Source organism: Henckelia pumila, chromosome 4 (genome assembly GCF_033568475.1).
Source record: "Henckelia pumila isolate YLH828 chromosome 4, ASM3356847v2, whole genome shotgun sequence".
Taxonomy (NCBI): domain Eukaryota; kingdom Viridiplantae; phylum Streptophyta; class Magnoliopsida; order Lamiales; family Gesneriaceae; genus Henckelia; species Henckelia pumila.
Window position 1 is genome coordinate 181,868,979 of NC_133123.1, and position 72,089 is coordinate 181,941,067.

A 72,089-nucleotide genomic window follows, 5' to 3' on the forward strand; every position below is an offset into this window, starting at 1 on the left:
CTTGTATGGGACACCAGCTTGCACACACAGTAAAGAAACAATGGTCGGAAAGAAAATTGAAATGTTGGACGTGCGAATGGAAGTGTACAACTCTTGGTTGATAATTTGTCCAACATTAATCGGTCATTGTTTGTGCACAGCATAGAGAAGCACCGCCCTGCTCATTGTCACAACATGTGTATGGGACACCGGCATCAACCTGTGGGTCAGAAAAGCATACCACAAGGCCGGTTCCAGCCGCAAATTTTTTTCCCTAAAAGATATTAACTTCACCGAATCCTTCCACACATTAGCTTCATAGCACAACTCATTCGAAATTTCATTATAATCCGGATTGGCCTTAAAAGCCTGAAATTGGCTATCGTCTACTTTCGGAGTTTGCAATAACGCATTAATAGCAGCGGGAGTAAAAGAAACCATCTTACCCCGCACGAAGGTAGTGCTATCGGTACGCTCGGCGGCGTTGGCGTAAAATTCACGGACCAAGGGGACTAATGCCGCGAGAGGTTGGCGGCAAAACTCGGCCCATCCTCGAGCTACGATGCCAAGGGAGGCGGTGCGGTTTTCAGAAAGATCAATTCCTCGCTCCGAAATGGGATTCCTAGCGGCCTTGGCTTCCTCATAACGTGCCTTTGCTTCTTCAGAAATAAATTTCCCATCTATGAAGTGGGATGGGTTGGCCCTAGAGGTGGCAATCTTCTGTTTCTTTGGCGCCATGTCGAGAGATGTGAGAAATCGAGTGAATTACCTGCGAAATTGAGAAAAGAAGAAGAAATTGAGAGTGAGAGAGATGGCGGCTGTGAGGGAATTAGGGTTAGAGAGAAAGGAAAGAGAGAAAATAAAGAAGGGAAGAAGGAATCGGGTGTTTTAAATTTCTGATTTTGCGCGAGGCGCCCGCGCGGTAGAAAAGTGCCGCGTGGGCGCACACGCCTTTTTTAAAAAAAAAAAATTTAGACAAAGGGTTTGGGTGCGCGGGCGAGCGCACCCCCTTTTTTTCAAAAAAATTTTAAAAACAAAACTCAACTCGAGAAAGACAGGAAATTAACTAAAAATTCTAACACTTGAACTAAAATGAACAAAAACGCGAATAAATAAAAGGGAAAGTAGAATGTAGTTCTCAATTTAAAGTCGAGAGCTTGACTTTTCACCCTCCCCAAACTAGTCTTGGTCAGTCAATGTGGTGATGACTGGCGTGGAATACACATCACCCCCCACATAGTGTTTTAACCTTTGAGCATTGACCGTGAACGACTCGTTGCGGGCATCTTTGATCTCTATGGCCCCTGATGGATACACCCTGGTGATCTTATAGGGCCCAGACCATCTAGACTTCAGTTTCCCGGGAAATAGTCTTAACCGGGAGTTGAACAGCAACACAGCCTCTCCTTCCTTGAATTTCCGTTGACGAATACGCCTGTCATGTATTCTCTTTGTCCATTCCTTGTACGAAACCGCCATGTCATATGCATTGTCGCGGAATTCTTCCAGTTGATTTATCTCCAACAATCTTTTTTCACCTAAAAACATGTATTTAAGATGAATGGGTAATGGTTTCAATTCCACAGTAGGTGGTTCCTCAATGCTTGGTTTCTGAAGAACTAAATCCTTCCGGTCACCAAGGTCTTCAAGTCTAAGCTTTCCACCTCTTCTCCATGACTGGTTGTCATTCAAGTATGCGGTCATCTCTTCTACTCCGTCACTGAGGTCGCCCAACTGTTCAGATACAAGGCAGCCTCTAACGGTTCCTGAAAATTATCCTGCACATAATCAAATAAGAGTGAGTCTACTACATCTAACTGAAAACATTCTTCATTATTCTGAGAAAATTTCAAAGCATTAAAAACGTCAAAAGAAATTTTCTCCTCTCCCACTCTCAACAACAGCTCTTCCTTCTGGACATCTATAAGTGTTTTTCCTGTTGCCAGGAAAGGTCTTCCCAAGATGAGTGGCATGTCCAGATCTTCTTCCATATCTAACACCACGAAGTCCACGGGGAAGATGAATTTGTCCACTTTCACAAGCACGTCCTCGATAATCCCCCGTGGATATTTGATGGACCTGTCCGCCAGTTGTAAAGACATTCTGGTGGACTTTGGTTCTCCCAAGCTCAGTTTCCTGAAACAGAGTAAGGCATTAAATTTATACTTGCACCCAAATCACACAAAGCCTTATGAAACTGAACATCATTAATTACACAAGGGATAGAGAAACTCCCTGGATCCTTTTTCTTTTGTGGGATTTTGTTCTGCACCAGTGCCGAGCAATTTTCTGTCAGACTTATCATTGCATGCTCCTATAATTTCCTCTTGTTAGAGAGGATTTCCTTCAAGAATTTCGCATAGCTTGGCATTTGCATCAGTGCATCGGCGAAGGGTATATTGATGTTCAATTTCTTGAACACTTCTAAAAATTTACCAAACTGAGAGTCTAGCTTGGCCTGCAGGAAAAGGTGGTGGCACAACAATTTTTGATTGTGAAGTGGGTGGGGGTGTTGAGATAGATGACTTACCTGAATTTTTTTTTGATGTACCCGTTTCGGGCTCTTTCTCGCTTTTTTGTTCAGGCTCGACCGTCTTTCCACTCCTTAATTCAATTGCTTTCACCTGTTCCTTCGGATTCTTCTCACCTGTTTGACCATTGCACGGCAATAGGTGGTTTGTGGATCTTGATTGTACTCTATGAATTTTGATGAGGCTCTAGTTTACACTTATGATCTTGGCGCACCTAGAAAAAAAGTATCTACAATTCCATCCGGGCCTTGAAATGATTAAAATCCTAAAAAAAAAAAATAAAATTTAAGGCTAAGTATGCGGATTAAATGGGATTGATGCTCCATCTGGGCTATAGACGAGTGGATTAGAAAGAAAAAATAGAATGATTTTTCGTATCCTAGCCAGTTATAGCTAAGTCAGCGGGTAATTATTGGGGCTAAAGCAATACCGGGTGCAAAATCCGGAGGTGTGTAATTCATTATCTCAAGGGAGGTGGGTTTAGTCTAGAGATTGTTGGAAGGAATGAGCACTTGAAGAGTGAAACTTGCACTAATTTGTCATAGGTTGCTAAGCAGTTTTGAAACGAATTCGATCTAAGTTGTATGAAACTGGAATGACATTTCACACACACATGTTCACGTTAAACCGAAGGTGTATTATGAAAAGTTGAGAGCATGTCGGTGATTTTGTTTTGTGATTGAACTTCTCGGAGGCTGTGTACATTATTGAATCATCCTTACTTATGTTTTTATTTGTATTTTATTTTTGCATGTCTTGCTCGAGGGCGAACAAGAGTTAAGTTTGGGGGTGTTGATAAGTGCATTTTGTGTGCATTATTTTATGTCTATTTGACATGCATTCATATGGTTTCTTGTGTATTTTTATATGTTTTATTTGTAATTAATCTCATGCATGAGCATTTCACTCTCCGGGTTAATTTTGTAGGAAATTGGTTTTTGAAGAATGAATTACGGAGCAGCCTTGGTAAAAAATTCAAATTTAATTTTAGGAAGCTCCAAATCAAATCTCACCGTCCAGATTGTAGTTTAAGATGTTTTAAAGCTACTGTCAAAATTTCAGCTCAATCCGACGGCTAGAACTCAAGTTATGAATTTTACAAAATTGTTGCGCGCTGGAAAAAACAGTGGGCGCGCAGGCTGCTTTTTATTACCGCGCAGGCGCATGCCTGTTTGAGAAAAAAATTCAGAACAGAAGCCCCAGCGCGCGAGCTGCACTTTTCTACCGCTCGGGCGCCCGTGCGTAAGTTGAAAAAAAGATATTTCTGGGTGTTTTACATGGAAAGAACTCTTGGGCACTATAAATAGAAAAAAATCTGACGTTTTAAGGGTTCCACACATCAGAAACGTAGGAGAAAGGCGGCCATCCAAGGAGAAGAACGAAAAGAGGGAGACGGCGTGAAGAACTCAAGAACCACAAACTAGTTTTCTCTTTTTCTTTTCTTTTATTTGTTGGGATTTAGGGGATCCTACCCTCAAAACTTATGTTTTGATTTCTTCTTGAAGATTGAAATTAGTTTTTAAGGATTCTTGATTATATTATTGTGTTTATTGCAATTTTGGAGATTGATCAACTTCTTATTGATTTTATGTGTTATAATTGATATCGAGAGGAGATTTTATGACATGATAGGGTAATATAATCCATGGATCTACAACTTACATAGAGATATGAGGTTGGATACATGTTGATAGTCATAGTCCACCAAGGGTGAAAGCTAGAGGATTCCAAAAATCGTTAATGCAATTGCAGTTGTTAAATAACACAAGGAGACTTGGTTATTACAATTCGTTAATTAGATTAATATAGCTCGAGAGAGTATATTGATAAATTAGGGAATTCCGTCAAAAGCATGACTTGAGAATTAAAATTCAATCATTAGAGGAGAAAAGGGGTAGGTGAACCGAGATCCTAACAATCGTTTATTTATTTTCTGAACTTAATTTATTGTTTTGCTTTTAATTTATCTTTTTATTTTAGTTTATTAATTTATTCTCTCTCTCGTTTTAATTAATTAAAGAATCATACTTGAGGTAATCTTGTCATAAATCAATCTCTGTGGGACGATACTCGTACTTTGTACACTATATTATTACTTGACTTGTGCACTTGCGATTTATTCGAGCTTAATTGATAGATATATTTACGTTGATTTTTCGTGGTAGTATTTGCTCGATCACTAAACACTACCATGTGAGCTACATTCTCACTCATAGTAGCCCCTATCCACCATCCAAGAAACGCAAACAATCACACACAAATTTTCGAATCAACATGCTGGAAAAGGTTTGGAAATTTTTGAAACTCTCAAGGCATTAATGCCTTCACCATTTCAAAGCTATAACACATTCAATACTAAAAAATAATCACAATGTGAACATTTCTCAAACACCTACAGTGCATAAATTCTCACGGCCGAAACCTCAAGAAAACAGGGCACTTGATTTTTGAATAAAAACATGAAATGCAAGCACATAAATTCGAACATGATGCATAATAATCAACTAGATGATAGAAAGAAGCCCACGTAATATATCAGAAAAAAAATCGATTATGATCCCCTACATTCTGAAATTTCGAAATGCAAGGAAGAAATACACCATATGGAATTCTAGAGTTTCGAGCAGGCCAAATAAATGAAATAGACAACTCGGACGGCCATCAAGATACATGGCAAGAAAAATCGAACAAGCTCCCTATAAACCAAAAAAAATTGGAAATGCAAGCAAGAAGAACAAGCAAAAAACGTAATAATCCACTTGGTGGCAAAAGAAACCCATAATTTTGCCTCGATTTGGAAATCTCAGAAATGGGCTCGAGCTGCTGGAATCGGACTGGAAATCGAGCTGAAGGAGAGGAGGAGCTTGTGCAGCTCGCCTGGAGGATAGCCTCGCCGGAAAAAGGTTTTTGCAGCGGCTGAAACTTGAAGGATGAGAAGTGAGAGTGCGCCGATCGTGATAATGAAAAATGGAGAGGGAAGGAAGTCTGTGTCGGCTGATGCTTGAGAAAGGAGAGGTAGAGAAATGGCCGATTAATTGAGCCTAAATAAATACCTCTGGTGGGTCGGGTCAACACAAATATTTAAGTGGGTAAGAAACATAATACATAAAATATAATATGTAGTATTTTTATAAGTGTTAGGCCCAATTTCCGCAAATACTCAAATTTGAAAATTTAAGAGTTACATACTTAAATTATATTTATCGGATTTAAAAATACTAATTTTCAATACTTAAATGTTTCGATGTTATCGCGAAAAATAAAATATTTAAATAATAAACTGTGCGATTAAAATAATTTAAACAAACTAGACTAACATTTAAAGTAATTTAGATAAATACACAAGCAAAAATAAAGACTTTAAAATAATTTGAACAATTAAAAGGATTTAAATAAATAAGCTAGTCATTTAAAATAATTTAAAATAACTAACTACTAACTTATGTTATTTAAAATAAATAAGTTGGACACTCAAAAATATTTAAACAAATAAGCTAAACACTTACAATCATTTAAAAGAATAAAATAAAAAATTAAAATAATTTAAATATGCAAGATTAAACCTTTAAAATATTAAAACAATTAAGTTGCATATTTAAAATTCATTTTTACAAATAAACTTAAACAATTAAAAACATTAATTAAATAGTTAGTACAATAAAAATCATTTGAATAAATAATCAAATATTTTATTAACACATAATTCACATAAAAAATTTAAATTAATAAACTTAAAAATAATAATCCTAATATTTATTAAATTTAATGCATGCGATTTAGTAGATTAGATTTTTAGGTGCTACAGAAACAGTCGGTGAGTTTCTCCAAATTGGCAATGGATCCGTGATGTCATACAAATCCTCTTTCGCGTAGAACTTGTCAAAATGGTTTAGGGGGTCACTCGTTCCATTGAACACATGTAAGCTGGGGATTTTGATCCCCTTTGGTAAACGCTTCAGATAGGATGTCGTCAGTGAAGGGGCTTTGACGTAACAGCAATATTGCTGACGAATTCTCTTCAGTTACATATATGTAAGACCCATTTTTTTGGGTTGGATTAGTGGTTTTGTTTTTGTTAGAGATGTCGTGAACTGTGTGAGCACTTGTTTCACCGTCTTTATGAGTAGTATTTTTCTTAGTCCCCCATGATCTTTGTCATTCACTTTAGATTTAGTTTTCTTTGGGTCTTCTTTATTAGGGTCACGAGATGATGAACCTTCACTATGAGCTTTCTTATTGGTGCTTTTGCGCTTATGGGATTCCAGGAACTGAGCAACTGCTTCTGTTGCTGCGCGTGCGGCTGTGTTTTCCATTAATGCAGTCAAAGCTTTCTGGGTGAGAGTAATGTTTGGCTGTGTGTTTCCATTGCCATTATTCCTTGAGACATTTTTGAAGTAATATGTGCTCTCAATGACGTAGAGAACAGGATCCCATAGACGGTGCCAAGATGATGTAGCCAAAAAATACTTGTACCCGACAAGTTTCTTCCACAAAATCCGGAGTATCAAAAATTTCTTGCATGTTCTCAGTCGAGATCTTTAATGGGTTGTTCCTATGTCACAAAACAAAGTCAAAGGAGCCGGGAGGGTTCCCGGCGAAGACACTCCAACGCTCAAGTCAGTGTTTACTCAAGGAATAATAACCGAGAGTAGAGCGTTATAGTGCTAAAAAAAGTGTGTACCTTAATAATGAGGTGACTTCAGATATTTATAGATATTGGGAGAGTTTCACGGGCTTGAGCCTCTTATGGGTTTTTGTAGAATCCAGGGCCTGCTTAAATTAAATATAAATAATACTTAAATAAGATTGGGCCTCAAAAATATTTGAAGTGGATCTTTATGACTGGGCCCAGGCCCAGTGGAATTTTTAAACATAACCCATCAGTGAGATATCTCTTATTTTAGGGAGACTGTTTTTAGCCACTGGAAAAGCTCTTATTGATGTGCAGAAAGAAGAATTGAGTTTTCAAATGAATGACGAAAGTGTGGTTTTAATGTATTTCATAGTATTAAAAATTCTGTGGACAATTTCGATTGTTTCAAAATTGATGTTACTGACGAGTTGGTTGAGTGCACTTTGCAGAAACAGTTGTCTAGAGACCCACTCGAGATTTGCATGACAGGAGCGGCACATGATGAGATTGAATGCGCAGAAGTGGAAGAGTGTGCGCGATACTTGGATGAAACTAAGCCACTTGCTAGATCGGTAAATTCGAAAATAGGGGAACTTGGGCACATCCCAAAGCCATTGAAGTCATCTACAGAATAACCCCCTATTCTCGAACTCAAAACTCTTCTTTCTCATTTGAAATATTTATATCTTCTTAATAATGATAAACTTCCAATAATTTTTTCATCTCTTCTGATAGGAAGCGAGGAAGAGAAATTACTGAGAGCAATTAGAGATCACGTTCGAGAAATAGGATGGAGCATTGCCGACATCAAGGGAATCAGCCCATCCATGTGTATGCACAAGATCCTAATGGAAGCGGAGCACAAAACTTCAACCCAGCGACAGAGACGCCTCAATCCAGCAATGCAAGAGGTGGTGAAGAAAGAGGTGATTAAACTACTAGATGTATGTATTATCTAACCTATTTTTTATAGTGAATTGTTAAGTCCAATCCAAGTAGTAACAAAAAAGGGAGGGATAACCGTGGTTGAAAATGAAAAACTTAATGACGCCACCCATAAGGACCATTTCCCCCTCTCTTTTATTGATCAAATGGTTGAGAGGTTGGTCGGACATGTTTTTTATTGTTTTTTAGATGGTTTATTTCGGTTATATGCAAATACCCATAGCACCAAAGGACCAACACAAAACTACTTTTACCTGTTCATATGGTACATTTTCATATAAATGAATGTCGTTTAGGTTATGTAATGCGCCGAAAACCTTTCAAAGATGCATCTTAGCTATATCCCATGATATGGTTGAAAATTTTATTGAAGTGTTCATGGATGATTTTTCTGTGGTGGGTTCTTCATTTGATGACTGCTTATGTAATTTATCAAAAGTGTTGAAATGACGTGAAGAGTGTAATCTTGTGCTAATCTATGAGAAGTGTTACTTTATGGTGAGAGAGGGCATCCTTTTAGGACATAAGGTGTCTGAGAGAGGGGTGGAGATGGAACGAGTAAAAATTGAATTTATTGAAAAACTTCCACCTCCAACGAATTTAAAAGGAATAAGAAGCTTTTTGGGGCATGCTGGTTTTTATAGGCATTTTATTAAAGATTTTTCTTCTATTACTAAGCCCCTAACCAATTTGTTGATGAAGGTTCTCGCCTTTTAATTTTTTGATGAGTGTTTGCTTGAATTCCAAATACTGAAGCAAAATATAGACACTGTACCTATCATTGTGGCCCCAGATTGTAGTTTACCTTTGAGTTTATGTGCGATGCTAGTGACATGGCGTTGGGAGCCGTACTAGGGAAGAAGAGATATAAATTCTTGCATGTGATTTACGACACCAGTATCACACTGTCTACCGTGCAGCTGAACTACACCACCACAGAGAAAGAGTTACTCGCATTCATGTTTGCGGTGTACAAGTTTAGATCGTATTTGGTAGGGAGCAAGTTCATAGTACATACTGACCATTCAGCATTGAAGTATCTGATAAGAAAGAAGGATACAAAGCCAAGGTTGATTTGTTGGGTACTATTGCTGCAACAATTTGACATGGACATCGTTGATAGAAAAGGGACTAAAAACCAAGTGGTAGATCATTTATCCCGTCTGGAGAATCAAGGAATGAGAATCAGGTAATTCATGATGAATTACCAGATGAGCAGTTGTTTGAGGTAACTGCTTTACCATGGTATGCGGACATTGCGAACTATCTGTCAAGTAAGTTTCTTCTCCCTCACTTGAATTATCAACATAAAAAGAAATTTTTCTCAGATCTGAAATATTTTTTATGGGAGGATCCTTTAATCTTCAAGATTGTGCAGATGGTGTTATACATAGATGTATACCAGCGGAGGAGGTAAGTTCTATACTCACACACGGTCACACAGGACCGACCAAAGATCACTTTGGAGCGGGTAGAACCACCGCTAAAGTTCTCCAATCGGGGTTCTATTGGCCTTCACTATTTAAGGATGGTTATAATTATGTGATTGCATGTGATGAATGTCAGCGAGTAGGAAATATTTCTAGGAGACATGAGATGCCTCTGAATAATATTCTTGTCTATAAAGTTTTTGATGTATGGAAATTTGACTTTATGGGACCATTTCTTGTGTCTTATGGGCATAAATATATTTTGGTAGTGGTTCATTACATGTCTAAATGGGTAGAAAAACTTTCTTGTAGAACTAATGACTCTAGGGTTGTTGTTAAATTTCTGAAGAAATACGTTTTTGCAAGGTATGGTACACCTAGATCCATAATTAGTGATGAAGGAACTCACTTTTGTAATCACCAGCTTTACACTTTTTTGAATAAATATGGGGTCACTCATAAGATGGCAACACCTTATAACGCCCAAACCAGCAGACAGGTCAAAGTCTCAAATATGGAGCTTAAAAGGATTTTGGAGAAAACTGTGAATTCCAATGGAAAAGAGTGGTCTAACAAATTAGATGATACTTTTTGGGCCTATCGCACTACATTTGAAACACCTATATGAATGTCTCATTTTAGGTTATTATATGGTAAAACATGTCATCTGCCTGTTGAACTTGAACATAAAGCTTTATGGGCCACTAAATTTCTAAATTTTGATGTCAATGCAACAAGTGAAGAGCGGATTCTGCAATTGAATGAGCTAGATGAGCTAAGATTGAATGCTTATGAGAATTCAAATGTCACTCGTGAGTTCGAATGGGGCCAACAATTATTATTCAACTCGCGGTTGAAACTCATGTCAGGTAAACTGCGCTCGAGGTGGTCAGGGCCATACAGAATCACGCAAGTTCTACCATATGGAATTGTGGAAATCACTAGTCCTGCAATTGAAGAGTTCAAAGTCAATGGCCACAGGCTAATAATCTATATTGGTGGAAGCATGCATAAACTCAGACCATGATGGAGCTACAGGACCCGGGGCAGTAAAAAGGAAGTACAGTTGGGCTATAGACTTTAAATTTAGCGCTGAGTGGGAGGCAACCCAATTCTCTTTTGGCTTTTTTCCTTTATTATTTGTTTACTTTTTCCGCTATTTTTGTTGAGAAAAAAATTTGAAAATAAAAAAATAATAATAATTTTTGGCGTGTCTGGTTCTCGAAAATTTTTTGTTCAGGAATCGCGCTCGAGAGGGTTGTTTTACCGCTCGAGCGCACGATCCTCTGATTTGAACAAATTTTTTTAAGTCCTCGTGCTCGAGCGGTTACTTTATAATGCTCGAGCGCACGATTGTCTATCTCAAGGAAAAAATTTTAAGTAATCACGCTCGAGCGGGATATTTTGACCACTCGAGTGCGTTTTCCTCTGTGTCAATATTAGATGCGGATTTCTTCTCCCCCTTTCATTCTATTCTTTCCTCTTTCGAAACCCTATATCCTTTCAACTTCAAATCAGCCTCCCTTACCCTTTTATCTCCTTAATTCATAGGTACTCTTCTTAAATCACCGGCCACCTGCTTTTCACTTTGCTAAACCCAGCTGCTACTTTCTCCATCAAGAGTCTTCGGCCTGCCCTGTGTGCACCACCGCGAGCCACCACTGCGCCGTCGTACTTTGTCCTCAGCCACCGTGTCGTCTTATTCTTGTTACTTGTTGTCCATATGGCGCGAAAGAAAGCACGAACCTCCAGCCAAGCCGCTGCCGCTTCTTTTTCTTCATCGTTTGCACAAGCAGGAATTCGTCTCGCCGGAGGCAAAGAAAATGAATGATCACGCTAAACTTCATTGTAACCCGATTCCCAAGCGTGGCATAGATTTGAATGCAAGGGCAAGTGATATTTGGGAGGATGTTCAATATCGCAATTGGATTACTTATTGCACACAACCCAAAGCCACAATAATACCTGTGGTGACCTGAGAGAGATGGTGATAAAGCGTTTGTAAGAGGGCAACTTATGTCATATGATGTGGATACTTTGAATCGGTTGTTGGAGACACCTCTGGTGGAAGACTCTCAATACCAACAATTTAAGGCCAACCCGGATTTTAATCTTATTATCGAGCATCTTTGTAATCCGGGGGCTGCGTCATAGAATTCTGTAAAGCGTTTACACTTTCTGGAAAAAAATTTGAAGATGGAGACGGCGATGTGGTATGCCTTTGTAGAAAAGAGGATGATGCCGGTGTCTCATACTTGTGATGTTCACTCAAATCAATCTATTAAGTTGTATGCTCTGGCGATAGACTGGTCAATAAATGTTATGCGTGTTATTTTCTCAGAACTTCGCCACTCCATCCACACTACACATGTAGGCTTGTTCTTTCCATCGATCGTGTCTGAGTTATGTATTCAAGCTGGTGTCGCACCTCGTAAAGATGAAGAGTGGCTACAGCCAGAAAAGCCATTAGATGATGCCACCTGGGCCTTCAAAGAAAATAGTCGTTGTAAAGTTGCCCCATCTGCGAGGGGAGAGAGTTACACTGGACCAGGCCATTTGCCGCCACCGCAGCCCGTCGTCATTCTGTCATAGACACAATTCAGGAATTATCTACTTTTGATCACTATCATAATGATTACCTGAACGCAACTACTGCTCACCTCCATAATGTGGAGACCATGATCCGAGGGCTGACCACTCAATTGGGATTAGACCATCCGGTTATCGAGCAGCGACCCAATACCCAATCTCGTTCTAGTTTCAGTTTGTTGCACCACCCCGCACCACTCCTTCTGGTGTTCCACCCCCTGAGCTTGAAGAAGACAAGGAGGAGAATGTCGATTGACCCGAGGGGAGTTTCGTTTTTCTTTCTTTTTCTTGTTTCTAATTTCTTTTTCAATTGCATCTTGTTTGTTTTTGTGTTTTTATTTGTGCATTGTGTGTTGTGGCCACATTTGAGACAATTTTGGCTTTAAGTATGGGGGGTTTTGTTGCATTTAGATTGTTTTCATGTTAGTTGCATTCCATATTGATACTTGTGTTTTGCATATGCATGTGTTTCATTTTTACTTGTGTTTGTGTCAATTTATGGTACTAAATGAGAGCTGATGATGATTTTGAAGTTAGAAAATTGAATTTTGTTGAAAATTCTTGCCCTTGACTTGACATGAGAAACCTTATATTGAACTGTGAATATTTTAAGCACTACTGTTAAACTAGTGAATTGTAGCAAAAAAATTGATGATGTTTTTGTCTGCTTGACCATTGCATGGCATTGGGTGTTTAGCGATCTCAATTGTGTTTTGTGAATTTTGATGATCCTCGGATAGTGAATTTATGATATCATATGTAGTGACCCTTACCGAGATCACTTACTAATCAGAAACTTAGGCATGCAATTAACTTAATTAAACAATAACAAGAAATAAAATGAATAAATAATATATAATCCCAAGGAAAAGAATCTGCAAATACCCAAATAGTTATACAACCAAATCGAATACTGTATCAACCCAATACAATAAGATAAAACCCTAGGCGAATCTCTAGCATGCCAATCCACTGCCTAGCCCCTCTTGGATCCATCCGCCTCATCCAATCGCAAACCTGCCCCATGGAATTGGGTGTTCAGAAACAGAGAGTACGAGATATGAGCATAAAACGCTCAGCACGAGAGTATGAGTATACATTCATGCAAGTGTACCGTCTACTGACTAAAGGCCAAGAATCAGATAACAAAGACAGACTGGGCCCTGGTATCTAGCACGTTGTGCCGTCGCTTCAGGAGGTGGATCACATACCAAAAACCTGTGGATACTCCGAACCCAAATCGATGGAAGTCCATCCACTAACAGGATAGGGTAAAACCCTACTACCAGACATCTCAAAAGAGACAGCTCAAAATGCAAATATATGCAGCATATAATCATGTCATATAAATCATGCAGTCACATAATACATGCATACTCAGTCAGGATATCTCGAACAGTACTTTCGCACCTCAAATACTAGGCAAGCTCTATCAGCTCTAGGTCCACGCCTATAATCCTCACTACATTGCCAAATGATACTAATATCATTATAGTTCTCTAAAATCCTTAACTAAGCTAATGCATACTCCTAAATATTTTTAGGAAGCAAAAGCAATACCTGCGTCCGTCGTCAGCCCGTTGCTGTCGCTTGCCTCAAAACTAGGCCACAGCTCTGCTACGACGCCTGGATCGCTATGCCACTTCCGGATTCCCCATGGGACGCCTAGAATTCCCTACATCTAAGCTAGAAGGCTGAAGAAACGAGAGAGAAGAGGTGATTGGTGCATCTGAAACTGAGGCTCGGCACCTCTATTTATAGACACGGAACGGAACGTTTGTTCCTCAACGTTGCGTCCGTTCGTCCGACAATCGTTACATCCGTTCCCCTTTGTTGCTTCCCATGTCCCATCAAGTGCGTAAGCAATGACACATTCTGGCTGGCACGAATGTTGCGTCCTATCCTAGGACGTTGCGTCCGTTCCGCCTGACCCTCCGGACCATTTCTGATCATTCTAGGTTTATTTCCGGACTCCGTTGATCTATTTGAAGTCTTCTTAATCATGTTTAACTTAACTAACATGATTTATTGGAGTTATTAACACTTAATCACCAATTTCGGGTACGGGTTACTACATTCTCCCCCACTTAAGATATTTCATCCTCGAAATCAGATCTTAAGTACTGAATGTAAAACAACATGAAGAAACATCTTTATTCATAATACATGTTTACAGAGTTCACAATTGAATACAACTCAACAAAATAGAATCAAAATAACTCAGGATGTTCTGAACGCATCCTGCTTTCAAGCTCCCAAGTGGCTTCTTCAGTGCCTAGGCACTGCCACTAAACTAAAACCAGAGGAATAACTTTATTACGCAAGACCTTATCCTTATGATCCAGGATACGAATAGGTCTCTCTACATAAGTCAAATCTGTATCCACCTGAACTTCAGATGGCTGTAGAATATGAGAGTGATCTGCCATATACCGTCGCAAGAGAGATACGTGGAATACGTAGTGAATACTAGACATATACGGTGGCAAAGCTAGCCGATACGCTAAATCGCCAATGCTCTCCAAGATCTCAAACAGACTGATAAACCTGGGAGACAAATTGACCTTAAGGCCAAATCTGAGAATCCTGCGGAAAGGTAAAACTCTCAAAAACAACTTCTCTCCAACATCAAACTGCAGAGGTCTACGCTTAGTATTAGCATAACTGGCCTGACGATCATGTGCAGTCTTAATCTGTTTCTTGATCTGATCAACAACATCTGATGTCTACTGGACTAACTCCGGTCCCTCAGCCTGCCTCTCCCCCACTTCTTCCCAGAAGAGTTGAGTACGACAACGTTGCCCGTACAATGCCTCAAAAGGTGTCATCCCAATGCTACTATGATAGATGTTGTTGTACGCAAACTCAATCAATGGAAAATGATCCTGCCAGACTGAACCAAAATCCATAGTGCATGCTTGAAGCATATCCTCCAAAGTACGGATAGTATGCTCTGACTCTCCATCAGTCTCCGGGTGATAGGCCATACTCAAACTTAGAGTATTGCCCATTGCACGCTGAACACTCTCCCAGAACCTAGAATTAAACCTGGGGTCTCGATCGCTGAAAATGCTCATAGGCACTCCATGAAGTCGAACGATCTCCTGAATGTTCAACTGAGCCATACGATCCATAGAGTACATTCCACTGAGCGCCCGTCGAAATCGAGATTTCAGATTTTAATTATTTTGGGAAATTTTTATGGGCTTGATTCTTGGGCTTTTGTGATGACATATAAAAGGGGATTGTGATCGTGCAATTAGAAGGGAGAGTCGCCACAATAATTATACGATATATCAGAGAAGAGATTTCTGGTTGGAACGTGTGAAATTTCTGAAGGAAATTCTAGAGCTTAACTTGAAGAACAAAGACGGAGATCAATAGTTCGGACACGGCGTCGACGATGGATTTGATTTTTATCTTTTATTTATTTAATTCTGAATTTATGTTTAAATTTTTGAACATGTTTTGTTTTATTCATAATTTTATTATGAACTAATTTTTTAGAGTCTAGAGGTCGGATGGAATCTGGTGTAGACGCTTTCATGAATATTTAATTTTATTGAATTGAGTTCTTCTAGATTAATTGTTTTTTCTAGAATTGATTGTCTTTTCAATTATCTGATCAATAATTGATTTGTTATATTTATTTGAAATCTGGCACTCGGGAGAGGAGATTTTGAATAAGACCATTAGAAAATACACTATTAATTATTTATATTGCTCAGGAGAATGTATAATTTTAACAGAGCTTTTAAAAAGAACATTGTTTTGTGATAGATCACTGCGATAAATTGTTAATAGGGATATTGGAATAGAATTGTAGTTGATAAACATTATTTGTTGCTCGGGAGAGGGAAATAATAAACTTAAGTATTCTTTGTTATTAATTGACTGGAATTCATGAAGATTAATTAATTAGGATTGATTGTTGTTGAAACCAGGTGAAATCTAAACCTCTAGACCATTTTTCTCTGATTGATTATTTCTGAAAGTTGTGTGCGTGCTATAAAATCATCTGTTTATTTTTATTTTTCTGCAAAATTCTGAGTTATTAATTTTCTAGATAAAGTTTGGACTATTTTAATTACAAGCACTAAATATTTTCATTTTATTCCCTGTGGGATCGATATCTGATTTTATCACTATATTAAAACTTGAAACTCGTACGCTTGCGATAAATTTTCACAACAGGTCTTTGAATCAGACATCTGAGCATCTCGAATCCGCGAATACAAAGCTGGCTCAGATATTATCGCAAACATTTGGATACTCTACATACCATTATTGTGTTTGAAGGTATACCCTGAAGAACAATACTCCTCGATCGCACTAGACATTGAACAAGTCTGAAGTGCGGATAGTCGCACCTTGGGACTCAAGGCATCAACGGTGAGATTAGCAGCTCCCGGATGGTACTTAATCTCGCAATCATAGTCCTTAAGCAATTCCATCAAACGTCTCTGCCTCATGTTCAACTACGCCTGAGTGAACAAATACTTGAGACTCTTGTGGTCGGTGAAGATCTCAAATTTCTCACCATACAGATAATGACGTCAGATCTTCAAAGCGAACACAATAGCTGCCAACTCCAAATCATGAACTGGATAATTGTCTTCGTGCAACTTCAACTGTCTAGAAGCGTATGCGATCACATGCCCATTTTGAGTCAGAACACAACCTGACCTCTGAAGAGAAGCATCTGTGTACACCACATACCCTCCAGATCCTGACAGTAATGTCAATACTGGCGCAGAAGTAAACCGCCATCGAAGCTTACAAAAATTCTCTTCGCACTCCGAGGACCACTCGAAATCAACACCCTTGCGGGTAAGCTGCGTCAATGGTCGAGCTAACTGTGAGAAGTTCAAAATGAAGCGACGATAATATCCTGCTAGACCAAGAAAACTACGGATCTCAGCAACCGTCGTCGGACGCGACCAATTAAGCACAACCTCGATCTTGCTCGGATCAACAAAAATCCCCTCCCTGGATATAATATGGCCAAAAAAGACCACTCGATCCATCCAGAACTCACACTTACTCAGCTTGACATACAACTGCTCATTCGGAAGAGTCTGCATTACCAACCGCAAGTGAGAAACATGCTCGTCTGCATCACGCGAATACACCAGAATGTCTTCAATGAAAACCACAAAAAACTTATCCAGAAACTCCCTGAAAACGCGGTTCATCAGATCCATAAACATAGCCGGCGCATTAGTCAAACCGAAAGGCATAACTAGAAACTCGTAATTCCCATAGCGAGTACGGAATGCAATCTTGGCTATGTCCTGATCTCGGACTCTTATCTGATGATACCCTGATCTCAAGTCAATCTTGGAGTAAACCGAAGTACCCTGCAGATGATCAAACAAGTCATCAATACGAGGCAAATGATACTTGTTCTTCACAGTAACTCGGTTCAGTTGCCGATAGTCAATACACAACCTCATAGACCCATCCTTCTTCTTCACAAAGAGAACAGGAGCTCCCAAAGGAGATACACTAGGATGAATGTACCCCTTGTCCAAAAGATCTTATAACTGATTCTTCAACTCTCGCATCTCTGATAGGGCCAGACGATACGGTGCCCGAGAAATAGGCAAAGTACCCGACATCAACTCTATGCCAAACTCGACTTCCCTAGCAGGAGGAAAACCCGGAATCTCATCAGGAAATACATCTGGGAATTCATTCACAACTGGAATACTCTCTAGTCCAACGCTCTTTGCGGACAAATCAACTACATAGATGAGGTAACCTTCCCCGCCAGACTCTAGAGCTCGACAAAATCTCAAAGCTGATACCAATGGCATCGAGGGTCGCGCTCCCTCACCATAGAAAAACCAGCTATCACTCCCATCCGGATGAAAGCGTACTAATCTCTGATAGTAGTCCACTGAAGCTCAATAGGTAGTTTACATGTCAATCCCCAGAATACAATCGAAATCATCCATCGCAAGAGCCATAAGATTCGCTATCAGAATATTCCCTTCGAACTCTAAAGGGCAACCCATCACTAGACGCTTAGCCAAAGCAGATTGACCCATCGGAGTAGAAACAGAAACTACTACGTCTAGTGCAATGCATGATAACTTATGCCTCTTAACAAAACATGCAGAAATGAAGGAATGAGATGCACCAGTGTCAATGAGTACAAGAGCAGGTATACCATATGACAGAAATGTACTTGCGATGACCTTCTCATTCTCCTCTACTGCATGATCATGCCTCAAGGCAAACACCTGGCCAGAAGTCCGCGGCTTCAAATGAGAACTTCCAGCAGACTGTCCCTGCGACCTCTGCTGAACGGTAGCCTGAGAACCCGATCCTGAACCAGAACCAGAACCGCCTCCCCCAGCTAAAGGACAATCCCTCCATAGATGACCAACCTCTCCACATCGAAAACATGCTCCAGATGCTCTACGGCATTTGTCTGATGGATGGTTCTTCCCACAATAGTCGCACTTATCCTTCTTCCCAAAACGAACAATACCACCGGAACCAAAGGAAGAAGAAGTAGATCCGGACTTCTTGAAAGACTGAGCACGGGGACCCAAAGAACTCGCAGGCCTAGACTGAGAGAAAGACCTGTTACGCCGAATGCTATCCTCTGCCTGGTGACAACGGCTCACCAAGCCCTCATAAGTCATATCATCACCGACTGCCACCCTATCATGAATCTCCGGGTTAAGGACCTGAAGGAACAAATTGTACTTCATCTCAGAGCTGTCAACAATCTCGGGGCAATAGGATAACAGATCGAAGAACTTCTATTGATACTCGTCAATCGTCATAGATCCCTGACGTAAACTCAGTAACTCACCCGCCTTTGCCTGACGGAGTGCAGGAGGAAAGTACAACTTCTGAAAAGCTGTGCGGAACTCGGCCCAAGTAGCAACTCCTCTCGCTGCAATGAATGGTGCAGAAGTGAATCTCCACCACTTACGGGCTCGCCCATCCAGATGATAACCGGGAGTCTCCATCTTCTGCTCCTCAGTACAGTGAAATGTCTGAAAACAAGTCTCCATGCGATCTAGCCAGTTCTCCACATCCTCCAGAGTCTCGCCTCCGACCAAGGGCTTAGGACCCATCTGTAAGAATCGGCGCACACTGAAACGGTTCTCATCGTGACGACGATGATGGCATTCTCGACGACGGTCCCGATCGCCATCGCCCCAATGTCCATCGATATTTCCATGACTACTCAGATCATTGCGATGCTCCATCTACAAAATTACCTCACGGTTATCTTATGCAGAATCTAAATCTAAAGAATACTATGCATGCTCTGATACCATAAATGTGGTGACCCTTACCGAGATCACTTACTAATCAGAAACTTAGGCATGCAATTAACTTAATTAAACAATAACCAGAAATAAACTGTGGAATCAATAAATAATATACAATCCCAAGGAAAGGAATCTGCAAATACCCAAATAGTTATATAACCAAATCGAATATTGTATCAACCCAATACAATAAGATAAAACCCTAGGCGAATCTCCAGCTGGCCAATCCACTGCCTAGCCCCTCTTGGATCAATTCGCCTCATTCAATCGCAAACCTGCCCCCATGGAATAGGGTGTCCAGAAACACAGAGTACGAGACGTGAGCATAAAACTCTCAGCACAAGAGTATGAGTATACATGCATACAAGTGTACTGTCTACTTACTAGAGGCCAAGAATCAGATAACAAAGACAGACCGAGCCCTGGTATGTAGCACGTTGTGCCGTCATTTCAAAAGGTGGCTCACATATCGAAAACCTGTGGATACTCCGAACCCAAATCGATGGAAGTCCATCCACTAACAAGATAGGGTAAAACCCTACTACCAGACATCTCAAAAAGAGATAGCTCAATATGCAAATGTATGCAGCATATAATCATGTCATATAAATCATGGAGTCACATAATACATGCATACTCAGTCAGGATATCTCGAACAGTACTTTCGTACCTCAAATATTAGGCAAGCTCTATCAGCTCTAGTTCCATGCCTATAATCCGCACTACACTGCCAAATGATACTAATATCATTATAGTGCTCTAAAAGCCTTAACTAAGCTAATGCATACTCCTAAATATTTTTAGGAAGCAAAAGCTATACTTGCGTCCGTCATCAGCTCGTTGATGTCGCTTGCCTCAAAACTAGGCCAAAGCTCCGCTACGACGCCTGGATCGCTATGACACTTCCGGATTCCCCATGGGACGCCTATAATTCCCTAGATCTAAGCTAGAAGGCTGAAGAAACGAGAGAGAAGAGGTGATTGGTGCATTTGAAACTGAGGCTCGGCACCTCTATTTATAGACACAAAACGGAACGTTTGTTCCTCAACGTTGCGTCCGTTCGTCCGACGATCATTGCGTCCATTTCCCTTCGTTGCTTCCAATGTCCCATCAAGTGTGTAAGCAATGACGCATTCTGGCTGGCACGAACGTTGCGTCCGTTCCGCCTGACCCTCCGGACCATTTCTGATCATTCTGGGTCTATTTTTGGACTCCGTTGATCCATTTGAAGTCTCCTTAATCATGTTTAACTTAACTAACGTGATTTATTGGAGTGATTAACACTTAATCACCAATTTCGGGTACGGGTTACTACATCATATGCACACCTTTTTTTAAAAAAAATAAAGAACAAATAAAAAGAAAATTTCAAAGAGAATTTTTTTTTAAAAAAAATAACAACTCCATCCGGATCATGGACAAGGGATTGAAACCCTAATTACCTAGTACAAGGCTAAGTATGCGGATAAAATGGGGTTGATACTCCATCCGTACTATAGACGAGGGGATTGAAATCCGAATCCTATCAAAGTTGTAGCTAAGTTTGCAGGTAATTATTGGGGGCTAATATAAGCTTGGTGCAAAATCTGGTTAGTGCGTAAAAATCTAATCTTGAGAGAGGTGTGATTGTTAGAGGTCTCTGGAAATGGATGCATGAGAAGGAACTTGCACTGATGTGTTATTAGGTTGGTAACAAGTCATATAAACGGATTCTATTTAAGTTTCATATAACTAGAATAACATCGCACACACACACGTTCACGCTAAATCAAGGGTGTAATGTGAAGAGATAGGGTATTTTTGAATTTGGAATGTACTTAGACTTCAATTAGACGATTACTTTCCCATGAAAATATCCTAATTCCATTTTGAGTCATTGCGTTCATTTTTGTCACTTGTCTTGCTCGAAGGTGAGCAAGAGTCAAGTATGGGGGAGTTGATAAGTATGTTATTGTGCGTTATTTTGTGCTATTTTCGAGTTAGTTTGCATGCATTCATTGTGTATTTTGTTTGTTTTTGTTTTATTTATTTATTTATTTATTTATTTATTATTTCATGCATGCGGTCTACATTTCAATTCCCAGGTTTATTTTCAGGAACAAATAAAAAAGCGACATTTTTGGGGCAGAGCACATCGCGCTCAAGCGGGTACTTTTTACCGCTCAAGATCGCCAGGCGTAAATAAACTTTCAAGTCAAAAATATTGCACTCGAGCGGGATGTTTCTACCGCTCGAGCGCATCCACGAGGAAATTAAATGTGCAGGCAGAACAACATGCGCTCGACCGGGATCTTTATACTGCTCGAGAGCGATCGCGAGGAAAAGAAATCCTATTTTTGGTGGACTCTCATTATAAAAGGAAAAGATATTTTGGACTTGGGGTATAAATAGAAAACTCTTCCATGCAATTGAAAAACGACGGCTAGGCTTGGAGAATTTTTAAGAACGCTCTACTACTTCTTTTTCGATTTTTTTCTTAGTTTTTGGTTGGATGATTGAAACTTTGTTTTGAATCATGTTTATGATTATGGAGTAGACTTTTATTATCGATTGAGGCCGCGAGATTGGGCCGAGACAAATTTATGTTGAACACGTGGATGGTTATTTAGGATTTTTTATTTATGTCAAGTTATTGATTGTTGGATTTATATTTTTGTTTTTGTATGATTTTGCCAGTTTTTTACTTGAGTTGTTGATTGATTCCAAGTCAAAAGGTTAGGAATTAATATTGCTTCGCTCGAACAATTGACACAAGGTAAAATCTTATATGCGCACCTTTTTAAAAAAAAAATAAAGAACAAAGTAAAAGAAAATTTCAAAGAGAAGATATATATTTTTTTTTTCAAAAAAAATAATAACAACTACATTCGGGTCATGAACAAGGGATTGAAATCATAATCATTTAGTACAAGGCTAAGTATGCGGATAAAATGAGGTTGATAATCCATCCAGGCTATAGACGAGAGGATTGAAATCCGAATCCTATCAAATTTGTAGCTAAGTTTGCGAGTAATTATTGGGGCTAATATAAGCTGGGTGAAAATTTCGGAAGTGCGTAAAAATCTAATCTTGAGAGAGATGTGATTTTTATAGGTCTCTAGAAGGAATGGATGAATGAAAAGGAACTTGCACTGATGTGTTATTAGGTCGGTAAGCAGTCGTATAAACAGATTCTATCTCGGTTGCATATAACTAATAAAATAACATCGCGCACAAACATGTTCACACTAAATTAAGGGTGTATTGTGAAGATTTTAGGGTATTTTTGAACTTGGAATATACTTAAACTTTACTAAGGCGATTACTTGCATGAAAATATCTTAATTCTATTTTGAGTCATTGTGTTGGTTTTTGTCACTTGTCTTGCTCAAAGGCGAGCAAGAGTCAAGTATGTGAGAGTTGATAAGTATGTTATTGTGCATTATTTTGTGCTATTTTCAAGTTTAGTTTGCATGAATTCATTGTGTCTTTTGTTTGTTTGTTATTTATTTATTTATTATTTCATGCATGTGGTTTACATTTCACTTTCCCGGGTTTATTTGCCGGAACAATGAAAAAAGCAACATTTTTGGGGCAGAGCACATCGCGCTCGAGCGGGTACTTTCTACCGCTCGAGCGCGCCAGGAGTAAATCAACTTTCAAGTCAGAAATATCGCACTCGAGCAGGATGTTTCTACCGCTCGAGCGCCTCCGCGAGAAAAATAAATGTGCAGGCAGAACAGCATGCGCTCGAGCGGGATCTTTATACTTCTCAAGCGCGATCGTGGGGAAAAGAAATCCAATTTTTGGTGGACTCTTGTTTTAAAAGGAAAGATATTTTGGACTCAGGTTATAAATAGAAAACTCTTCATCAGATTAAGGGTTCCAGAATGCAATTGAAGAACGACGACTAGGCTTGGAGATTTTTTAAGGACGCTCTACTCCTTCTCTTTCTATTTTTTTCTTAGTTTTTGGTTGGATGATTGAAACTTTGTTTTGAATCATGTTTATGATTATGGAGTAGACTTTTATTATAGATTGAAGTCGCGAGATTGGGCGAGACAAATTTTTGTTGAACACGTGGATGGTTATTTAGGATTTTTTATTTATGTAAAATTATTGATTGTTGGATTTATATTTTTGTTCTTGTGAATGATTTTTCCAGTTGTTTATTTGTGTTGTTGATTGATTCCAAGTCAAAAGGTTAGGAATTAATATATCTTTTCTCCAACAATTGACACAAAGTCAAATCGACTAGAAATAGTAATCGATTTCTTTGTGCGGCTTTAGGTGAAAACTGAATTTTCATAGATTCTAATGCGTTTGAGTTTGATTATAATTGTTTAGAAATAATTAATCCGTCCAACTTGAATAGGTTTGAAAAATTCTAGAAATATACTGCTGAACAGATTAGAAGAATTCGTTGTGATTTAGTTTAAATTTGAATCCTAGATTTTGCCACGTGTTGGCACGATTTTCTCGGTATCTTCGTGTGTTTGATCGACTAATTTTAGTTGAATTCATTATCCAAGTTCTAATTGCGAGTTTGTTTTAATTTTTAATTTGTTTGTTAGTTTAAAATTTAATTAAATTCACTCAATCACTTTTATTGTTTAGTCTAGATTAAGTAAAATAAATATATTTTGGTAATCATCAGTCAGTCCCTGTGGGATAAATATCTGGACTCTTCGTCCATATAGTATTATTTGACCTAGTGCGCTTGTTAGATTTATTTAATATCGAATTTTACGGTCAGTTGTGCAACAGAAACTCTTAGCGATCTCTCTAAAAGTATTCATATGAAGATGTTCATATACAAGAAGAAACCCGCTCTGATACCACTTGTTGAGATCTGTTCTTGCTGTAAGAAAGCTTCTTTTCTCAAATAATAAGAGAAGTTCAATGTCACAAATGTCTTTGGTTGAGAAATTGAATGCTTGATTCTTTGAGAGTGAGTTCAGTTGTTATCAGCAACTTGACTCTAGTATTTCTCGTGTGTCAATGCTAATTGACCAACAAATATATGTGCAAAAATAGGCCAAATAACAGATCGAACATATATGTTTATGGATGTTCGGAGACATAACTGCTCTTACATCACCCCTTCTTCCTCAATATGGGAAGGTTATACTAGAAGACTTTGGTTGTTACAATATTTTGTAATACACCCACTTCAATCGTAGAATTTACCCCTTATCTAGATCGAAACTGCTAGAACATCGAAACTGCTGGAACACAATACAAGTTAATACAACATGTCTTAACACCGAAAGAAAATGAAGTATAATCAGTTTGAATGAATTCAAACAGTTGAGTAACTCCTTTTTTCCAATATGAGATGAACAGTTGGGAGTTATATCTTCGATCTTCGTTATTCTTGAAGATCAGATATATGTCTCTGATGAGTGGTCAATATGAGCAAATAAGATATTTCTTGTAAAGTGCAAGAAGAATGCTTAAATAGTTTGTCAGTTGTTGTCTCTCTCTCTCTCTCTCTCTCTCTCTCTCTCTTGTTACCATCCTTTTAAATATAGATATGTTTGAGCAACGTTTGTCTTGATATCTTCATAAATTCTTGTCTTAAACGTCTCTTTATTTTCTGCATGTCTTCATAAATGCAAGCAGTATATGTAGTTTATTAAGCACATCTTTTGATGAAGATGTTTCAATGGCTCTATCTTCATATTTGAACAATCGGATAATAGAACTATGTAAAGCAGCTGGCTTGAACAGTCGACACTTGACTAATTGGACTGAGCAGATGATATTTAAGTAGTCTTCATGATCAAACTTGTGCTATATAATAGTACTAGTTGTATGAACTGGTGCTTCAGCTGGTTGAGAGCAGGTGAAGATACCTAGCTTGACTGAACTGTTTATTCTGATTCGTGACTAGATTGCACCTTTTTTTATCCCGTGTTATAACTAGTTTGAATAATGTTTAAAATAGTTTTTCAAACACCAAAACCTGTTCTAACAGGTTGGCTGCAAATGGGTGTTTCGAAGAAATGTACGCTGATGAATATCGTGTCATTCCTCTATGGCTGCTGAACTACAATTGGTTCAATCGCTACTTGCTGAAGTTGGGGTTGCTATCGAGCCTTCACGGGTCTCTATCTACTGTGACAACATTGAAGCTACTTATTTATTTTCTAATCATGTTTTTCATTCTCGCATGAAATATATTGCTTTGGATTATCATTTTGTTCGTGAGCTGATTCAGAATAACAAATTCGCGTATCTTATGTCTCGTCTTCTGACTAGCTGGATGATGCTTTAGACAAAGCCACTCCCTAGTGCTCGTTTGCGTCTACTATATTCCAAGATTGGTATCTCTACGAGCTCACCATCTTGAGGGGGCTTAATGAAATATATTCTATATATTGGAATATATTATATATTATCTTTTATATATTTTATTTTATCTTTTGTATAATATATTGTGTTTTTTTAATTTTTTTTAGGTTACTAGTTGTATATAAATACATCTTGTATCCATTCTCAGAAATATATGAAAATTATATTTTCCACCAGTCCCTACAATATGTGTGCCACACCGCTAGTAGAAATGATAATTTTAGTTCTTACCAAGCGGAAGAAAATAACAAGAGTAATTCATGCCCTGATTGCTCTCTTAATCTGAATGTTGATCCTCTCTCTATAATAGTATGGAATTGTAAGAAATTAAAAAGATGGGTCAATGGATCACCCATGAGGGCTGACCCGACCCAAATAATTTAAATGTTTGATTTTGAATATTATAAAAGGCAGTAGTTATTTCTATTGGAAATAAAAACAACTTCCAACTCCCATTTTGAAATCATCGGCAGAAATCCAAAACAAAAGATTGAGAGAGCTGAGACATTTGATTCCATATTGCATCCAAAATCATATCACATTTATTTAGCATTTGGATTGTGAAAATCGTTTTCTTTCCGTTCGTGATTAGATCCGGATCATCGAGGTTTTATTATCGCCGAAAGAAAAGTTAGTAAATCAACTATAAAAGATCCTATAATAAATCGTTTTTTATTCGATTTGATTCAAAAAATTCGAGTCTATTTTCCGTCAGGAATAATCCTTGCCCTTTTACTCCTTCAATCTATCTATTATTATATCATCAGCTATTTTTAAATAGATTTTCTCCTATTTTGTCGTTGTTTAGTCTTCTTTTCTCTCCCAAGTCCCATACAAAAAAAATTATATATTAAAATATAAAACACACATTATTCCATTCAATTCAATCAATTAAAAACACAAATTGGTTTAAAATATACTTATCCTTTACATAAATATTTTATACATAGAAAAATATAGTTTAAATATATGCACCACATGCTCGAGCTCGACTATACTAGTTATTGTTTTATGATCGATAATCTATAATATAATAAAAAATAAAATAAAAAATGACTAATAGTTATTGTTTTATGATTGATAATCTACACTATTAATAAAAGGAAAGTGACTACGGTTGGTGAAATTTTTTTTATATTTCAAAAATGTCCTTCAAATTATTTTGTTTTTTGTTTTGAACTTTGATTTACATTTTCTTTTTATAAAAAAAAACTTTAATTTGCTTTATTTTTTGCCGATTGTGTGAATTCGTACCACTGTGTCACGATAATATTTCAACTTTATAAAATTTTATTTTATGTTAAAAAAAATATCGTCTATTTTCTATATATTTTGTGCATATTTTGTGTACACGTATTGTGTGCCACAATATTTATTAAATGTAAAGACTTAACATCATTTTTTAAAATTAAATTGTTAATTAGTATCATTCTTTTCTTAATGGAAAAAATTTTAGATTTAAACCAAAGCATAGGTTGGTTCATGTTTCCCTTGAGAGTCATCTAGAGATTGCAATAGACGGGCAGGGATGAAAATGTTTTTTCTATCTTTATCCTGAAATCCAAAACCCGCTCTATCACTGGTCTAGGGATAACAATGGGACAGAAAGGGATCACGAGAATGTCTTCCTCATCTTCGCCCCAACCAGCATTTTTTTTGTAATGAGAGATTCTCATTCCCGCCTCTATGAGGACTAAGTCACCATCCCCTATTCCCAAACTTCTATTTGGAAAATCCTCATCCTCACGTGTATATACCCATCTCCACTCCAATACTACACACACATATAACTCGAGTGGTTCGCGGGTGGGGATCACAATCTCATCTCCATCCACTGTAGAGACCAGATCCGAATCACCTGCTAGTTAAAAATCTTAGGCATATATGCAATAAATAGACTTTTAAAAAAAATAAATCAATGGAAACATAAACCAAATTTACAAATTAAACTGACAGAATAAAACCATCACTAAAAACCCAAAGCGAAAGTGTTATACATCTAAATTGAATAACTGTATCAAAATCACTTAACAACAACAACTCACTGCAAACACCAGTTCTGCGTCCGACCCTAACTCAAACCTCCGATCTCGTCCAACCTCAAATCTGCCTCATCGAATAGGATGTCCAAGAAATAACAACAAGAACGTGAGCGATTAACGCTCAGAACGTAAAGTACGAGTATATAAGCCAACATGATGCATGTAATTAATGACTGGATACTGGTCAACTAGCAAGTCCTAAAATCAGCCTAGGAGCCAATGAGTGTGTAGTACCATCTGGGGTCCACTCCGTTGGGAAAAACTCCCACACTTGTCGAGATCACCATAGCGCCAGTCTCCGTCATCACAGTGTCTCCCGATGTCCAACCCCTGAGCAACCCTACTCGAAAGGCTATCTCGAATGAGATACAACTCACATAATATGTGCATGCAATATAATATAATAAAACAATAAAACATGGATCATAACACATAAAATGCAACTTATAAACATGCATACTCACTGACAATCTCAGTCAGTACTTACGTATCTTTTTAAGGCAGTCCTAGGAAAACAAGTCTAGTGTTCATGCCTACAAGCAAATAATTATCATATGACTAAAACTGATATAAAATCCTTAACTAAGCTAATAAAGATATATACTCCCAAATTCTAATAGGAATCTTGGAATATAGCTGAATTTTTCGTCAATCTTTTGTTGTTGAAGGCTGCAAATCTTGGGCACGGCTCCACTGCTACTCCGAAAGCTCCTGCCTACTTCTTGGACCTCGATTATAAGGCTGGAAACGCCCTAAGAAACACCAAGATTAATTGAGAGGGAAAGTGTGTGAATTGGCAAGATATCTGAATCTCAGATGGCCTATTTATATGCGGAATTCGGACCTTCTGAACCCTCATTCGGACGTTTCGAACTGCGAATGTATGCCATGTTCCAAACTACTCTACTCGGAAGCTCCGAACTACCCATCAGACGTTGAGATCTCATGCATGCATTGACATGTCTTGTGCATCTTTGCACCTAAAGGAAAACCTGAGTTCGGATCTTCTGAACTCCCACGTCCGTGTCTAGTTGACACCTCTTACACTGCATGGTCTAATACTGATCGAACCTTCCGATCTTGGGTTCACATCTTCCGAACCTCCCTCTGCTTCCAAAATTCACAAAGGCTACTTTGTTGATTTAGAACTCTTCGTGGGTTCTGAAGCCTTGTGTTCTTATTTCAAATCCGATTAAACGCTTGGTTAATTAGAATAATAATCTTTTAATCATGTATTATCATTTAATCTCATAAAATAAAGTGTGGGTTACTACATCCACTCAACCTCACTTCAGGGAATTTGAGTTTTTCATGAATCCACCCCATTCGGGGGTGACACCCGCAAGGCCCCAAACCCGTGGTGAAACAATAATCATCCTAGCTAGCTTGGTCTAGTTTAAGTTTGTCAAGAAATTTTTTTTTAACAGTTTTATTATTTTATTTTTTTTAGAAATTCGAATTATCCAACTTCATGTCTATCATGTATCTTATGCTAAATGAGTGTTAGGGATACACCTGATGAAACGTATATATGATTTAAAAATTCTAAGTTTCATTGTTAGTGACAACAGTGGATAGAATTGTGACAATAGTCGAAGCATATATACATATATACCATTTATTGATTCAAGCTATATGGTTAAAAATTTACGGTTAACAATAATTTGATAAAACAACAAATGTACGAAAAGTAATGTTTGAATTATTGTATCATTAAAAAACACGGGTTATAATTTTTTTTTTTTAAAAAAACAAACTTGGTTAAGGTGAGACACAATACATGAAGTTATCAGCTCCACTGAATCACAATTTACCATCTTAAAATAAGATTTACATTGTCTTTTATCCACACAGACAAAAAATCCACCACAATATCACCATTCCTAAACACCTTCCTCAGCCAACGTCTATTCAATTTTTGGGTTGATGCATGATAGGATTAGTGTACTTTAATTAGTGATCCAGCCAAAAAAATTAATGAGTTGGGTTGGCCCGTTCATTTTCAGCCCGGTACATAAAATAGACGGGTTGAGTTGGTGAGTTGGAGACCTGCCAAAATGTTTTGAAGGTGCTAACATAATCAAATTACATCCCTTTAATTTGTAATAAAGTATATAATTTGAAGGCCATTAATGTAGTTTTACCCCTCAAATAAAATGATAGGCAGGAGCATTTATTTGTCTTTTGGATTATGTGCAAAGGTTAGAAAATCGTAATTAAATTCTTTGTATCTTTTTTTTTTTTTTTGAAAAAAAATTATTACACATTAAATGAGCCAAAAAGAAAAGAAAAGGAAAGAAAAGTCAAGTCTCATACTAGCAATATATATATACCACATGTCCAAACAATATATCACAGTATTCTCACAACACCGTTGCAGCAAACACTCAGCCAACACCCCCTGTTTTTACGAACCTCATTTGCGTTGAAAAACGACGATATCTTCTATGTCAGTTCGTGGGTAAAGGTTAGGCCGGATTTTCATTTTTTGTGTGTGTTTTTTTTTATTCCCTCGTGGATTAATTTGTTATGGTTTTGGTTTTATATCTTCAAGTTCTCATGTTAGGGATCATTTCTTCTATTTTATTTGTTTTTTCTTGGTTTTTGTAAGAAATGGGCGTGGTGGATGCGTGGCTTTGTAAGAGTGTGTTTATATATATATATATATATATATATATATATATAACATATACATATACAGAGACAAAAGAGACAGCAAATTTTTTTTCAAAATTGCCCTTAGATGGATACAGATATTATATATATATATATATATAAAGAATCTGTATAACATATACAGTGACAAAAGAGACAGCAATATTTTTTTTCTAAAATTGCCCTTATATGGATACAGATATTTCACTTTTGTTTTGTTTTGTTTTTATTTTCAATTTTTTTTCAATATTTTATATTACAGTTTAGTTCTTCAATGATTTTTAAAATTATGATACGAGATGCTGGTATAAATATAACAAATTCAAACCCTTAATTTGTCTAATAGAGACAAAAGAGAACCAATTTTTTTTTTTTGTCAAAACTGATCTTACATTATATTGATATTTTACTTTTGTTTTAAATTATTTTTTTTAAAAAAATACATTTTAAATTATAATTTAGTCTCTCGATAATTTATAAAACTACGATTTGATCCACATATAAATATAATCAATTCAAATGACAATGTGATCCTTAATATGTCTATAGAGACAAAAGAGAGACCGATTTTTTTTAACCAAAATTGTGATCCTTAATCTGTCTATATGTATTGAGTACAAATTTGGTACATGAACTATTGGTTAAATGTCAAATTGATACATAAACCTTTATTAACGGTCTAATTAGTACATGTCAATCGAATTTTGACAAAATTTTGATGAAAGGAGATAATAGTCTTATGATAAATAAAAAATAATGTAATAATATTATATTTGTATCAAAATTTTATTTGACAGATGATGGACATAAATCTCATCAAAATTGAGCATGCAGTCAGAGTTTCAATTTTTTGAATTTTTTTTGATAATTTTTATATTAAAAATGAAACTTTGATTCATGGTATTCGAAGAATGATACGTAAATTGATTAATTTCAAAATCTTATTATTACTCATTGTCTTATCACAATCACTATTTATTTAATACTTTTCAAACAATTAAGTACATAAAAACTTATCTAATAAAAAATAAAAAAATAATTAAAAAATGTGTATTTTTTTGTAAGAAAAGGAAAATTAGACATTTTATTTAAATTTCACGAGAAATTGGCTGAAATCCGGTGGATATGTACCATTTAGACCAAAAACAAAATTTAATATATCAATTTATTATTTAACCAATAATTCAAGTGTCAAATTAATTTTAACTCTACATATATTTCACATTCGTTCTTTTCTTTGTTTTTTTAAAAAAAAAATTATTTTCAACATTTCACATTGCATTTAGTCTCTGGGTAATTTTTTAAACCATGGTATGACCCTCATATTAATATATTGAATTCAAATGGCGGTATGATCCTTTCTGCTCCAATGCACTAGCATATATATAAAAATTTAATCTGTATGCAGTGATTTTACTTTAAAAAATGCGAATTTTCTAGGATGTGCCGCTTGTTCCCCATGCATGCATGAACCATATTTTTTTTTTTTTTAAATTCTTGGGTGTGTGCATGATGGGATTTAACTGAGTTATAGATTTTGGTTAATATTGATTGAGGCTGGCTGGTAAAACAATGGACGGAAGCATTCAATCTGATAGAAATGCAGATTATAAGCTGAAAGCAGCTGGAATGGGTGATGAGGAGAAGCATGCAGATAAGAAAGCCAGAGCTGACGTAGATATTATTAGTAATATGCCGGAAAGTATTATTAGTAAAATCCTGTCCCTCTTGCCGACCAAGGATGTTCTGCGAACTAGTGTTTTGTCCAAGGATTGGGAGTACAAGTGGACCGGGATTTACAACATAGACATCAATGACATGGATCGTATTTTACTTAAATCCACTAGGAAGACAAGTGTGGCTAACTGCGTCGATAGAATCTTCATTCTTTCCCGGAATTCCAGTTTAACAAGGTTCTGTCTTTCCTTCCGCCACAAGTATGACACTCGTCGCATGATAACATGGATATCTGCGGCGTTAATGAGGAACGTCCAAGAGTTGGACATAATTTATAATCACGAAGGTGTTGTTGTACCCCGTTGCCTTTTCGATTGTACCAGATTGACAACACTGAAGCTACAATTGCCTTGCGTTTTCCGGCCAGTCCAGGATTGGTCTTCAAACCTTAAAGTTCTCAACCTTGCTCAAGTCGAAATTGTAAACGAGCATGCTCCCTGTACTCGCCGGCTGGTGTTTCGTTTTCTGGTCTTGGAAACTTTTGGACTAGATAGATGCAAATGGGTGAACGTGGATTTTGTCGAAATCCATGCTCCATCCCTCACTAAGCTCTATGTAGAAAAGCACTCTGATCCTCAACCAGATAGCTTCCGGATCAAGATTTGCAGAGCCAAGCTTGAGAGGTTTGACTTTCGTGGTTCTTTTCTGGAGAGGTTTGATCTAAGTTCATCGTCGCTCTTGTGTGCATCAATTGATTTTCTTGGATTTGCACTCGATTTGGAAGCAACCCGCAAAAATGGATTGAATGCTCGTCTCTTGTTGAAAGAATGCTCAGGCTTAACTCATATCCTACTATCAGGTTCTATGCTGCAGGTAATTAGTTGTTTAATCTTTTACGCCTCGTACGTTACATTACATGTGGTTAGCACATTTTTAGTCGTAAAACTGTCTCACCCGAGTTGATATGGTTCCTATATCCAGCTTTCGATGCTCTTTGGCACCCAAATCCCCACCAAAAAATTCAATGTTAAAATGGTGGATTTACTACTAGAGATTTTTCAAACATTGAGGTTGTATTTAGATTGAAAGATTTGGATTTGAGATAAGGATTCCGAATGACTCTGTTTTCTGGGAATTTGAATTTCATTGCACTAGTCAATGGTTGGATTTCAGGAGCTAGCAACCAAACAAGTGGGATTGATTTTAAATCCTTGCCTCCAAATGCAACCTAAAAGCTACTGATAAAACTTCCTAAGTTAATGAAAAACAATTTGGCTTACTACTGATGAGATTATAACTGCACATGCAACACACACACACATATGATTGTTTGGTGGTCTTGTAATTGCCATGTTTCCAATTTGAGGTTTATATATACTACTATCTCATTAACTACAACATTTGATTGTCTGTGACAGGCAATCATCCTATCAAAACAAGGGCCTTCACTTCCTAAGTTCAATACTGTGAAACAGCTCGATATTTTTACAAGAGGCAGCAGCGAATTGTTGCTGGAGTTTCTTCGTTCAACGCCATCTCTTGAGCGTATTAGGTTGAATATGGTAAGCTTGTCAATACCTTCCTGCTATCCACTACAAGGAAAAAAAACACGGAGGTTTGCGACAGTTGAAACCGTCGCTCATTTTAACGACGGTTTTGCTATGGTTTTGAATATCGTTTGAATATTCTCTGTCGCAAATCTTACCGACGGTTGCGTCCCTATATTTTGCGTCGGTTTTTTTAAAACCATCGTTGTGTGCTGTTTTGCTTTCAAATAAAAACATGACTACATGTAGCGACGGTTTTGTTCAAACTGTCGCGGAGTGGATATCCACGCGTTGTTCCCTTTATTTAAGTGAGAATAAAATTTAAAATTTTCAGTGTAATTGATTAGATCTGAACCTCCTCCAATGTTTCTCAGTTTAATTGTTATTCCTTTTTTTGCTTTTTAGTTTTTTTTCCCTTGACTTAAAGAAGTATTATATATGTTTCTTTTGCAGGGGCTGTGGGAAGATTATGACTATGGCTTAGTGGAGTATATACCTCCCTGCATTGTGTCACGGCTTAACGACGTTCATTTTAATGGGTTCAAGGGAGAGCAACCGCAAGTTCGTTTGGCAGAATTTTTGTTGAAAAACGCCCAAGGGCTGAAGAAGATGTCTGGGCTCTTGAGAAAGAAATCTCAAGAGCAGCATGCTGAAATGGATTTTTGGACTAGTCTAAAGCGGGTCTTTGGGGATGGCGGTTTCGCGGTGAGTTCGTCCAGAAGAACCGTCACAACTGTGGCGGATTTTGAACGTTGTTTTGGGATTTGATGGAAGAAATTCATTTGATTTGATTTTCAACTTCATCCATACCAGTTTCCCAGTATCATTGATAGTTACTTCCGTTTTCCCTTTGTTCAAACAAGTACAATTTCAGTTTGTTTTGTTTTTTTTAAATAAATGATACATGTAATAAATAAATTTGCTTCTTTTTACAGATTTTGTCAGTAGATCCTCCGGTCATACTCCGGTTGATATATCATATCGTACCGAAATTTACGGTATAAAAAAAATGTTAGATCAATACCGTATCAAAACTATCGGTATATCGAAAATTTCAATGTATATAAATAGCATACCGAAATTTCGGTACGGTATCGATATATATCGTTTTATACCGAAAAAAAACCTTATATTTTTAAAATTTTTAAAATTTATTGTTTATAAATATTATATATTTTTTAAATTTTTTTATATTGTTTCGATATTTCGGTATACCGATATATATCGAAAGTTCCAAATTTCATACAATTACCATACCAAAAGATTCGGTATTGTTATCCTATTGTACTAAAATTTTCGGTACACCGAAAATTCGATATTTTTTCGATACGATAAATCAGGTATACCGAAAATTCGATATTTTTCTCCCTCCCTAGTCATACTAAGTACCAACTCTATAGTACCAAAGGAGGATCAAATGTTAGTCAATTTATAAACGCAAAACTTGCACATTTTACAACATGCATTAATTCAAACATCACATTTCGACTACTACACAATTAATGATTCTTAACAAACTTATTATCAATAGTTACGCCAATTTATAAGAGCCATAGAATTGAATCGTATATACATTTCATCCACTCTATATTTATTCAGTATATAAGATACATGAACGACATGAAGTCGATCTACTAGATGATACTACATTAAATATAGTCTCACGTTGATCCTCCGACCTAGGAAATGGTAATATGATGATGCCAATCATAACCAACCTAAAACTAAATATTTGATGGTGTTCTGTTCCAAAAAATACAGAAGTCACCGCCATCTCCAACATATGCTTTCACGTTGGAAAAGGTAAGGTTGCTTGTTGAAGCAGATGGATAGGTACGCAAGTAATTTCTATCAAGCTTAACATCAGATGCTCGATTACCAAACAATAATATTTCTATCAAGCTTAACGAGCCTAACATCAGATGTGGACTGATAAAAAACAATAATATTTCTATCAAGCTTACCAAACACAGATGCTCGATTTTACCATTTAGATCAATCCCAAAATTGGCATCTTTGACTCTTATAAATTGGTGTAATTATTGACAATAAATTTGTGGAGAATCAATACTTGACATGTTCTATAACAATCAATAACAATCAAAACGTGATACTTGAGTTATTATCTGATTTAAAAAACAAAAGGCAAGTAGAATTTTAGAATTTATGGTCATATAACGTGCATTATAGAGTCTGCATGCTATCGATTCACGACATCAAGTTAGCAAAAAGAAGAACAACTCATGTATCATTAACAGAAACGGAAAATTGTCAAAAACCTTATATTTACTTGTTTATAACAAAGGAAAAGCGGAAGTAACTAACAATGAAATTGAGAAATTAGAGTGGTTATATAAAGTTGGAAATCAAACTGAATGAATTTTCTTTCAAGGGCCATAAAAACGTTCAAAATCTGCCATATCTGACACATTTTTATTCCAAGAACCTACCTCAAAATCACCATTCCCGAATGCCCCCTTCAGCCTAACCCAGAAATTCTTTTCAGCTCGCCTTTCTTCACATTTCCTCCTCGAGAGCCCATACATTTTCTTCAAGCCTACAGCGTTTTTCAAGAAAAAGTCTGCTATATGAACATGCGACCGCTCTCCCTTGAACCCTTGAAACTCAACTTTGTTAAGGTGAGACACAATACAGGAAGGTATCAGCTCCACTAAATCATAGTCATAATCATTCCATGACCACTGCACAGGAAACATAATAAACTTAAACAAGAGTTCTATCAGGAAACAAAAAAGACGCGACTGAGAATAAGGTTTCAGTCTTTTACACTTCAAAAATTTTACTTTTGCTAGCACTTTAGAAAAATGGAACAACAAAGACAAGGTGGATAGCAGGAAGGTGTTGACAAACTTACCATATCTAACCTAATATGTTCAAGAGAAGGCGTCGAATGAAGAAACTCCAGAAAAGCTTCGTTGCTGCATTTTGAAGAAATTTCTAGTTGTTTCACCATATTAAATTTAGGAAGTGGAGGCCCATGTTTTGATTGGACGATTGCCTATCACAGATAAACAAATATCATAGTTAGTGAGAATAAGGTTTCATTAAATTTCATATTTCATTGAACAAGAAAACTAAAGCTAGCTGCCATGTTACTTTTACTATTAGCAAAAGAAGACTTCACAAATACTAAAGTAACTGACATAATATACACCTCAAATCCCTTGCTCTGAAAATTGAAAAGATACTAATTACAAGACTTCAGACAATCATACATATCTGTGTGTGTGTGGGGTGCCTGCCGGCGCATGTTATGAAGTTATAATAATCTCATCAATAGTAAGCCAACTTGGTTTTCATCAACTTAGGAAATATTATCAATGTTTCAGACACAAGAAACATTTCAATCTCTATATTTAAACATCCACTAGATTTACAATCTCAAATTTCTCGAGCAATGAATCCAACTTATTAACATTTTTTTTTGGTGGGATCCGGATGCCAAAGAGCTTTGAATGCAAGAAGTAGGAAACATATCAATTGGTTTTCATTTATTCTTGGGTATGCATATGATGTACTGACCATGTAAGATAATGAGTGTAACAGGATTAGAGAAACTGACCTCCACGATATCACCTGACAGTTTGAAATGATTTAAACTTGAGCATTCCTTCAATAAGAGACGAGCATTCAATCCAATTTTTCTAATTCCTTGAAGATCATGTGCATATCCACGAAAATCAATTGACACACAAAAAACCAATGATGCACTTAGATCAAACTTTTCTAGAAAATTGCCATAAAATTCAAACTTCACAAGCTTGGCTTCAGAAATCTTGATCTGGAAGCTATCCACCTCAGGTTCCGAGTGCTTTTCTACATAGAACTTAGTCAGGGAAGGAGCATGGATTTCCACAAAATTCACTTTCAACCATTTGCATTTATCTAGTTTAAACGTATCCAAGACCGGAAAATTAAACGTTAGTTGGATAGTATTGGGAGCATGCTCGTTTAGAATTTCAACTTTAACAAGATGCAAAACTTTAAGGTTGGAAGACCAATTCTGGATTGGCCTGAAGGTGCAAGGCAATTGTAGCTTCAGGCTTGTCAATGAGGTGCAATCAAAAAGGCAACGAGGGACAACAACACCTTCATAATTATAAAGTATTTCCAAATCCTCAACGTTCCTAATCAATGCAGCAGATATCCAAGTTATCATGCGACGGGCGTTGTACTTTTGCTGGCACAAAAGACGAAATCTTCTGACATTTGAATTTCGAGAGAGTATGAAAATTCTATCCACACAGTTAACAACACTAGTCTTCCTAGTCGATTTAAGTAAAAACCGATCCACGTCATTGATGTCTATATTGTAAATCCCGGTCCACTTATACTCCCAATCCTTGGACAAAACACACGTTCTCAGAACATCCTTCATTGGCAGGAGGGACAAAATTTGACTAATAATACTTTCAGGCATATTACTAATAAAATCTTCGCCATCATCATCGTCCCCATCAGCCATTCTAGGTTTCTTACCTGCATTGCTATCAATGTGAATGCTTTCGCCCATAATTTTAACAGCCAACCTGAATATTAACAAAGATGTAGAACTCAATTGCTAATCAAAATAACATGTAATGGGTAAATCCTATTATGCACCGACCCAATAATTCAATAAAATGGTACAAGTGGGACGAATTCGCTTTTTAAGCAAAATAACTCATCAAAATCTGTGATCATTTTTCTCAAATAGAGGTACCCAAAACGTCCATTTCTGCAATTCTACTCCAAGAGCATCGTTGAGTACAGATAACAATTTCTCCCAAGGCAAAAAAAAAAAAAAAAAATCTAGAAAGCAAGAAAAAAAATCAGATAAAAGTAACAAATGACCACTGAAACAAGAACTTGAAGAGATGAAACCAAAACCAAAACAAAATCTACGAGAAATTTTAATTTTTTCCATAAAAATAACAAAAATCTCATATAAATGCGATGGTTATAACTTTACCAGGCGAACAGAGCGGGAGAAGAGTCGAATCCACCCTAATTGCTATTGTCAATGAAAATTGGCGGGCTTAGTTTCTATAATATAATATGCAAGTGTGATTGTGAAGCTCCAAGGCTTTTCAAAATTACCGTAGCAAATATTATGTGTTTATACAATTTATTTTTATACTTAAAACACTGAAAAACGAGGAAAGAATTTTTACAAAAATTAACAAAGACCTTGTCGATAGAGTCGTCAATTTGGTCAGGCTCGTAGGTCGACCCTCCCCTTCACATAATTTAAGTGGGTTAGATTGAAATTTTTTCAACTTAACTAAAGGCGGGCTTAGGAGGGCCAACCTGGGGCGGGCTTGGGTTGGCTCGCGAACTTTTTTTTAAAACTTTTATAGTGATATATACATGTATTTTTTTTAATAAAAGTTGTGAATTTCTACCGTATTAATTACTTTATATAAAATTTACATTTGTGAAATCAATAATTAGAAATTTTATTAATATGTTTCTATTAATATTTATTTATGAAATAAAATTAATAATTAATTATAATGATTTTTATTTTGATTTATTTAATTTTATTTGCAGTGAGTCAACCCGCGGGTCGGTTCGCCTAACCCGCAACCCACCTTGGGTTGGGTTGTATTAAGGATTTTCAGCCCACCGGGATTGTGGGCCGGCCCATCCTCGACCTACCAAACAGTGGATTTTTTATGGGCCGGCCCGCCCCACCATGGGTTGGCCCGTCTTACAGTTTTACTAATCAACTTTCAATTTTAAAAATTTTGAATTTTTTAGATTTATAATAAAAAATTTGGGAATATTTTAATTACTGAAATAAATAAAAGATATTACGATAATTTAGGAAAGCGGTAAGTAGTGGGATGGGAATAAAAAAGATAGAATAATGCTAAATGTACAGCAAATATCGTGTATAACGATATTTACAACAATTATATCGTGAGATTTTGCTATTTTATCGCGAGATTTCGTATTCAATGTATCGTAAGATTTTTATATATTTAATCTTTGTATTGTGTTGTAAGATTTTGTGTACAAAATTCGTTGTATCTATAGCATTGTTCAAAAAAATGTGATCATATCACATTACGACTGCACCATTCCCACTTACTTAAATAAAAATTATGCTCAAAATAATAATAATTAAATTAAAATATGTTTTATTCTCTGTCAAATTACAAAAATACTCAGTTCAATCAGCCTATTTTACAACATATGTAACTCATTTATAACTAATATATTTTAGCTACTTTCAAAATTTTTTAAATTTCTAAAATTTTATATTACTCCATCCATCCCGATTATATGGTCTTGATTTTTTCCCACACAGATTAAAAAAATCATTGGAAAAGATTAAACTTCTCATTTATCCATATTTAATGTATTAAAAAATTATTGCACATAATAGAGATATATTAGTAAAAAAAATATATAAAAATATTACTAAATGTAGTTGAACTCTATATATCTGTGATAGATAAAAAAAAAAAAAGGAAAGATGGCCTATATAATTAGGACGGATGAAGTATTAAATTTTAGGTACCACATCACTCTTAAAAAAGTCGAGTCTCTTAATGGTCCGACTTTATGACATTAAGAGTGCGTTTGATACAAAATAAAATAAAAGCACATTTCAACATTTATCCAAACGTCAAAACTGCTTTTGCTTTTTTTTTTTGTTTAATAAAATCACTTTAAAAAACTGAGCTTATTTAAGCGTTTTTTTTTACTCACAGCTTTTGTATCCAAATCTGCCCAAAGAGAGTGTTTGGCTAAACTTATTTTTTTAAAAAAAAACATGTAAGCTCTAGAAGCTTAGAAGTTGTTTTAGGAACTTATAAGTTGTCAGGATTTATTTTAAAAATAAATTGTTAAAGAGTTTGAATGAATTTATTTTAAACAACTTAAATATATTCATGTGTTTGGTATTTTAAGACCTTTTTATTGTCAAAATTATCAAAAAAATGTATAATACTATAAATGTAATGTAAATAGTTGTTGAATTCCTAAGTTTTGGTGATAACAAATAATAAATCATTGTTATAGATCTTGCTGCCTTTTTGTTGTAACACAAGTTGATGACTTCTTGCCTTGAAGACTACATGCTTGGTCAGAAGAAGCCACTTGACTGTTTCTCAAGAAACTCGACCAGACATCATACTACTCGCCTGGTCCAGAGAAGCTCCTCGACCATTCACGCTATCAAGCACATCTATCACAACGGTATTTAAGGTCTTCTGATCAAAGATAGAACATTCTCAGAGTTTTCTGGTGGCTTACAGAAAAATTACTTAATCAAGACATGTACAACCAACAAGGAATCAAGAAAATCAGAATATTTTCTCGAAATGTTCACTGTTAAGTATGTGATCAGAGGTTGTCTGCGACCGTTACCATCTTGATTTGGAAAGATCCAAATCTCGCATTTATTGAAGCGTACTACACATCAAGGAATGTGTGACATCCCATATTTTTAAATATTTACAAGAATGTAGATGCGAAAAAGCGTGGGAAAAGTTTTCAAATACAAAAGTGTAGGGCATGCATCGCAGTAATAAGTTCAACAACTTGTGATGGAAATTAAAATATATGCAAATGACACTTTAAAATTTAATGACTCTGACACGCATAAAATATTTGAAACAAATGATGCAAACCTACAATCAATGACCAATTCTTATACGGACACGCCAAAACTACTACTTACAAAGAAAACTTGAACCGACAATTAAAATTTAAAGAAAGCAGACTAAACAATAGTTTAAATAAAATATACCAAGTGCGAAAAAAAATACTTTATAAAACATTAATGAAACCAAACATAAACTATCATAATGAAATAAACAACATAAAGGATAAAAACTTAAAATCATTAAAACTCATACCGTCATTTAAAATACTAAATCTAAACTTTTCTCAAAACTCACTTTTAAAGGTCATGCATAAAATAATGTAACAACAAAATATCAATAAAATATGCAACGTTTCTCGCTTTAAAACGCCAGAGCTTCGAAATTATCGTGTCATGCAATGCCTTCGTCTCTTGGACTCTTCAGTCTTTCCACCAAAGCTTTTAATTCATTTATATTTCAAATCTAAATGCACCCATCAAGCATAGTGAGTCTAAAGACTCAACAAGAATATACATACATAAATCATATATGAAACATAAAACTTAATGCAATGGCATAACATAAACATATCATAAAAACTTGTCATTTAAGGGTGATGAGATACAAGCATTTGTGGCAACCATCATTATGACCACATCATTGGTTCCTGTGATCACGGATTCATTGTACAACTACCATAAGACATCGGCCATTTAAACTTTCATTCTTTGGAAAGGTCTTCCCCGGGGCTCATTTTAGGGTGTTAGTCCTAACATTCCGTATCGTGAGCACATATTTGAAAAGGTCCCTCCGGAGCTCAATCTGGAGTACCAGTCCTGTATTTCCTCCATAAAAGAACATACAACATCGAAATATTTTTCATACATCATCATAACATCATAAACTTCATCATACTTTCTCATCATAAATATCATCGTCATAAATATTTCCTTCATAAACTTTCTTATAGTTTCATCATACTTATCATGAAACATTTGCATCATAAAACATCTTATCATTCATGAAACATACTTAAATTTTTTTTTTAAAAACATCATGCCATCATGAACCTTGAAAATAACTTGAAACTTATCATGTCAAGCTCTTAAAATCCTTTCATTCTTGAAAATAATATATACTAAATGAAATAAAGATAAACACGTGAAAGAGTGGGTGCCCAGTGAGCCAACTTGTGGCTATGGGCTTTGATGACTCTTTGTACAAACGATCTTTTGTTTAATATAATTTACACTTTTATTAATGGCAATGACTTTATCTTTCTTCATATTGTTATATTGTGATATACTATTGTTGTTTTGATAAAGACCTTGAATATACTATAGTGTATGTAAGATGTGGTAGAACATGGGGATGTCTATCATGAAATACATCTTATAGTCACTGTATATTCTAAACTGTTCCTAGTCAATTGAGCCGTCCGATAATAAGGATAAGGATCGCTCGAGTTTGAGACTAGCATTTGCGATGCGGAGTACCACGTTTCATTGGTAGGGAACATGGAGATGTTCGAAGCATGCAAATGGATATTCATAGGATGAATAATCGAACTACCCTATCCGGACTTTCCAAGTGGTTATCACTTATCGAGTGGATAAAGTCCGCGGTTTTGGTTGTACACCATTAGTCCTTACTACTTGAAACATCATGGAGACTCTATATGCTAGTACTGTGCTTTGACTCGTTTACCGACTCTATGGGGGTCATCAGGTGTCGGGATTGGGTACAGTTACAACACATATAGGAGTCGATGCATTGTTGTCAAGGATTCACCACATACTTGCGAGTGTGGATATCCTATGCGATCTGAGGAGATATTAGTGTGACGAATCTCTGGCCAGAGTACTTGATGTGATTTAAGAAATGGTTTCTTAGTAGCACATGCGATGTCACTAATTTGATCTTCAAGATGTATTGCATAGTTATCGAATCTTGAGTGACTCTCGATATACCAATGGTTGTTGATTCGATCGGGATATATGGATGAAGGGACCGTACTGTACGCTAACCAAAATCTACTGGTTCTTGTAGGCACTATCAGTGATACCTAGGGAATCATGGGGCGATGTTGCTAGGCGCTTTACCATGATTCGTTGGGCAAGTCGGAAATCGTTGTTCCGAGTCACAAGGAGTTGTGAGCCCATGGCTAGCTGTATCCCTGAACCATTGAGGGTCACACAGTGTAATGGAGTTTTTATCCCCGTTGAGATAGTTAAATTTAAAGAGTTAAATTTAATGAATAAAGAAGTTGGACTTCTTAAATAAGAGTAAGGGAGTAGGATTTCCTAAAATGACATAGGGATGTACATTTTTGGAAACCACTGAATTCGGATTCAGGAAAATTTATCTTGACTTTAAAATGTGCAGAAATGGTTTCTGTGCACATTGGTAAAATCGGTTTATCAATCGGAGTCACGATGAATTTTATATTAATTTCTGAACATGCGGGCTTTGCTTGTCGGGCCTCAACTTATGACTAATGGGCCCTAAGGTGTTAGTGGCCTGCATTATAAATAAGTTATTACAGTACAGAAATTACATACAACTGGTCATAATTTGAGACAGGTTTTTTCGAAAACCCTAGCCTCCTCTCTCTCAAATTCGGCCGCCCCCTCCCTTCTCTGCGTGAGAAATTCCGGTCTGTGATTTTGAATTGCAGTCTGGAATAGCGAATCAAATTCGTTTATTCTCTTCGTAGAAAACTTCTGATAGATTTTCTAGTGCAATCTATCAGAGGGATTAAACCTCCATTCGTGAACCTGATTGAAGGAAATCTTGTTCATCAGTTCCAGGGAGATACAAGAAGCGCAGAGAAATCTGTGTGGTGTCCAATAATCTCGCTTCGAGATTGAAGGTAAAATTTAATAATTGTTATTTAAATTTTACACACACTTAAATTTAATCGTTGAACGGTTGATACCCACAATATGGAATTGTTCCATAATAAAATTTTTAAACTTCCGCTGCACCGGGTATCAATCGTGATTGATCTGAACGCCAGTTTTCTCCAACAACACGTCCATAAATCTTTCATAAAATTTCATGCTTTCATAAAGAACATGGCTTTCATGAGAACGTACTAGCATATAATGCATTACATAACTAAATCGGTCCACGTGAGTCGTTCTTTTCGTTTTTGACATTAAAACTTGAAACTTTGTGCATAGGTACTCCTCAAAAAAAAGTTTAATACTTTAAATGATCATAATCATGGATTTAAGATTTCAAAAATAAAGAAGGAAAGAAATTTGTTTTTTTTATAAAGGGTCTACCCAACCCCGCGTGGGTGGTCCAGCGACCACCTGCGCGAGGGTTTTCCTGTGCACTCTGATTTTTTTTTTCGACTCCCCTAATCAAAATCGTGATCTAATGCATTAAAACACACAAAACATGATCTTTCCCATGATTTAACATCAAATAACATCGATGAAATCTTCCAAGAACTCGTTCTAAAAATCCTGACACCAAAAACACATCAAAACTTTGAATCATCATCAAAACCACAATCATCAACCAAAATCAGATTTGGAATATTTGAAACCCTTAAAAAGATGAAATTTCTCAAAATATTATCAAAACTCCAAAAATCTTTTCATGAAACATCCACTCATTGAAACCTTGATTTCTCACAAGGAAAATCTTCTAAATTTGTAAATATTCGATCGAGAACATCAAAACTTCAAAACCTTGAAACTAAAAACACATACATTATACTCACACCAAAAGTTTCTGATCTAAACTTCTTTGAATCAATTTCTCATCAAAATATTTTACATAAGCGTCAAGAACGATTCACGTTTCACAATTCTACCTCATGCTCTTTGATTCCCCCATATATAATTTTTGAACGCATCACTCTTCAAAAACTCATAGAAACAATGCACTATACATAACTTATACATCAACATACATCTTTTCACATCAAAATACTTATATTCTCGATTGGTGGTTTCAAAAGTATTTAAAACTTGTCTTTCTCTTGTTTGGTAAGAAAATCCGAACTTTGGGAACACGATCCTAGCTTTCTCATGATCAAACGATGCGAGAATTCTGTAAAACTTGAGAGGAAATTCCTAAAACCTAGGGTGGGGGAGGCGGCTATTGGCGTGAAGAGGGAAAAGGGAGAACTCCAACTTTAAAAGAGAAACCCATGTACCCTGGACCGACAAATTTAAAATTCTTTCTATTTTTATAATATTTCCTCCGTAAACTTTTAAAATTAAATGTCAAGCCCATCTTTAAAATCAAAATCTGCACAAATACCTATTTGAACTTAGAAATAAATATCCGTGTAAAACATGCTTAACTTAAAATTTCTTAAACCTCGTTCATTGGCTATTATCGATTCCCTTCTTCACCGGAATTAAACCCATACCTGAAAAAAAAAATAAAAAGCTAACTTGCAACCAATAAACATTAGATAAGTTACATAATATTAAATCATTTAACGCAACCCTTAAACACGTTTTTTTAATACCCCAAAAACTTAACTTTGAAATATAAAATATCATACAATATACATAATACTAAATCTTTTAAACACAACTTTTTAATAATCAAAACATCACATAAAAGCATTTAATTAAAAATAACCTTTAAATCATAAATAAATAAAATAAAATAACTGAAAATTCTTAAAAATTTCCTTTAACACTCGTGAGTAGATAAATAGATTTTCCAGGTATTACAGAAGGACAACATAAATAGTACCTTTGTATTAACGATCATCAGATGAACGTTATGACTCTCCACACAAAGGACACTACAAATAAATATAGCTTGAAGAGAGAAAAGACACTATCCCGATCTTTGCAAAAAAAAAGAATCTCTCGCATCTTCTATGCAATCTCCTTGGAGCACTTGAAATCTTTCCATCTATCATTTCTCACATAAAACCTTGTTTACCAAGAAAGTTATCAGATATTTATGATCAATTAAGGGTCCTTCAAACTCCTCGACCGCTCAAGACAGAAATTTCAATCAATAGAGTTTGACTATTTGAATATGTTAATTCAAACAAAGATATAGTTGTAAAAGTTCGATAAAGAACTGTAATCTTATTTTGTGGTGTACTAGGAGTTTCGAGTTAGACATTGGATAAGTCTTAATATTGGAGTGGGTTTATTGTAAGCTGTTGTAATAGCTAAAGTCTTCTAGTGTATTCTTTCTTGTGTGGAAGAAGGGGAGATGTAAAAGAATTCAACATTCAAGCTTCCATAAATATTTTATTCCTTCCCTCATTTACTTTACAATATCTTGTTAATATTTTCTTGATTTGAGTGTACAAACTTCATTGAAGTCTCTTGAACTATTTTTGCACATTTAAAGTTGTTCAAGTAACTTCAAAAATTGAGAAATTTGGTTAGGTAGGGTAACATCTACTCGACCGGTCTTTATTTTCAACGAAATATTTTAAGAGTGTGTATCCATCCCCACTCTACACACACCCCCAATCCCAAAAAGTGGTATAAGAGAGGGATTTTCTCGACTGCTGCTATATGTAATCGAATCATGACTTATTTAACAAGATACCTATGTTTTTTTAAAGAGGAATATGATTATTGGAACATAAATATGCAGTCAAATCTCTCTGCACAAGACGATGACATGTGGTATGTCATTATAGACGGACCCATGAACATCCTCAAAGCTAACACTGCAGTAGCCATATCCAGTTGTGAGACCAAAATGGTGGAAAAACATAGATATGAGTGGACTACTGAGGATAAAAATCAGGATAATATAGATAACGTTGCCAAATATATTCTATACAAAACATTATACAAGACTTGTTCAATAAGATCAAGACCTGCTCCATTGCAAAGGAGATCTGAGAAAATCTTACACAACTGTGTGAAGGAAATGACCAAATCAAGGAGAACAAACCATCCGGAAGTTTGACATTGCAAAGATGAAGCCATGAGAAACCATGGTTGTAGTAACCCATAACCCAATAAAGTGATTAATGAAATTAATCATAATTAATATTCCTAATGTTCAGACGGCCCGAGGAGAATACCGGAGGATCCAAAGATGTTCGGATGATCCGAAGTGAATTTCGGAGGCTACGATCGTGTTCGGACGGTCCGTCGACAGGTTCGGAGGATCCGAACAGGGATATGGCTTACGTCATCGTCAGCAAGATAACATCATGGCTGATGCATTGATGGGACTTCGGATGCCCCAAAGTCGGGATCGGATGCTCCGATCGTGTTTGGAGGTTCCAAACTGGGTTCGGACGGCCCGAACTTTGCTTATAAATAGAGGGTCCGAGAGCTCATTTCACTCGCACCTCTCCTCTCTTCTCGCTCGATTCCTTAGCCTTCTAACTCAGATCTAGGGAGATCTAGGTGTCCTATGGGAATCCGAAAGTGGCATAGCGATCCAGGCATCGTAGCGGAGCTGTGGCCTAGTTTTGGGGCAAGCGACAACAAAGGGCTAACGACGGACGCAGGTATAGCTTTGGCTTCCTAAAAATATTTAGGAGTATGTAATAGCTTAATTAAGGCTTTTAGAGCTAATTTAATGATGCATGGGCATTTTCATTGTAGACACCTTAGTGTGGACGTGTAGGCGTGGGATCTAGGCCAGTGGTGCTTGGATTTGCCTGCAGTGTTAGAGATACGTAAGTACTAACCGAGATATCCGGCATGATATATATGCTTATATGTTGCATGAGTATGTGCTATGTGTTTTACCATGTTTTACGGCTTTATCATATGCATGGTTTTACGGTAGACTGCATCTGGTATGATGTGAGTCATTGACAGTTTTCATCGGTGAGGGGTTACTCCTTATGGATTCGTGTCTGGGGTGACTCAGCCTCTTGTTTTTCTATGACTAAGAGCGGTCACGACGGTGGGTTTTGAGGCTATAGTTGATAAGAGAATATACGAGTACCCCGCAGAGTTGCACTCTTAGCACGGTATTGTATATTCATGGCGCGCGCCCTGAGTAGACTTTTTTAACCAGTATTTTAAAATCATTTGCTTGCTGCATATTAGTTTATATATCATTGATTTCACATTGAGCGTTGTCGCTCACGCCCCTGTGTCAGTTTCTTTTGGGATTCCTTGTGGCGGGGCAGGTTTGAGGCTGGACGGTTCAGGTGACTCGCAGCAGGGTTGAAGTTGCTACCTGCTGCAGCGAGACTCTAGTGGTAGTATTTGTTACACTAAGACTTTCGATTTGGTTGTATAAGAGTATTTATACACTATTTTGTTGTCGGTTGTATTCTGCCGTTTGGATTTGTTGTATTCGATATTTTCCTCTCTTTACGCTTTAAGTATTTATTGCATGCACTAATTAAAATCTGATTAGATAGTGGATCCGGGTAGGATCGCTAAATTTATTGGTATCAGAGCATATTGAAACAGGGAATTAATAAAGCGGATTAATACATTATCTGTTATTAATTGACAGATGACAGATTATGATGAGAGCCACGACAGTGGAGGTGATGGTCGTTGGGACGGCGGAGACGATCGTCAACATCACTGTGGACATTGCGAAGAGCGGAGGAGAGTCATCATGCATAGGTTTATGCAAGTTAGCCCTAAGCCATTAGCAGGAGGCGAGACCCTAGAGGCTGCTGAGGATTGGCTAGAGAGGATGAAGCATTGCTTCAGAGAGTTCCGTTTCACAGACGAGGAAAAGATGGAGACTCTTGGTTTCTTGCTAGAGGGTCAAGCGAGGAAGTGGTGGAGATCTATTTTTGCACCGTTTGTAGCATCAAGAGGAGCAGCTACTTGGACTGAGTTTCGTACCGCTTTCCAGAGATTGTATTTTCCTCCAGCCCTTTGTCAGGCGAGAGCTAGTGAGTTTCTTGGACTGCGACAGGGGACGATGACTATTGAGGAGTATCAGCAGAAGTTCTTTGACCTTCTACCTTATTGCCCGCATATCGCTGAGAGTTCTGTGGCCAAGTTTGATCATTTCCTTCAGGGTTTTAACCCTGAGATTCATCAGATGGTTGCTATTGGGAGCGACATGACCTATGAGGGTTTGGTGGACCGTTGCCATCAAGCTGAGGACAGTCTACGGAGGAACAGGTCAATGATTCCTTCCTTTTCATCCAGACCGAATAGTTCTTTGGGTCCGAGGGGTCACTCTTTCAAGAAGCAAGGTAGTACTTCTTCTTCTTGTTCTTTCGGATCTGGCGGAGTGCAGCGTTTTGATAGCCAGAGGATGAGCCAATTTTGTCAGTGCAAGCGGAGATATAGTGCAGGGCCGTGCCCTATTTTGGCCTGCGCATGTTACCAATGTGGTCAGGAGGGACATATGAAGTGGGACTACCCTATGTTGATAGGAGCGGCTAGTGGTTCCAGAGGTTCTCAGGTGTCATTACAACAGCCTTCTCATCAGCAGCACCAGCAGTCGCAGCCATCGTCGCGACAGACTTCTTCACGTGGTCATTCTTCCTTACGACCACGTGTTCAGGGGCAGGTCTTTGCACTGAACCAGGATCATGCAGAGGCAGACAGTGACCGGATTGTAGGTACCTGTAGTTTATGTGGTTTTCCTGCATATGTCTTGATTGATACGGGTGAATCACACTCATTCATATCAGCACGTTTTGCTAAGAATTATAGATTGGCGTTTATTCCTTTAGACGTGTTGTTAGTGGTCTCTACTCCTATGGGTAGCGAGGTTTTAGCTAAGCGTCTAGTGGTGGGTTGCTCTTTGGATTTCGAGGGGTATCAACTTAGTGCTAACCTGATGATACTAGGTATAGAGGATTTTGATTGCATTATTGGGATTGATCTCCTGACTACCTACAGAACGATAGTGGATTGCTATCACAGGTTTGTTCAGTTTCGTCCTGAGGATGGTGAGGCATGGTACTTATACGGTAAGGGAGCGCGACGCCCGATGCCAGTGGTTTCTGTTGGAGAACGGCGATCAGATCAATCAGAATTGATACCCGGTGCAGCGGAAGTTTAAAAATTTATATGGAACGATTCCATAATGGGTATCAAAACTTTACGATTAAATTGTGCGTGTAAAAATTAAATAACAATTATAAATTTTTACCTCCAATCTCGAATCGAGATTATGGACACTAACAGATTACTCTGCTCTTGTTGTATATCCCAGGAACTGATGGACGAACAATTCTTCAATCAGGTCCACGAACAGAGATTTAATCCCTCTGATAGATTGCACTAGAAAATCTATCAGAAGTTTCTACGAAGAGAATTAACGAATTTGATCCGTTAAACCAGACTGCAAATTCAAAATTCACAGGCTGGATTTTCCCGACAGAGAGGGAGGGGGGCGGCGGCCACTATTAGATAATTTCTGTACTGCAATAACTTATTTATAATGTGGGCTGCTAACAGCTTAGGGCCCATTAGTCATAAGTTCAAGTCTGACAAGCAAAGCCCGCATGTTCAGAAATTAATATAAAATTCATCGTGACTCAGATTGATAAACCAATTTCACCAATGTTCACAAAAACCATTTCTGCATCTTTTAAAGTCAAGATAAATTTTCTGAATCCGAATTCAGTGATTTCCGAAAATGCCCATCCCTATGTCATTTTAAGAAATCTTACTCCTCTACTCTGATATAAGAAGTCCTACTTCTTTATTCATTAAATTTAACTCTTTAAATTTAACTATCTCAACGGGGATTAAAAATCCATTACTCTGTGTGACCCTCAATAGTTCAGGGATACAGCTAGCCGTGGACTCACAACTCCTTGTGACTCGGAACAACAATTTCCGACTTGCCCATCGAATCATGGTAAGAGCGCCTAGCAACATCGCCCCATGATTCCCTAGGTATCACTGATATTGCCTGCAAGAACCAATAGATTTTGGTTAGCGTACAGTACGGTCCCTTCATCCATATATCCCGATCGAATCAACAACCATTGGTAAATCGAGAGTCGTTCGAGATTCGATAACTATGCAATACATCTTGAAGATCAAATAGTGACATCGCATGTGCTACTAAGAAACCATTTCTTAAAACACATCATGTACTCTGGCCAGAGATTCGTCACACTAATATCTCCTCAGATTGCATAGGATATCCACACTAGCAAGTATGTGGTGAATCCTTGACAACAAAGCATCGACTCCTATATGTGTCGTAACTATACCCAATCCCAACACCTGATGACCCTAATAGAGTCGGTAAACGAGTCAAAGTACAGTACTAGCATATAGAGTCTCAATGATGTTTCAAGTAGTAAGGACTAATGGTGTACAACCAAAACCGCGGACTTTATCCACTCGATAAGTGATAACCACTTGGAAAGTCCGGATAGGGTAGTTCGATCATTCATCGTATGAATATCCATTTGCATGCTTTGAACATCTCTATGTTCCATACCAATGAAACGTGGTACTCGGCATCGCAAATGCTAGTCTCAATCTCGAGCGATCCTTATCCTTATCAACGGACGGCTCAATCGACTAGGAACTGTTTAGAATATGTTGGAAAACTGGCGAGTTCCCAGACCAATTACGATTGATACCCGGTGCAGCGGAAGTTTAAAAATTTTTTCATGGAACGTTTCCATGGTGTGGGTATCAACCATACGACGATTGAATTACGTGTGTGTAAAATTTAAATAACAATTAAATAAATTTTACCTCAAATCTCGCAACGAGATTAATGGACACCAACAGAACAATTCTGCTCTTGTTGTCTCTCCCTGGAACCGATGAACGCCTTCAATCAGGTCCACGAACAGAGGTTTAATCCCTCTGATAGATTGCACTAGAAAATCTATCAGAAGTTTTCTGCGAAGAGATTGAACGAATCTGATTCGTTATTCCTTACTGCGATTCAAAATCACAGACCGGAATTTTCTCGGGCAGAGCAAAGGGAGGGGACGGCCGATCGGTTTTGAGAGGGTCTAGGGTTTTCGAAATTTGCTCTCAAAATTTATGACCTATTTTGTGTAATTTCTGTACTGAAATAACTTATTTATAATGCAGGCCACTAACACCTTAGGGCCCATTAGTCATAAGCTGGGGCCCGACAAGCAAAGCCCGCTCGTTCAGAAATTAATATAAAATTCATCGTGACTCCGATTGATGAAACGATTTCACCAATGTGCACAGAAACCATTTCTGCACGTTTTAAAGTCAAAATAAATTTTCCTGAATCCGAATTCAGTGGTTTCCAAAAATGTCCATCCCTATGTCATTTTAGGAAATCCTACTCCCTTACTCTTATTTAAGAAGTCCAACTCCTTAGTTCATTAAATTTAAATCTTTAAATTTAACTATCTCAACGGGGATTAAAACTCCATTACACTGTGTGACCCTCAATGGTTCAGGGATACAGCTAGCCGTGGGCTCACAACTCCTTGTGACTCGGAACAACACTTTCCGACTTGCCCAACGAATCATGGTAAAGCGCCTAGCAACATCGCCCCATGATTCCCTAGGTATCACTGATAGTGCCTACAAGAACCAGTAGATTTTGGTTAGCGTACAGTACGGTCCCTTCATCCATATATCCCGATCGAATCAACAACCATTGGTATATCGAGAGTCGCTCAAGATTCGATAACTATGCAATACATCTTGAAGATCAAATTAGTGACATCGCATGTGCTACTAAGAAACCATTTCTTAAATCACATCAAGTACTCTGGCCAGAGATTTGTCACACTAATATCTCCTCAGATCGCATAGGATATCCACACTCGCAAGTATGTGGTGAATCCTTGACAACAATGCATTGACTCCTATATGTGTCGTAACTATACCCAATCTCGACACCTGATGACCCCCATAGAGTCGGTAAACGAGTCAAAGCACAGCACTAGCATATAGAGTCTCCATGATGTTTCAAGTCGTAAGGACTAATGGTGTACAACCAAAACCGCGGACTTTATCCACTCGATAAGTGATAACCACTTGGAAAGTCCGGATAGGGTAGTTCGATTATTCATCCTATGAATATCCATTTGCATGCTTCGAACATCTCCATGTTCCCTACCAATGAAACGTGGTACTCCGCATCGCAAATGCTAGTCTCAAACTCGAGCGATCCTTATCCTTATTATCGGACGGCTCAATCGACTAGGAACGGTTTTAGAATATACAGTGACTATAAGATGTATTTCATGATAGACATCTCCATGTTCTACCACATCTTACATACACTATAGTATATTCAAGGTCTTTATCAAAACAACAATAGTATATCATAATATAACAATATGAAGTAATATAAAGTCATTGCCATAAAAGTGTAAATAATATTAAACAAAAGATTGTTTATACAAAGAGTCAACAAAACCCATAGCCACACAGTTGGCTCACTGGGCACCCACTCTTACAATCTCCCACTTGCCCTATAGCCAACTAGTCATACTACGTAGACCCATTGCTTCGCGATGTTTGTCAAACAATGGTCCTGGCAAAGGCTTAGTAAGTGGATCAGCGATATTGTCTGCAGAGGCCACTCGTTCGACACTGATGTCTCCTCTTTCCACAATCTCCCGGATTATGTGGTATTTCCTCAGTACGTGTTTGGATCTTTGATGAGACCTTGGTTCCTTTGCTTGAGCAACGGCACCCGTGTTGTCGCAGTACACCGGGACTGGACCAACAAATTCAGGAATGACGCCCAACTCTTGGACGAAATTCCTCATCCAAACGGCCTCTTTAGCAGCAGCTGATGCTGCAATGTATTCAGCCTCAGTGGTGGAATCCGCTGTGGTGTCCTGCTTGGAACTCTTCCAAGAGACAGCACCGCCATTGAGCATGAACACAAATCCAGAGGTTGACTTCGAGTCATCCACATCACTTTGGAAGCTAGAGTCGGTATAGCCTTCCAGTTTGAGTTCTCGTCCTCCATAAACCATGAACATATTCTTAGTCCTTCGCAAGTACTTAAGAATGTCCTTCACGGCTTTCCAATGCATCTGACCAGGATTAGACTGATATCTGCTCGTGACACTCAGAGCAAATGCTACATCCGGTCTGGTAGATATCATCCCATACATGATACTACCTATAGCTGACGCATATGGTACATGTGTCATATTCTCTATCTCTGCATCAGTCTTGGGACACATAGACTTGGATAGAGAAACTCCATGACACATGGGTAGATGTCCTCTCTTGGACCCATCCATTGAAAACCGTTTCAATATGGTATCGATGTAGGTTGATTGAGTGAGTCCTATCATTCTCTTAGATCTATCCCTATAGATCTGTATCCCAAGAATGTAGGATGCCTCACCCAAATCCTTCATCGAAAATCTACCTGATAACCATATCTTTGTTGACTGCAACATCCCTACATCATTCCCAATGAGTAGGATGTCATCAACATAAAGTACTAAGAATGTCACCGCATCCTTAACTACTTTCTTGTACACGCAAGGTTCCTCCGGGTTCTTGATGAAACCAAAATCTTTTATTGTTTCATCAAATTTATGGTTCCAACTTCTTGATGCTTGTTTTAGACCATAAATTGATCTCTGAAGCTTGCATACCTTATGCTCGCTTCCCATGGATGTGTACCCCTCAGGCTGCTTCATATAGATTTCTTCCTTAATGTCTCCATTAAGAAAAGCAGTCTTCACATCCATTTGCCATATCTCATAGTCATACCATGCAGCTATGGCAATAAGGATTCTTATGGACTTGAACATTGCAACTGGTGAAAAGGTTTCGTCATAGTCAACTCCTTGCCTTTGAGTATAACCTTTAGCCACCAATCGCGCCTTGTAGGTCAATACCTTACCATCAGGCCCAAGCTTTCTTTTGTAGATCCATTTACACCCTATTGGAACAATTCCATCGGGAGGATCCACTAAAGTCCAGACTTGGTTAGTATGCATCGAATCCAATTCTGACTGCATAGCTTCAAGCCATAAATTCGAATCCGCATCAGAAATTGCTTCCTTGAAGCTTCTTGGATCACATCCAATGTCGGGTTCATCTTGACCCTCTTCAAGAAGAAGACCATATCGAACTTGAGGTCTAGAAGTCCTCTCGGATCTTCTAGGTGCAGGCGTGTCCAGCAATGGTTCCTGAGGTGTGGGATCGTTATTTTGTATTTCGGGTTCTTCTCGAACTTCTTCGAGTTCCATCATCTCGCCTTTCTTATCCAATAAGAACTCCTTCTCCAAGAAGGTGGCATTCCGTGAAACAAACACCTTTGTTTCAGCAGGATAATAGAAATAATATCCGATTGAATTCTTCGGATACCCCACAAAATAACACAAGCTGGATCGACTATCCAACTTATCTCCCACTGTCCGCTTCACGTAAGCAGGACATCCCCAAATCCTCAAGTACGAATACTTAGGAGCTTTGCCATTCCATAACTCGTATGGTGTTTTGTCCACTGCTTTAGTGTGGACGTTGTTCAACAACAATACCGCCGTTTCAAGCGCATAGCCCCAAAACGAAGGTGGAAGCTCAGTGAAGCTCATCATAGATCGAACCATGTCCAACAAAGTTCGATTACGACGCTCCGATACACCATTAAGCTGTGGTGTCATAGGAGGAGTCCACTGAGAGAGAATCCCATTCTCTTTCAGATAGTCCAAAAACTCGGTACTCAAGTATTCTCCACCTCGATCCGATCGAAGTGCTTTAATACTTTTACCTAGCTTGTTTTCTACTTCAGCCTTGAATTCTTTGAACTTTTCAAATGCTTCAGACTTATATTTCATTAAATATAAATACCCATACCTTGAATAATCATCAGTAAAGGTAATGAAGTAGGTGTGGCCATGTTGAGTCCCTACTCTAAATGGACCACAAACATCTGTATGGATCAAATCCAACAGATTTTGACTACGCTCAGGTTTCCCCTTAAAAGGGGATTTAGTCATTTTCCCTTTTAGGCAGGATTCACAAGTAGGTAGAGAGTTAATATCAGACATATCAAACATGCCCTCTCCCACTAGCTTGTTCATCCTCCTTGAGGAAATATGACCTAGTCTAGCGTGCCAAAGGTTTGCCGGGTTTTGACTATCGTTTTTCCTTTTGTTTGTTGTCGCCGGTTTGTCAATACAATTTACTGGAACGTCTTTTAGTTTTAAATTATATAGATCGTTTTCAAGTTGTCCATTTCCAATTAAACATTCATTCTTGTAAATACTGCAAATCCCATTCACAAAATTACAAGAATAACCATCTCTATCAAGCATAGAAATAGAAATAATGTTTTTAATTAAATCTGGCACAAATAAAACATCTCTCAACAATAATTTAAAACCATTCTGCAAAATCAAACAAACATCTCCAATGGCCGTAGCTTCAACTCTGGAACCATTCCCGAGCCTCAGCTGGGTCTCACCCATTCTAAGCCTGCGACTTCTTGTCATCACCTGCAAATCATTGCAAATGTGAGAACCACATCCGGTATCCAATACCCAAGAAGTTGTATTAAGTGACATGTTTATTTCGATATAGAACATACCCTTTGCAGTTCCCAACTGCTCAAGATACTCCTTGCAGTTGCGCTTCCAATGACCCGGCTTCTTGCAGTAATGGCAAACATCCTTGGATTTTCCATCGTTTGAAGCCTTTGTCTTTTGCTTCTTCTCGGGTTCCACTTTCTTGGGTGGGGCAGAACGTTTCTTGCCCTTCATACTTGGCCCCTTCTTAGCAGAAGATGAGGAGCCCACCAAGAAAGCTGGCTTATCCTTCTTAAGTGTGGATTCATATGTAACGAGCATATTGACCATCTCTTCAAGGGTGGCCTCTATCTTGTTCATATTAAAATTTATCACGAATCCATCAAATGAAGAAGGAAGAGATAGAAGCAGCAAGTCCACATTGAGTTCATGCTCCAACACCAAATCAAGGGTCGCTAACTTCTGTATGAGCCAAATCACTCGTACCCCATGATCACGGACCGAAGTCCCTTCACGCATGCGGCACGTCATCAACTCCTTAACAGTAGAGAACCTTTCAGCCCTCGACTGAGCCCCAAAAAGTTCCTTGAGTTGCGTGTGAATGTCAGCAGCATTCACCGTGTCCTCAAATCGCCTCTGGAGTTCATCAGACATCGAGGCTTGCATATAGCATTTGGTCTTGATGTCATGGTCGCACCATGCATCAAGTTTGGCCAATTCCTCCGGACTTATGTCAGCTGGTGCTTCCTTCGGAGGTGCTTTCTCTAACACGTAGAGCATTTTCTCCGAAGTTAAGACAATCTTCAACTTCCGGAACCATTCCGTATAGTTGGCGCCAGTCAGCTTGTTTTGTTCGAGGATCGAGAATAAAGGATTTCGCGAATTCATTGTATGAAATACTGAAAAGGAAAAACAGACATATATCAATGATTGTTTAACAATTTACTAAGACATAAAATAGGCGAATTTAATTTTATGAATCTCACTCCCACTATTTTAACGATTTCACCACCCTCTAGTGAAAACGGGAAACTTTTTCCTTAGTGAGAACATGGAGTCCAATTGACAAACTTATGGTCCCGAATAATATCAGCCAACCATAATTCTCAAAAGGTAGAGCCCAATTGCTTCCAAAGCAACCCCATGTATTTACCTCATGTCCAATAAGGGCCCAATAATATGACGCCGTTTAAAGTGACATGTCAAGATGACCCATCAATATTAAGTTGTGATGGACGGTCGCCATGTGGATCCCCCAATAATATGAGCCGATCCCATGGGAGTTCCACCCAACTTACAACATTTGTCGATCCAATGTACAGCTTTCCGACGGACGGGCCCCCCAATAATATGAGCCGGACCGTATCCGCGGGTAGCATCACATACATTGACCGTTGATGGAAGGTAGGAACATTTAAACAATATTTAAATTTCCTTTATTTATCTTGATATAAATTTTAAATCATATTTAAAATGAGGGATTTTTATTTATAAAAATATTTGTCTCATCATTTTTAATTTATTGCATGCATTGCCGGATTCACGCAATTTATGTCTAAACATGCATACAATCATAATATCACATATTATATAGGATGATCGATTCCATTTCTAATTGACCCGTGGTTGCCAATCACGGGTCTTAGTCCAATCCTAGGTAATATGCAGTATGCAAATGCAATCCTATTACATATGCTTCCAATTTACATTTCTTCAGTCTTCATTGTCTGCTGGGCCCACCATCTTCAAATCTTGATCTCCCACTAAATCTAATGTATTTACAATTAAATAACAATGACAAGTAGGGGATACATTTTTAGGGGGTGGGAACGGGCTATAAACCAAGCCCACTTTTATTACATATGACATTCATATCGGGCCATAAACCAGGCCCATTAATAAAACCAACAACAATAAAGACAAAATGTAAATTCCTAACATACACCTACAAAATTGGTCATGGCAATCGATCATCCTTATCCAATAACATTTAATTCAAAATTAATTTATTGGATAACATGCTGTGGCAATTCAAATTTAAACAAGATAAAATCATATTTTATATATAAAATCACATTTCACATATAAAATCATATTTTATCTCCATATCAAATAAAATCATATTTTATCTATAAAATCCAATTTTACAAATAAAATCATATTTTATCTAATATATCATAAGATCATATCTTATCATCAATTGTACCAAAATAATTGATTTCAAAATTCAATTTACGGATAAAATATTAAAATTTTCCAAAAATTCAAATTTATCCAAAATCAATTTTAAAATTTACGGACTCGAACAATTCGATCCGAAATCTCGTGAACCAATCAAAAACAATTTTTGACCGGACCAAAAATAAAATTTTAAATATTAAAATTAAAAATATAATTTTTCCCGCGGGCCGCCCGGGACACTCCCGGGCCGGCCCGCACCCGGGGCGCGGGCCGGGGCAGCCCGGCTGCCCCCTTAGGGCAGCAACGTTTGCTGCCCTGGCGGCGCCTGGCGCCGCCGCTGGGCAGCGCCGAGCGCTGCCCTGGGCAGCGCCGAGCGCTGCGCTGGGCAGCGCACAGCGCTGCGCTGGGCAGCGCACAGCGCTGCCCTGGGCAGCGCCGTGCGCCGCCCTGGGCGGCGACGGTCGCCGCCCTGGGCGGCGCCGTGCGCCCCCTTTGGGCGGCGCCGTGCGCCGCCCGGGGCAGCAACAATTGCTGCCCCACCGGGCAGCGATCCAATCGCTGCCCGGGTTTTGCCCCGAAAAAAAAAATTTTTTATTTAAAAATATTTATTTTGTTTCATAAACCGAGACTCAAAAATTTTGTACAATTGATTATTCAATCGATTGATCTGAGCAACCTGGCTCTGATACCACTGTTGGAAAACTGGCGAGTTCCCAGACCAATTACGATTGATACCCGGTGCAGCGGAAGTTTAAAAATTTTTTCATGGAACGTTTCCATGGTGTGGGTATCAACCATACGACGATTGAATTACGTGTGTGTAAAATTTAAATAACAATTAAATAAATTTTACCTCAAATCTCGCAACGAGATTAATGGACACCAACAGAACAATTCTGCTCTTGTTGTCTCTCCCTGGAACCGATGAACGCCTTCAATCAGGTCCACGAACAGAGGTTTAATCCCTCTGATAGATTGCACTAGAAAATCTATCAGAAGTTTTCTGCGAAGAGATTGAACGAATCTGATTCGTTATTCCTTACTGCGATTCAAAATCACAGACCGGAATTTTCTCGGGCAGAGCAAAGGGAGGGGACGGCCGATCGGTTTTGAGAGGGTCTAGGGTTTTCGAAATTTGCTCTCAAAATTTATGACCTATTTTGTGTAATTTCTGTACTGAAATAACTTATTTATAATGCAGGCCACTAACACCTTAGGGCCCATTAGTCATAAGCTGGGGCCCGACAAGCAAAGCCCGCTCGTTCAGAAATTAATATAAAATTCATCGTGACTCCGATTGATGAAACGATTTCACCAATGTGCACAGAAACCATTTCTGCACGTTTTAAAGTCAAAATAAATTTTCCTGAATCCGAATTCAGTGGTTTCCAAAAATGTCCATCCCTATGTCATTTTAGGAAATCCTACTCCCTTACTCTTATTTAAGAAGTCCAACTCCTTAGTTCATTAAATTTAACTCTTTAAATTTAACTATCTCAACGGGGATTAAAACTCCATTACACTGTGTGACCCTCAATGGTTCAGGGATACAGCTAGCCGTGGGCTCACAACTCCTTGTGACTCGGAACAACACTTTCCGACTTTCCCAACGAATCATGGTAAAGCGCCTAGCAACATCGCCCCATGATTCCCTAGGTATCACTGATAGTGCCTACAAGAACCAGTAGATTTTGGTTAGCGTACAGTACGGTCCCTTCATCCATATATCCCGATCGAATCAACAACCATTGGTATATCGAGAGTCGCTCAAGATTCGATAACTATGCAATACATCTTGAAGATCAAATTAGTGACATCGCATGTGCTACTAAGAAACCATTTCTTAAATCACATCAAGTACTCTGGCCAGAGATTTGTCACACTAATATCTCCTCAGATCGCATAGGATATCCACACTCGCAAGTATGTGGTGAATCCTTGACAACAATGCATTGACTCCTATATGTGTCGTAACTATACCCAATCTCGACACCTGATGACCCCCATAGAGTCGGTAAACGAGTCAAAGCACAGCACTAGCATATAGAGTCTCCATGATGTTTCAAGTCGTAAGGACTAATGGTGTACAACCAAAACCGCGGACTTTATCCACTCGATAAGTGATAACCACTTGGAAAGTCCGGATAGGGTAGTTCGATTATTCATCCTATGAATATCCATTTGCATGCTTCGAACATCTCCATGTTCCCTACCAATGAAACGTGGTACTCCGCATCGCAAATGCTAGTCTCAAACTCGAGCGATCCTTATCCTTATTATCGGACGGCTCAATCGACTAGGAACGGTTTTAGAATATACAGTGACTATAAGATGTATTTCATGATAGACATCTCCATGTTCTACCACATCTTACATACACTATAGTATATTCAAGGTCTTTATCAAAACAACAATAGTATATCATAATATAACAATATGAAGTAATATAAAGTCATTGCCATAAAAGTGTAAATAATATTAAACAAAAGATTGTTTATACAAAGAGTCAACAAAACCCATAGCCACACAGTTGGCTCACTGGGCACCCACTCTTACAGAATATACAGTGACTATAAGATGTGTTTCATGATAGTCATCCCCATGCACTACCACATCTTACATACACTATAGTATATTCAAGGTCTTTATCAAAACAACAATAGTATATCACAATATAACAATATGAAGAAAGATAAAGTCATTGCCATTAATAAAAGTGTAAATTATATTAAACAAAAGATTGTTTATACAAAGAGTCATCAAAGCCCTTAGCCACAAGTTGTCTCACCAGGCACCCACTCTTTCAATCTCCCACTTGCCCTATAGCCAACTAGTCATACTACGCAGTCCCATTGCTTCGCGATGTTTGTCAAATAATGGTCCTGGCAAGGGCTTAGTAAGTGGATCAGCGATATTGTCTGCAGAGGCCACTCTTTCGACAGTGATGTCTCCTCTTTCCATGATCTCCCGGATGATGTGGTATTTCCTCAGTACGTGTTTGGATCTTTGATGAGACCTTGGTTCCTTTGCCTGAGCAACGGCACCCGTGTTGTCACAGTACACCGGGACTGGACCAACAACTTCAAGAATAACGCCCAACTCTTGGACGAAATTCCTCATCCAAACGGCCTCTTTACCAGCAGCTGATGCCGCAATGTATTCTGCCTCAGTGGTGGAATCCGCTGTGGTGTCCTGCTTGGAACTCTTCCAAGATACAGCACCGCCATTGAGCATGAACACAAATCCAGAGGTTGACTTTGAGTCATCCACGTCACTTTGGAAGCTAGAGTCGGTATAGCCTTCCAATTTCGGTTCTCTTCCTCCATATACCATGAACATATTCTTAGTCCTTCGCAAGTACTTAAGAATGTCCTTCACGGCTTTCCAATGCATTTGACCGGGATTAGCTTGATATCTGCTCGTGACACTCAGAGCAAATGCTACATCCGGTCTGGTAGATATCATCCCATACATGATACTACCAATGGCTGACGCATATGGTACATGTGTCATTTTCTCTATCTCTTCATCAGTCTTAGGGCACATAGACTTGGATAGAGAAACTCCATGACACATAGGTAGATGTCCTCTCTTGGACCCATCCATTGAAAACCATTTCAATATGGTGTCGATGTAGGTTGCTTGAGTGAGTCCTATCATTCTCTTAGATCTATCTCTATAGATCTGTATCCCTAGAATATAGGATGCCTCACCCAAATCCTTCATCGAGAATCTACCTGATAACCATATCTTTGTTGACTGCAACATCCCTACGTCATTCCCAATGAGTAGGATGTCATCAACATAAAGTACTAAGAATGTCACAGCATCCTTAACTACTTTCTTGTACACGCACGGTTCCTCCGGGTTCTTGATGAAACCAAAATCCTTTATTGTTTCATCAAATTTCTGGTTCCAACTTCTTGATGCTTGTTTGAGACCATAAATTGATCTCTGAAGCTTGCATACCTTATGCTCGCTTCCCATGGATGTGTATCCCTCAGGCTGCGTCATATAGATCTCTTACTTAATGTTTCCATTAAGAAATGCAGTCTTCACATCCATTTGCCATATCTCATAGTCATACCAAGCAGCTATGGCAATAAGGATTCTTATGGACTTGAACATTGCAACTGGTGAAAAGGTTTCATCATAAGTATAACCTTTCGCCACCAATCGCGCCTTGTAGGTCAATACCTTACCATCAGGCCCAAGCTTTCTCTTGTAGATCCATTTACACCCTATTGGAACAATTCCATTGGGAGGATCTACTAAAGACCAAACTTGGTTTGTATGCATCGAATCTATTTCCGACTGCATAGCTTCAAGCCATAAATTTGAATCCGCATCAGAAATTGCTTCCTTGAAGTTTCTTGGATCACATCCAACATCGGGTTCATCTTGATCCCCTTCAAGAAGAAGACCATATCGAATAGGAGGTCTATAAGTCCTCTCTGATCTTCTAGGTATAGGCGTGTCCATCATTGGTTCCTGAGGTGTAGGATCATTATTTTGTATTTTGGGTTCTTCTCGAATTTCTTCGAGTTCCATCATCTCGCCTTTCTTATCCAATAAGAACTCCTTCTCCAAGAAGGTGGCATTCCTTGAAACAAACACCTTTGTTTCAGCAGGATGATAGAAATAATATCCGATTGAATTCTTCGGATACCCTACAAAATAACATAAGGTGGATCGACTATCCAACTTATCTCCCACTGTCTGCTTCACGTAAGCAGGACATCCCCAAATCCTCAAGTACGATTACTTAGGAGCTTTGCCATTCCATAACTCGTATGGTGTTTTATCCACTGCTTTGGTGTGGACGTTTTTCAACAACAATACCACCGTTTCAAGCGCGTAGCCCCAAAACGAAGGTGGAAGCTCAATGAAGCTCATCATGGATCAAACCATGTCCAACAAAGTTCGATTACGATGCTCCGATACACCATTCAGCTGAGGTGTCATAGGAGGAGTCCACTGAGAGAGAATCCCATTCTCTTTCAGATAGTCCAAAAACTCGGTACTTAAGTATTCTCCACCTCGATCCGATCGAAGTGCTTTAATACTTTTACCTAGCTTGTTTTCTACTTCAGCCTTGAATTCTTTGAACTTTTCAAATGCTTCAGACTTATATTTCATTAAATATAAATACCCATATCTAGAATAATCATCAGTAAAGGTAATGAAGTAGGTGTGGCCATATTGAGTACCAATTCTAAATGGACCACAAACATCTGTATGGATCAAATCCAACAGATTTTGGCTACGCTCAGGTTTCCCCTTAAAAGGAGATTTAGTCATTTTTCCTTTCAGACAGGATCCACAAGTAGGTAGAGAGTTAATATCAGACATATCAAACATGCCCTCTCCCACTAGCTTGTTCATCCTCCTTGAGGAAATATGACCTAGCCTAGCATGCCAAAGGTTTGCCGGGTTTTGACTATCGATTTTCCTTTTGTTTGTTGTTACCGGTTTATCAACATAATTTATTGGAACGTCTTTTAATTTTAAGTTATATAGATCATTTTCAAGTTGTCCATTTCCAATCAAACATTCATTCTTGTAAATATTGCAAATCCCATTCACAAAATTGCAAGAATAACCATCTCTATCAAGCATAGAAACAGAAATAATGTTTTTAATCAAATCTGGAACAAATAAAACATCTCTCAAAAGTAACTTAAAACCGTTCTGCAAAATTAAATAAACATCTCCCACAACTTTAGCTTCAACTCTGGAACCATTTCCGAGCCTCAGCTGGGTCTCACCCTTTCTAAGCTTGCGACTTCTTGTCATCACCTGCAAATCATTGCAAATGTGAGATCCACATCCGGTATCCAATACCCAAGAAGTAGTATTAAGTGAAACATTTATTTCAATATAGAACATACCCTTCGCAGTTCGCAACTGCTCTAGATATTCCTTGCAGTTACGTTTCCAATGACCGGGTTTTTTGCAGTGATGACAAACATCCTTGGACTTTTCCATGTTTGAAGCCTTTGTCTTGTACTTCTTCTCGGGTCCGGTTTTCTTGGGTGGGGCAGAACGTTTCTTACCCTTTGTACTTGGCCCCTTCTTAGCAGAAGAAGAGGAGCCCACCAAGAAAGCCGGTTTATCCTTCTTTAAAGTGGATTCATATGTTACAAGCATATTGACCATCTCTTCAAGGGAGGCCTCTATCTTGTTCATATTGAAATTCACCACAAATCCGTCAAACGAAGAAGAAAGAGATAGAAGTAATAAGTCCACATTGAGTTCATGCTCCAACACCAAATCAAGCGTTACCAACTTTTGTATGAGCCAAATAACTCGTACCCCATGATCACGGACCGAAGTCCCTTCACGCATGCGACACGTCATTAGCTCTTTTACAGTAGCGAACCTTTCAGCTCTCGATTGAGCCCCAAAAAGTTCCTTGAGTTGTATGTGAATGTCAGCAGCATTCACGGTGTCCTCAAATCGCCTCTGGAGTTCATCAGACATCGAGGCTTGCATATAGCATTTGGCCTTGATATCATGGTCCCACCATGTATCAAGTTTGGCCAACTCTTCTGGACTTATATCAGCTGGTGCTTCCTTCGGAGGAGATTTTTCTAACACGTAGAGCATCTTCTCCGAGGTCAAGACAATCTTCAACTTACGGAACCATTCCGTATAGTTTGCGCCAGTCAGTTTATTTTGTTCGAGGATAGAGAATAGTGGATTGCGCGAATTCATCTTAATGAAATACTGAAAAGAAACAGACAATAATCAGTGATTGTTTAATTAATTTACTAAGACATAAAATAGGCGAAATTTATTTTATGAATCTCACTCCCACTATTTTAATGATTTCACTACCCTCTAGTGAAAACGGAAAACTATTTTCCTTAGTGGGAACATGGAGTCCAATTGACAAACTATGGTCCCAAATAATATCAGCTAACCATAATTTTCAAAAGGTAGAGCCCAATTGCTTCCAAAGCAACCTCCACGTTTTTACCTCATGTCCAATAAGGGCCCAATAATATGACGCCGTTTATTGTGACATGTCAAGATGACCCATCAATATTAAGTTGTGATGGACGGTCGCCATGTGGATCCCCCAATAATATGAGCCGATCCCATGGGAGTTCCACCCAACTTACAACATGTGTCGATCCAATGTACAGCTTTCCGATGAACGGGCCCCCCCAATAATATGAGCCGGACCGTATCCGCGGGTAGCATCTCATACATTGATCGTTGATGGAAGGTAGGAACATTTAAACAATATTTAAATTTCCTTTATTTATCTTGATATCAATTTTAAATCATATTTAAAATAAGGGATTTTAATTTTGAAAATTTGTCTCATCATTTAAAATTTGTATGCTTGCGGGATTCATACAATTTTGTCTAAAACATGCATACAACGATAATATCATATATTATATAGGATGATCAATTCCATTTCTAATCGACCCGTGGTTGCCAATCACGAGTCTAAGTCCAATCCTAGGTAATATGCAGGTATGCAATGCAATCCTATTACATTGAGCTTCCAATTTACATTTCTTCAGTCTTTATTGTCTGCTGGGCCCACTTCCGTCTTCAAATCTTCATCTCCCACTAAGTCTAATGTATTTACAATAAATAACCATGACAAGTAGGGGATACATTTTAAGGGGTGGGAACGGGCCATAAACCAGGCTCACTTTTATTACATATGACAATTCATATTGGGCCATAAAACAGGTCCATTAATAAATCCAACAACAATAAAAACAAATGTAAATTCCTAACATACACCTACAAAATTGGTCATGGCAATCGATCATCCTTATCCAATAATATTTAATTCAAAATTAATTTATTGGATAACATGCAATGACAATTTAAATTAAAAGGATAAAATCATATTCCATATATAAAATCTTATTTTACATACAAAATCATATTTTATCTTTTTATCAAATAAAATCATATTTTACATATAAAATCCAATTTTATACATAAAATCATATTTTACTCAATATTTTCATAAGATCATATCTTATCATCAATTGTACCAAAAATAATTAATTTCATAAAATCTGATTTAACGGATAAAATCTATAAATTTTCAAAAAATTCAAATTTATCCAAAAATCAATTTTAAAATTTTTGGACTCGAACAATTCGATCCGACGCCTCGTGGACCAATCAAAAACAATTTTCGATCGGACCAAAATAGAATTTTAACATATTAAAATTTTAATTTAAAATAAAAAAATTAATTTTTCCCGGGCCGCTCGGGGCGCTCCCGGGCTGCCCGCGCCCCAAAGGGGCTCGGGCCGGGCAGCGATCCAATCGCTGCCCGTGTTTTGCCCGAATTTTTTTTTTTTTTTTAAAAAAATTTATTTTGTTTCAAAAACCGAGGCTTAAAAATTTTTGTACAATCGATTAATTTAATCGCTTGATCTGAGCAACCTGTCTCTGATACCACTGTTGGAGAACGGCGATCAGATCAATCAGAATTGATACCCGGTGCAGCGGAAGTTTAAAAATTTATATGGAACGATTCCATAATGGGTATCAAAACTTTAAGATTAAATTGTGCGTGTAAAAATTAAATAACAATTATAAATTTTTACCTCCAATCTCGAATCGAGATTATGGACACCAACAGATTACTCTGCTCTTGTTGTATATCCCAGGAACTGATGGACGAACAATTCTTCAATCAGGTCCACGAACAGAGATTTAATCCCTCTGATAGATTGCACTAGAAAATCTATCAGAAGTTTCTACAAAGAGAATTAACGAATTTGATCCGTTAAACCAGACTGCAAATTCAAAATTCACAGGCTGGATTTTCTCGACAGAGAGGGAGGGGGGCGGCAGCCACTGTTAGATAATTTCTGTACTGCAATAACTTATTTATAATGTGGGCTGCTAACAGTTTAGGGCCCATTAGTCATAAGTTCAAGCCTGACAAGCAAAGCCCGCATGTTCAGAAATTAATATAAAATTCATCGTGACTCAGATTGATAAACCAATTTCACCAATGTTCACAGAAACCATTTCTGCATCTTTTAAAGTCAAGATAAATTTTCTGAATCCGAATTCAGTGATTTCCGAAAATGCCCATCCCTATGTCATTTTAGGAAATCTTACTCCTCTACTCTGATATAAGAAGTCCCACTTCTTTATTCATTAAATTTAACTCTTTAAATTTAACTATCTCAACGGGGATTAAAAATCCATTACTCTGTGTGACCCTCAATGGTTCAGGGATACAGCTAGCCGTGGGCTCACAACTCCTTGTGACTCGGAACAACAATTTCCGATTTGCCCATCGAATCATGGTAAGAGCGCCTAGCAACATCGCCCCATGATTCCCTAGGTATCACTGATAGTGCCTGCAAGAACCAATAGATTTTGGTTAGCGTACAGTACGGTCCCTTCATCCATATATCCCGATCGAATCAACAACCATTGGTAAATCGAGAGTCGTTCGAGATTCGATAACTATGCAATACATCTTGAAGATCAAATAGTGACATCGCATGTGCTACTAAGAAACCATTTCTTAAAACACATCATGTACTCTGGCCAGAGATTCTTCACACTAATATCTCCTCAGATTGCATAGGATATCCACACTAGCAAGTATGTGGTGAATCCTTGACAACAAAGCATCGACTCCTATATGTTTCGTAACTATACCCAATCCCGACACCTGATGACCCTAATAGAGTCGGTAAACGAGTCAAAGTACAGTACTAGCATATAGAGTCTCAATGATGTTTCAAGTAGTAAGGACTAATGGTGTACAACCAAAACCGCGGTATTATCCACTCGATAAGTGATAACCACTTGGAAAGTCCGGATAGGGTAGTTCGATCATTCATCGTATGAATATCCATTTGTATGCTTTGAACATCTCTATGTTTCATACCAATGAAACGTGGTACTCGGCATCGCAAATGCTAGTCTCAATCTCGAGCGATCCTTATCCTTATTAACGGACGGCTCAATCGACTAGGAACTGTTTAGAATATACAGTGACTATAAGATGTGTTTCATGATAGTCATCCCCATGCACTACCACATCTTACATACACTATAGTATATTCAAGTTCTTTATAAAAACAACAATAGTATATCACAATATAACAATATGAAGAAAGATAAAGTCATTGCCATTAATAAAAGTGTAAATTATATTAAACAAAATATTGTTTATACAAAGAGTCATCAAAGCCCTTAGCCACAAGTTGGCTCACCGGGCACCCACTCTTTCAGTTTCTTCTCTAAAGCTCGGCGTGCTTTAGAGCCTGGCGGGGAAGGCTACCTTATCTACGCCATCGATGCATCCTTGGAGGGACCAGACATCCAGGAGATACCAGTGGTCAGCGATTTTGCCGATGTGTTTCTGAAGGAGATTCCAGGCTTACCACCAGTGAGGGAGATCGAGTTTGGCATTGAGTTAGTGCCAGGGACAGCACCGATTTCTAGAGCTCCATACCGATTAGCACCTTCTAAGATAAGAGAGTTGCAGTGTCAACTTCAAGATCTTCTTGACAAGGGTTACATTTGGCCGAGTGTTTCGCCATGGGGAGCCCCAGTCCTTTTTGTTAAGAAGAAAGATGGGTCGATGCTTCTTTGCATAGACTATCGATAGCTCAATTAGAAGACGGTGAAGAATAAGTATCCTCTTCCGCGGATAGACGATCTGTTCGATCAGTTACAGGGTACTTCTGTTTATTCAAAGATTGATTTGCGATCGGGATACCATCAGTTGAGGGTTAGAGATGAGGACATCTCTAAGACAACATTTCGTATGCGGTATGGTCACTACGAGTTTTTAGTAATGCCGTTTGGATTGACGAATGCTCCAAAAGTCTTCATGGACTTGATGAACAGAGTATTTTGTGACTTTCTGGATAAGTTTGTGGTAGTGTTGATCGACAATATCCTTGTGTATTCTTGCAGCGTTGACGAGCACGTTTTCCATCTCCGTATAGTATTGCAGATACTGAGAGAGAGACAGTTTGTACGCTAAGTTGAGCAAGTGTGACTTTTGGATTGATCGAGTTGTTTTTCTTGGTCATGTGATTTCACGAGACGGTGTTTCCGTTGATCCTAGTAAGACGGAAGCCATTTTGAACTGGTCGCCGACGATAGTTTCAGAGATTCGTAGTTTTCTTGGGATGGCAGGCTACTACCGGAGATTTGTGGAGAACTTTTCTCAGATTGCTAAGCCTTTGAAGCAGCTAACGAGGAAGGATGTACCTTTCGTTTGGACATTGGAGTGCGAGGAGAGTTTTCATGAGTTGCGGCGCCGTCTGACTATAGCTCCAGTGTTGGCTCTACCGTCTGGATCAGGTGGCTTTGTAGTTCACACTGATGCTTCTCTCCAGGATTTGAGATGTGTGTTATCACAGAGAGGTCATGTGATTGCCTATTCCTCTAGGAAATTGAAGACTTACGAGGAGAACTATCCCGTACACGATTTAGAGCTTGCAACAATCGTCTTTGGTTTTAAGATATGACGTCATTATTTGTACGGTGAGAGGTTTGAGATCTTCACTGACCATAAGAGTTTGAAGTATTTTTTCACTCAGGTTGATTTGAACATGAGGCAGCGTCGTTGGATGGATTTGCTGAAGGACTACGATTGTGAGATCAAGTACCATCCAGGCACTTCTAATCCAGTTTCGGATGCTCTTAGCCGCAAAGTATACGTGAGTTCGCTTTGTACCAGCTTAGTTGCGTGAGTGGTAGATGAGTGTTGTTCCTTGGGTTTCACTTTTCGTCATAAGAAGGAACAACAGGGAGTTTGCATTTCGTCAGTACTTGCCGAACCAGCATTGTATACTCGTATACGTGAGTCACAGGCCATTGATCTGAAGACGCAGAAGTTAGCCCATTTGGCTCAGGATGGGAATACTTCTGGTTTTCATTTGCAGAATGATGGTCTATTGTGTCTCTCTGGACATGTGGTAGTTCCTGATGATTCCACATTACGAGAGGAGATTCTGTCACAGGCTCACCGTAGTAGATTTTCTGTGCATCCAGACAACATGAAAATGCACAAGGATCTACGTACGAGGTTCTGGTGGAAAGGAATGAAGGGCAGTATTTACCAGTTTGTATCTCAATGCCTTGTATGTCAGCAGGTCAAGGCAGAGTTTCAAAGACCCGGTGGATTGCTCCAGAGTTTAGAGATTCCTGAGTGGAAGTGGGAGCATGTGACAATGGATTTTGTCACCCATTTTCCTATGTCTTCCAGGAATTGTGATCCTATTTGGGTTGTTGTTGATCGATTGTCTAAGTCCGCGCATTTCTTACCTTATAATCGGGACTTTACTTTCGATCGGATGACACATTTATATGTGCAAGAGGTTGTTCGTCTGCACGGAATTCCGTTAAGTATTGTTAGCGACAGTGATCCGAGGTTTACCTCTAGGTTTTGGGGTAGCTTCTAGCGAGCTCTTGGCACTAATCTGAGTTTGAGTACAGCCTACCACCCGGAGACCGACACGCAGAGTGAGTGGACTATTCGTACTCTCAAGGATATGCTTTGAGCTACAGTGATGGATTTCGGTTCAGCATGGCATGACCACTTGGCGTTAGTGGAGTTCGCTTATAACAACAGTTACCACAGCATCATTGGCATGGCACCATTCGAGGCCTTATAAGGACGCCGCTGTCGTACGCCTGTGTTTTGGGACGAAGTTGGCAAACGTCAAGTCGAAGGTCCATAGATGATTCAGCAGATGACCGATGCAGTGGAGATGATCCGTAAAAGGATTAAGGCAGCCCAGGATCAATAGGCTAGCTACGCTGACACTAACCGCAGACCGTTACATTTTGAGGTAGGGGAACATGTGTTCCTGCGAGTGTCACCTTTTTGGAAGGTGATGAGATTTGGACTCAAGGGCAAGTTGTCGCCGAGATTTATCTGTCCTTTCGAGATTCTGGAGAAAGTTGGAGACGTGTCTTATCGTTTAGCTTTGCCACCATATCTTTCCACTATCCATGATGTGTTTCACGTGTCTTTGCTGAGGCAATACGTGGAAGATGAGTCGCACATCTTGCATCCAACTGAGGTGCAATTGGATCAGGATTTGTCCTACGTGGAGAGACCCCTCAGGATTCTTGACAGGAAGGACAAGGTGCTTCGCAACAAACGCATACCTCTAGTGATGGTGCAGTGGTAGCGTAGGGGAACTAAAGAAGCAACTTGGGAGATGGAAAGCAGGATAAGAGCCGAGCATCCAGAGTTTTTTTTGATATTTTTTACTTTTCTGTGTAAGGAAGATTTGTGCTTTG

General features: G+C 38.1%; 2 protein-coding genes across 4 annotated transcripts; one reads left to right on the forward strand and one right to left on the reverse strand.

The window, feature by feature from the left end:
- The first annotated feature begins 32,010 nt into the window (after positions 1–32,010).
- LOC140862396 (F-box/FBD/LRR-repeat protein At2g26030-like) lies at positions 32,011–34,430 on the forward strand. Its single transcript, XM_073265417.1, has 3 exons — positions 32,011–32,988; positions 33,534–33,677; positions 34,116–34,430. The coding sequence occupies exons 1-3, from the start codon at positions 32,011–32,013 to the stop codon at positions 34,428–34,430; spliced, it is 1,437 nt and encodes a 478-aa protein (XP_073121518.1).
- Positions 34,431–35,981: 1,551 nt separating this feature from the next.
- On the reverse strand, positions 35,982–38,754 carry LOC140867266 (F-box/LRR-repeat protein At4g14103-like). 3 transcript variants are annotated; one of them, XM_073272337.1, is made up of 4 exons: positions 38,635–38,754; positions 37,246–38,212; positions 36,538–36,681; positions 35,982–36,364 (listed from the first exon to the last, which is right to left on the reverse strand). In XM_073272337.1, exons 2-4 carry the CDS (start codon positions 38,194–38,196, stop codon positions 36,050–36,052), a joined length of 1,410 nt encoding a protein of 469 aa, XP_073128438.1. In that variant the 5' UTR covers positions 38,197–38,212; positions 38,635–38,754; the 3' UTR covers positions 35,982–36,049. The 3 variants fall into 3 exon arrangements, with proteins under 3 accessions (XP_073128438.1, XP_073128439.1, XP_073128440.1); XM_073272338.1 differs by having other exon boundaries at positions 37,246–38,162; positions 38,635–38,660; XM_073272339.1 differs by having other exon boundaries at positions 36,198–36,364; positions 36,548–36,681.
- Positions 38,755–72,089: the final 33,335 nt, after the last annotated feature.

Bases quoted from the DNA above. Each gene is read 5' to 3' on its own strand.
- LOC140862396 (XM_073265417.1), top strand. From the start codon at position 32,011: ATGGACGGAAGCATTCAATCTGATAGAAATGCAGATTATAAGCTGAAA. The intron at 32,989-33,533 runs GTAATTAGTTGT...TGTCTGTGACAG, and splicing joins TATCAGGTTCTATGCTGCAG to GCAATCATCCTATCAAAACA. The intron at 33,678-34,115 runs GTAAGCTTGTCA...TTTCTTTTGCAG, and splicing joins AGCGTATTAGGTTGAATATG to GGGCTGTGGGAAGATTATGA.
- LOC140867266 (XM_073272337.1), bottom strand. From the start codon at position 38,196: ATGGGCGAAAGCATTCACATTGATAGCAATGCAGGTAAGAAACCTAGA. The intron at 36,682-37,245 runs GTCAGTTTCTCT...TATCTGTGATAG, and splicing joins TGTCAGGTGATATCGTGGAG to GCAATCGTCCAATCAAAACA. The intron at 36,365-36,537 runs GTAAGTTTGTCA...TTTCCTGTGCAG, and splicing joins AACATATTAGGTTAGATATG to TGGTCATGGAATGATTATGA.